The following is a 61,260-nucleotide window of genomic DNA, read 5'->3' as shown; positions in this document are numbered from 1 at the left end:
GCAAAAAGGCAAAGTTCGGCAGCCTGTAATTTAGAACTTGGCCCTTTTATTCGAGAAAGAATAGCAAGCTTTATTCGGCAGGAAGGAGATATTCAATACCACCATTTAAAAATGGCTCAAAGAGTCTGTTATTTCTTTAAAATCATATTTTTAAAATGACATTTTACTGTAATAAAATGGGTTGAATTTTATTTGGTTATTTAAAAAATATATGCATATTTGTCTCTCTTACTTGTTTCATTTGCCTCTTTACTGGTCTCAAGTAAAGTTCTTAGTACATCCAGAAAAAGCAGGAAATGTTCAATGTCACTAAGGCTACTTGTGGCTGCTATGATACGTGGAAACTCAGTCATTGGAAACGGGCCATTTTTGTGACTACCCCAGTTGCTCCTAGCAAATTGCTCACACAGCAAACTATCTGTTGTTATAACTCTTAAATGGTTCAGCCACAATCCAGTTATTTTAGCCAGACGGATCCACAGCTCAAAACTGGTCAGACAAACATAGAGGCCTACGAGACATCTCTGTGGCTTTTGAGGGTAACATACTGTTTCCAAAAAAAATGCTCATTGATCTGGCACTGGGGACATTTTCCAGCCTGCATGGTAAAAGTAGCATTATGTTAATTTTATTTAATAGATGTGAGTTCATTTTATAGGAAAGGTTGAGACTGAACAGTCAAACCTCTAACCCTGCTCTGTATTAGTGTACTTGGTTCTGTTTATTATAAATAATTTTTCTCAGAAGATAAACTCTGTCAGAGTTATAATTAATTATGGATGTTTGGAGGTCTTGTCAAGTGTATCTTAAAACAACTGTTTATACTCTTCTGCACCACCCTATTTACACAAGGGAGAAGGATTATACCAAGAGATAACTATAGACAAGAAATAGGTATTTGTTCCTTTCCAAATTATGACAATTTGATTGGACATTAATCTTGGCAGTATTTACACAAGAAGAGAAAGACTGGAAACATTTTGAAATTGCCGTTTAAAACTCAACAGTTTCTGACAATAATAGCAGGCTCACAAATAAAGCAATGCATTCATTGCTTCTCTTAGTTGTAAGATGGTGATTTTTCCTTTTGTTCTGTCTGGATCTCATCACCCATAACAAGAACCAATCTGCTCTCACTTCTCTGTTTTGCACCTTAGTCTCAATTCATGAAATTGTTTCACATTCTAAAGTCCTGGGACACATCCATGTCCTGGGAGGCTGCTTGATGTGTCCTGGCTTCGAAGTTTCTAGACTCTACGCTTCTAACAGGTTTCCGGAAAACTTTACACTTTTCTGAAAATTCTCCTCTGCAGCACAATGGGATGATGAGTTTCATTCATTCTTATTTCTGTTTTTTAAGGGATCCTTTACTAGGTCTCCATGTCCCTCCCTACATTAGTCTTCTACCCTCTAATTGATGCCACACAATCTTCATTATTATCTGAATAATGACAACACAACAATGCAATCACGCCTAAGGTCTCACACTCTTCAATCCTGGAACCAATTATTTCTCTGTGATGGCAGTCTATAGCCTTCCACTTCTTTTATACTTTGAAAGAATATTTTAAAGTACCTTTGCAAGAAGTATAAGGGTGGATACGAAAAGCCATTCTAAGTAACTGCATCTCTCAATTTTGATTATGAAGCTTATTTCTCAAAGGCTGAGGAAGAGGAAGGCAAATAAACAGAAAGGAAGGAAACTTTACCCTGATGCAAGATCAACCATTCCTAGCAAAGAGTGGGATGCAGTTTTAATAGAGCGGATGGTGATGTCAGTCAAGTTTTCCAGTGTCAGGATGCGTGTAGGACGGAATCCAAAACCTTAATATAATTAAGCTGTATCAGATCTCTCACTTCCCTTGATCTCTCAGGCCACTTAAAGAAAGAAATCAGATGAAACTCCACTTTCCTCCATGCTCCACTTCCTCCCTCTACTCTCCTCTCTCCCACTTCACACCTTCAAAACAACAACAAAGCCCCAGATCCCAAGCCGCTGCGTATTTTTCTGGCTACAACTCTCTGGGGAAAACAGAATGATGAGTGTGCTCTGATGCCTCCCAGGTCCCGGGGACAACTGCAAACAGGGCACAGCTGAAGTCTGGCAGCGGTCACTTCACTTGGGCCTGGGGGGAGGACCCAAAGGCAAGTTCCCAGCCGACTTTATCTTTCCTGCACCATATTGAAGTGGGGAAGGAAGTGGCTGGAGATGCTTCAGATGACCTTGTTCTTCAAGCTAGACGCTAGTTTTTGTCTTGTTTTGCTCTGAAGCCAGGCAGGGAAGAGAGACTGCGACACATACTCCGGGTGCCCTGCTGTGTGTTTTCTGGAGTGAAGAAGTGCTTCAGATGGAGCCCCTGAGGGAACATGAAACTGGGAGCACGGGTATCGGGGTTCTTGCCTCAGCTAGGCTTCAATCTCCTCAACTGTAAATGAGGTAGTAGAACTAGACGACCCCTCAGAGGGCTTAGGAAAGTGTTGGAAGAGATCCCGATTGCTTCAGGCTCAACAAATTCCTTCAACTGTGTGCAGAACTAAGCATGTGTGTGCGTGTGCGTGTGTGTGTGTTTTCACTGAAGATGTCTACACTTCCCAAACTATTAAGAACCATTAAACTATTTTCAAACTCTAAATTTCATCTCAGTGATTTTTTATTTGAAGTCACTTCGTTTGGCTTTTCAGGCTACAAAAATCATAAGTTTTATGAATGTATTCTGAGCAACTAGAAAAAGCAATGTGTATGTCCTTTCCAGCACTAATCCTTTAAGGCATGCTTTAAAAAATTAATCTAGACATTAATTATAAAGTAATTTAACCAAGAAAATTATTTTCTGTAATTTTTATAGATTCTACCTGATTTTAGATTTTAAAAAATGCAGGACTTACTATTAAAGCAATTGACTAACACTATTACTGCCTCCATTTGTGTGTGCGTGCAAACTCAGATTAGAATACTTTTGGTCTCTAAAAATAATCATAATTTTTTTTCTTTCAAGTTTGAAGTTGTCAATTATAGGTTACACACACATTCTTAAGGAAATCTGAAATGGTCTTTAAGAATGAGTTGCTTTGAAATCATAAATAAGACAAAAAGTTTGTTTCCTTTTGGAAAATAATCCACAAGTGACTGTTTTCTCCCCCAACAATTGGTGATTTATATTCTAGTAAGGATTTTGGAATCTAGTCTAAGCAATTCCACTCATTTTTTTCAACCATGAGAACTTTCTTTTTATTTCCCTGGTTCTTCAATTTCTTTTTGCACCTGAAAAATAAAGATAGTGAACTTGAATGAAGTGTCCTCAAAGATTCCTCCCCCCCAGTGACACTGTGGCTGTCCTTGGGATTCTAAATGTCCTGTTCTCAACACAGCTATCCTGGAACTTAGGCGAGACAAAGTGGTACTTTCACATAAGCTACGTTCGAGGTCTTTTGTTAATTAAGAACAATTTTTCTTTCTTGTCCTCAGTTCACCAGAATGCTTCTAAAATCTAAACACATTAGTAAATAAGAGCTTTATTTTTTAATAGGTTTCTCTTTTTTCTTTATGAGTGATAGAAGTTTCACAATGTATATTTAATTTTCGCATAATTTTTAAAAGGCAAATTTCACAGGGGCCATGAAAGAATTCTCTGATATATCCAGATTATATAGAAACCATCATCTTAGCTGGCTGAAAAGTAAAAGCTTGGTTGAATTGACTTGGCCTGGTTCTCAGGGTTTTCCAGGCATTAAGCAATATGTGAGAGTCAAGACCATCACCTTCAGAAGCTGCAATAACTTTTTGATTCACTGTAGTCCCATTTAACACACTGCTGTGCAATAATATGTTTGATAAAGTTGACTGTCCTTCCAAAAGCACCACATATACAACTTAGGATAGACCATCTCTGGGATTCTATCAGTTTTAAAGTTCTCCTTCCGAGTTGCTTGGTTACACGGCCATGGGTACATGTTCATTTTTCCTTTTTTTAAAAAAAAAAGTATTTCAGATGTCATACTGATTCGTACAGATATGGTAAATTATGTTTTGCTACCTTAACACAGGTGAAGTGGATGATACATTTTAAAGGGGGTCATTTTCTCCTGTGGTGAGCAGAGCACCTTTCATAAGGGCCACCACATACGCTCCCCAAGCCATAGTGGTCCCATGCCCCACAGGAATGCTGCTCATACACGCTCACCGTATGAAGGGTAGTGCCAGCAGTTACGGGAAATGTCGTGGTTAAGGAATTCTACCTGTCCCCACTTGTACTAATTAAGAATCAGAGACTTCTACAAAACACAATGTCTTATGAAAGGAGGTATCCTATAATGTAATCTTCTTCAAATCTATCACCACCTAATTTTATAAACGGGAAAGAAGGACAATGGGTGGTAACAGATTTCCCTAAAGCCACATGGCTTAGTTGGTTGTAAATCCCAGACTCTTCTGAATCCTGGTCCAGTGTTCTCAGGAAACCTCCATGTATAGAACCCGTGGAGAATGAAACTCTCTAAAACTGCCCTTTGTGCAGAGTTTTTGATAAACAGTTTCTATTATTATTTGCCTAGATTTTATCTTACACCTCAATTCTTTTTTAAAAGTTCATGAAAAATCAAAGTTAAAAGTATCAGACTGTTTATGTTACAAAACAGCTGCTTTCATAGTTTTGTCACTGTTAAGTACAGTCCTAATGGGTGGTTGCTAAGTTGCTTCCACGAGAAATGAAAATAATTATTTTGCTAATATCCAAGCAGATGGACAATACTTGAAATATCTCAATTTTGTGCTTAAAATAGATGCTGATTTTTAAAACAGAGGCAATATATTTTAGGTTGTCAAGGACAATTTGTTGAATACTTAGCGAGCTACAGTGTTTGGCCTGTCCTGTTCTTTTCAGACAAGTCCACTGGCTCTCTCTCAAGTCTCACAACGGCTAGCTCCTATTCAATGTCAAAATACAATTGTAATAACTGTCTTTAATGCCACAATAACTTTGGAGATGCAGCATGCCTTTTAACTATTAAAAGGGTCAATTCTGGTGCCAAATTCCATAATGGCACAGTTTTGGAGACAGAACAGAAATTGAAAACACCAAGGGAGCTGCTTGGGAAAATGAACAGTATATAATCTAATATCTTTAATTTTATATACATGAATATAATGTATGTCAACTTTGTACATGAGATACATACAGTATTTAAACATTTTACTCAACAGATAAGAATTTACAATAGCAATATGACTGACTAAAGGGCTGTCCACTTAATATATTTTGATTAGCTCTGTACTTTAACAGGGAAAGACTGGAATAGTTTACAATCATAGAAACACTGACATTTAAAACAAGACTTTATAAAATAATTTATTATATATCCTAGCATCTATTGAGAGGAATGATTTGCATTTGTGGATGTGTGCAATGAATAGCGTATTTTAAATTTTTAGGTAATAAAATAATTTAGAAGCAGTTCATGCAGTGGTCAAAGCAAAGGATGGCAGTTCCTTCAAGATGTCCTCTATCTTTGACATCAGCCGACATCAGACACACCTTAGGTAGCACGGGGGCACACTAGACCAAGTCTCTTCCAGCAATTACTTATATAAACAGCCATAGACACGAGCTGATATCCTTCTTTCCATAGCACAAGTACAGGTCACAACTTTTCTCAGCTGTGGGAGTAGTCAGTGTATACTTAAAGTGATTTGATGTCTCTCCTGGAGTTCTACATAATATATATCTCTATACACGGTAACTAACAGAACTTCCTGGTTTTCACAACTTTACTCTGATACTTCACAGAGTGCCCGCCATGTCCTATGACATAAACATCCAGCAGGTAAGATTTCCCAGGCTGAAGACCTTTAATTGTTTCTGTGGTCACTGCTTTTTGCAGGTTCTGACTGTGGAAATATTTACAGAGGACCTTCTCTGACTTCTTCCTGGTATCTGGTCCAAGGCATTGGTTTTGCTCTCTTTTCTTCTGGTCTTCATTGTAGTTATCATCCACCTCCTTTTTGTAGATGCAAAACTTGTTCCTTTCCTGGGTGCCCAGCCACGCCACAGTGGCTGAGGAGCAGGTACGGAGCTTGTCGAAGGCTTTGATTCGTGTGTCTTCGGGAAGGGAGGGAAATGACTGCTTGCTCGGCCTCGTGGTAGCAAGTATTTTCAACATAGATGCTCCTTTCTTGTTCCCTTTCAGTCGAATGAGATATTTGGCTTTAGGTTTTCCTCTCAGCTGAAACTGCCGAATGCCTTCCACATTCTGAGACAGAAGGAGTTTCCCGTCTCTTCTCACTTGGATTTGGACAGCGTCCAGACAAGAGTGAATAAAGAAGGTGACCTTTTGGTGAGAAGAGACCGGAGCAAAACGTAGGAACTTTGCTCCCTTCCTTTTAACAAACACATCTGTAACCTTCCCATCTTTCAGCTCCACTGTCTTCTGTTTGGCTTCCTCCTTGGTCCTGGCGAAGGTGCCCACGTAAGCGGTGCTCATGTTGCTGTTGCTGTTGGCCACGAAGACGTCAAAGTAGTACTGCGTGTCGGGTTTCAGATCCGAGACGGTGAAGATGTTCTTGTTTCCTATGCAGATTTTCTGGATGTCCACCTTGGGCCTGGCGTAGGCATGCCGCCCCAGCTTTGGAGAAGACTTTGTCAGGTAGCTGCGTTCTTTCCCCGAGTTATCCGATGGAAATCCGAAGTGGGCAAAGTCGAAAGGGCTGAAGTCCAGACCGGGCTTGGGAGCCATCATGAAAGCGTCGTCCGCACTCAGTTTGGCTTCCACTGCGCAGAGACTTTTGAAATTGTGCTCTTTGTTGATGACCACACAGTACTGAATGGGCTGTTTCAGCAGAGAGGCTGTGGGGCTGGGCTTCCAGGCCAAAGTGACCGTGGTGCGTCCCAGGGAGGTGACGTCGACTCTTGGATCATAAGGTAATTCCGGGTAGGGCTGATCAGACTCGGGAGTCGTGGTGGCGTATACTTTGAAGTGTGTGTCTTTCTCTGTTGAAAGAAGCTCCAACTGATATAAGCCAGACGGAGAACTGGAAGATATGAAGTATTCCACGTCATTGCCTTTGTAGGAGAATAACTCTGTGCCTTCCTCGTTAATGATCTGCTGCTTCTGCTGATCCAGAAGTTCAGGCTCACCTACAAGACACGAGGGAAGCACAGTCTACATGTCAGGGCATATGCTGTGGCTCATCAACCTTAAATTGTGTTTTTAGGACACTTTAACTTCATTTTAAAATTATAAAAAGAATACATATTCCCAGTAGAAAATTTGGAGATAGAGAACAAAATAAAGTAGCATCCATTAATGTGTGATCCAGAGACAGTCTTTTATTAACATCTTGGTGTATTTCGATCAGTCTTTTTTTTTAAACGTTATTCATTTTCTTTATCTGAGTCTCATCACTCCCCATATACACTTACATTATTTTCCTAATCACAGCATTCCCTCATCACTGTAAGTATCTAACTTGCCAGCATCCTGTCGTGGCACCAGCCTCAAACCTTCACTTTAGGCTTTGCCCCTTAAAGGGAGCAGCATCTCTCCAGGGCCTCATAGACTGTACTCATTTCTTTGTATCTTGTTATTTGCTTTCCATCATCTGCACCTTCTTTAAATGCCTAACCTACTCCTCCTCCTGACTTTCTTCTCATCCTGGACTTCCAGTGGTGTCAAGTGTCCTTTTGTTCTCTCTTTGTTTCTACCCTTCCTCAGAGATCAGAGGCTGCACATTAGAATCACCTGACCCCAGTGTCTAGACCACACCCCAGGGCCATGAAATCACAACCTCTGAAGGCAGGACCCAGACATCAGTAGCATAAAAAGTCCCAAGTGGTGATTCCAGTGTTCAGGTAAGACTGCAGACCACAGCCAGGGAAGCTAATCTCCACCCCTTGCCTTTCCTCACTCCTTACTCCTCATAACCTATCTCTCTTAACCTTTTATTTTACCAAGATCACCATCATCGGATACCATCCCCCATTTCCCTTATCTCCATTTCAAAATTTCCAGATTCACTGCAACCATACTGTTTTTACTTACTAAGAGAAGGCTTTAGGTTTCCTAAGCCTTTGAGTCATCCATCCAGAGGTCTGGGACCACATCTGTCAGGCTGCTTACCTGAGCCTTCCCCACTCGCCTCCTCAGGCAGCTCCTGGAGACTCAGCTTCCATTCCAGTGGCGCATCGCAGGGAGTCACTGTGACTGACAGTGGAGTATTGTCTTCTTCAACCACAAAGAAATACCTGTGCAAAAGTGGACCACTTCAGACCAAGATCATTCATTGTAATGCTTACCATCAAGATTACTGGAAAAAATCACTTGGTTTGATTTGTATTCATTGAATAGAAAATAAAACTGGTGATTGGACACAACTCATGAAACCTTCAGCATTAACTGTGGAAGTCCAACAGCCCAAGTTTCCCCAACCAGGTTTACTATCAACACAACATGAAATCATTAAAAGATGTTGAGCTGAAATGAATTGCTTGAGAGTTACTTGAGTTAAGAACCAACACTTAACCAGTTTGGGGGTGTTATTTAACAGAGGTTCTGCCAGTGCAAAGTAAGTCACAACCAAGAAAGATTTCCAGTATGTCACCCTACAGATACTGTGTTTTCTATAAACTGGAGGATATATTTGTAAGTTACCCTGAGGGCACTCTAAAGTAGCCACCAACAATTCCAGGAGATCATTTTCACAGCAGTGTAGTTCTAACATGCATGTTGGTCTTTGGCCAATAACACTGTATTCATGTTTTTACATTAGTGACTGTTCTCAGCTTTACTATTCCAATCCTTTTTGCAGAGGGGTATCTAATCACCATTTGAGAAATATATTTGAAAGGTTAAGATCACGGTGTCAGTCAGTGGAAAGACCCATTTCTCTACCACTAAGACTTTCTGTAGAATTAAATATCCTAGTGATTTTAAAAACAAAGTTTTAAAAGATCAAAACACTCTGCTCTATGCTTTCTCCTCATATTTTTTAAATGACACCTCAAATGAACTTTTAAGGAAGATAAAAATATTGCCCATCTATAACAATGCCATATATTCTTACTCTGAATAATTTAGGTGATCTCATTTATCTTTCCAAGCCCATATCTGGCAAAGGAGGAAACGGTGGTTTCCATTGCAGCAAGCCCAGAGCTGCTCACTGGTTTCATGGCAAAAGATGATAAGTTTCACCTTCTAGAGATGGCACCTGCTGGATATCTCTTGCCTCTCCATTCTCTCCACATCCACCCCAACACACTCTCCAAACTGACCACCATGGCCTTCTGCTCCATCAGTCTCTTCTGTGGTTCCTTCTCACCCCACCAACCTCTAACCCCCAGGGTGAACCAGGACACTCTTTCCTACCCACGCTCATCCCCTGTGTGATCTCATCCAGGGTCATGGCTTTAGCCTCTTATGTGTTAATGACTCCCAATCCCAAATATATTTTATTTTATTTTTTTTGAAGTATAGTCAGTTTACGATGTGGTGTTAATTTCTGGTGCACAGCATAGTGATATATATATATATTCCTTTTCATATTCTTTTTCATTATAAGCTATTACAAGGTATTAAATATAGTTCCCTGTACGCTACAGTAGGGCCTTATTATCTGCTTTATGCATAGTAGTTAGTATCTGCAAATCCTGAACTCTCAAATTTAAATTGTTATCCTGTTCCACTTTCTCTGTTACCACCAGATCCAGGCCAGCATTTTTTCTTGCCTGAGCCTTGCAATAGCCTTCTGACTGGTCTTGTTTCCACTTTGACCCCCTTAGTTTATTGACCTCCTTCTAGGAGGAGATATCCTTGTGTACCTAAGACGGAACACACTTGCTGCAAGCCCTCCAAGAGCTTATTTCCTTCAGAGTAAAAACCACAGAACTCACGACAATTTGGTTCCCCAACCAAATCTCCAAACCCACCTCTTCCTACTCTCTCCCCCCTTTACTAAGCTCCTTGCTGTCTTTGGAACACTCACGACAAGCCCTTGCCTCAGGGCATCTGCACTTCTTATTCCTCCGCCTGATATACTGTTCCTCCTCCTGAGATGCTCATCCTCCAGCTATTGACCTTACTTGCTCAGTCACTGCATCCGCTGTCTACTCCAGCACCATCTTGCCGTGGGCCTACGCTGACTCCTTAAGTAAGATATCCGCTTCCTACCCAAGAAGCTCTTTCACTCGTCTTCATTTTTCTTCAAAGCACTCATCATCATCTGATGTATTATGTATTCCTTTGTTCATTTTATTTTTAAATCTTTCCCACCTTCCCCAACTAGCATGAAACTACAAGAGGGCAGGGCATTAGGTTCATGGGTGAAGGCTTTGAAGCTAAAATAATTCTGAATAAATATTTGTTGAATTAATTAATGAATAGGCTTAGCTGCTCACTTTGGGAGAGAAGTCCTTAATTGTTCACAGAGTCTAAAGCTCAGTGCAGGGACCTCTGCCAACCTCACTGTTGGGTCATCATCCTTTTTTGCTTTTTGTGCTCCAAACATGTAGAGTTTCTCTAGTTTCTCAGACTCCACTCCATCTTAGAGCCTTTGGGATGTTGTTTTCTCTACCTGAAATACACCCTTTAGCCTTTAATAATACTTACAAATAAATAAACACACAAACAAACGAATAAATAAAACTATATTGATGTCCATATCTTTACTAATATTTAAATGTCGCTTCTTCAGAGATGACTTTTCTTACTCATTCTCGGTCAGGGTCTCTCACACACTCTGAGTGTCCTGTACTTTTCACTTTTTGGCACCTACTGCAATTTGTGACTATATATTTATATCATCATTTGATTAATGTCATTTTCCCCACAAGGGCCCACTTAGGGTTCATTTTCCATGTCAATTTATCTCCAGCACTGAGCACAGATTTCTGCACGTAGAAGGTCCTTGATGAACATTTTTAGTGAGTGAATTACTAACTAGGTAAATAGAACTCAAGAATCATAGCACCCACCTTATTCTAGCTTGAGGATACCTACACTTAGAGTTTGTTTCTATCTGAAGATATAGAATTTGAATGGAAATATGTCTGCTTTTTCCTCCCTTCACTATTCAAATATGAGTTAGGAGCTGGAGAGTGCAGATAAGCTGTGGAAGGGCAAATAAAGGGAAGACACTATAAAAGCAAAAACAACTTGTTCATAATATAATAAAGTTAAACAATCATCCAGACAAAATAACTAGATAATTGAATTGTTTACTGTAGGGAAATTTTATACCTTAAGCAGCCCTAAGGTTAAGTGTCAGATGGTTTAACTTTAAATTCAGACAACTTTTTGGAGAGCAGGATTTTGCTCCTTTGGCTAAGTGGCATAGGCAATATATATCCACTATAAACATAACTGAACCTATCTGCCTCAGAAAGAATTAGGTAAGACAAAATAATTCATTTACCATCATGGAATTTTAAAACTATTCAAAACTTTTTGGTTTTGTTTGTTTTTGGTTTTTATGTGGATGACAGAGCTAACCAACACTGAAGCAGAAATCAATGTGCACATTCATCCATTATCTTCTGTTATCATTTCAATCAAGAAAGTAGTTTATTTCTCAAAGTAAGTAACTTAGTGTCTTGGTAACTTTAATACACACTGTAAGCAACCAATAACAAGACAACAATGCTTACATTCCACAAGGTAATCATTATACCTATGAAACATCAGTCAACATTTTCACATGGAAGCACTTATGATTAGGGATCAAAGATAATCTGAATAAACTTCAACCATTTGACAAACATTTACTGTCTACCATGCACAGTGCACTCCTGGAAAGGGGCTGCAATCAGAGATGACAGGGCACGATCTAGAAGCTCCAGATATTTACTGGCTAGTGAGGGAGACAGAAAGAAATGTGACAAATATGCTCTGAATCACAAAGCCAGAGCTGAGGGATAAACACTCGATGAACCATTTAGACTTTGGAATTTATGTATAAACATAATAATAATTAATGAATATGTTGTTTTTTGCTATTCTCTGCTGCCAAACTTCATCTGGAATTTCATCTTTGGTTGTAATATCAACAATGTCTGTGGGTCTTCCACGGCATATTTTACCCCTAGAAATGACTGCGGCAGCAACTCTTTATTTAGCTAGTGTAAACTAACGTTGCATCCAAATATAGATATCAAAGTCCCTAACAATTATTTGGGGGGAAAAAAGACCATACAAATGAACAAATGGGAGAAATTAAAATGGAGGGAGGAAAGGAGCATGTGTTGTTTTGCAATGTCTTGTAATAAAAACATACTGCTTTAAAAAAATGTCATGTAAGTTAAGGCAACTCTTAGGATCAAAACTTACTTAATTTTTAAGAGGCTGGGAGATCAAGAATAAACTATTTATTTGATTAAGTGATAGGATTACACAATTTGGAATGCTACATTTAAAGAACACTGCACAACAGTGCACAAGTACCTTGAGGAAATCAAAGTAATTGTTTTATTTTGTTTTGTTTTGTTTTGTCTTGTAGGGGAGAAGATGTAATTAGGTATGGGGGATTGAACCCAGGACCTTATGCATGTCAGGCATGCGTGCACTCTGCCACTGAGCTATACCCACCCCATAAAGTAATTTTTAAAGACAAAAGTTTCAATTCACTCAAAAACTTCAAGACAAAATAATATGTAAAGCGAAATGGGTTTGGCATGAATTCAGCTGATATTTAAGGCTAATCTGAATTATTAGGACTGCCTCCTCTGTCCTTCCCTGTTTTCACAGACTGAGTCTTAATAAATACCAGCACATCAAGTTCCTTCAGTGTAATCATCCTTGTGTGTTGTGCCTTCACTCTTGTGACTGTCATTGAGGGATTTATTAGTATTTTATATATCACTGACAAGTCAGTTCCTAATCTATTACACTCACTTGAACAAATAATTTCATTCAGATGGGGCTGAAATGATATTCAAACTACTATATGACTGGTCACATCAGTCATAATATGAAAACTGATCATTTACTATCATTCAGACTGAGCAGATGGTAAAAGGATTGTGACACTCAGTGGAAGGGGAGTACCATTTTCCATTATTACTGTCAATCAAAACTGAAATGACGAGAAAGATGCCCTAGTGATTTTATATACCTCAACCTTTGGAAAATGGATTATTGATGATATGACATAGTTTTTCCTTTGGAATGCCATGGTGTCCTGGGTTAAAAGGAGATATCATTTTTGAAATATGATAGAGAGGGGTTTGGGCGCTGCAAATTAAGTAACTTTAAATATAATTAGCTTATGTGATACACATATATACACATTTATTTACTTGTGTGATACGTATGTAATTTTAAAAGGTCAAAATATTTAGAAGCATTATGTCAGCTCAATGTCTTAATGTTGGGATGAAGGTAAATGAGCAGTCAGTTTTTATCACTGTTTGGTTTGATTCTTTCAGAATCTGATTATTTTGGTCAAAGAAATATTATCCTTACAAGACAATGCAAATACTTGAAGAATCATATGTATTCAATTAATTTCATTAACGTTCCAGAGTCGTCCTGAGAAATTTCCTATTGTCCTAAAGAAAATAAAATAATCATTCCAAAATGTAAGCCATGCAAAGATTGCTCTGTCCACCCCAAAAGGAGATCACAATTGGCAGGAATCAAAGAGCCTCTATTTAATGACCAAAGTCACACTGCCATTTTTTTTCTTACTTAGAGAAAAATAGGCAATGCTATTCAGAGGTTGATTGCAAATTATCTAAGCTAAGTCTAAAAGGTTACTTTCTTTTTTAGAGACATCCTTTATGAGCTTATGGATAAAGAAAGTGTTGCAGGGAGAGTACCTTTTAGGTGTGTCTCTAAAGAGATAACTGCTAATCTCAGCTCCATCTGGAATTACTGATGAATCATGAAAAAATGCCTTGTCCCGGATTTGCATCTGAAAAAGTTCCTCATCTCGAGTGGGTAACTTCTGGGTCCTTGAGCCGAGTGGTAACAGCAGCCACAGCAGACACCAGTGGAGAGGCACCATCCTGGGGCAACAGAAGAATTGCCTACATTAATTTTACAGGCAAAACACTTGGGCAAGTTGCAAACTTCCTTAAAGGTTAACACTATTTTGGTTTCAGAAAAGCTGTATTACATATTTTAGATACACCCTCATGATCTGGAGGGCAAACTTCCTGTGTGTGTGTGTGTGTGTGTGTGTGTGTTTTAAGTATTTCATCAAGTTGATAATGAATTCACCAGAGTTTCAGACATTAAAAAGATTCTGAAACAAAAGGACTCTTGGTGCATTAACTTTCCTGGGTATTCGGAGGGAAAATCCCCACTTCATTATGGCAGAAGCTGGTATGGTCATTGTAGATATCTATAGACAAATGTGTCAAAGCCTGGCCCACCACCTAAGTCACAGAGACCCACTGAGGGCCAGAATATGACCACTGAACAGTTATTTTTATTCTTCCTTTAAATTTGACCAAAGATCGTATATGTATAGAATCATCCTTATTCCCCAAATCAGATATTCATAAATCAAGAGATTTTAAGAGATTGTAAAGTTTAACTTTCTCATAGGATTTGTCCAAAATCATAAGGTGAGTTATTTCCCAGTGTTACAGATTAACCAGACTCTTCAACACAATATTTTATGTAAATCTTTCCTATATTAAAAAGCGGGCTTGGAGCCCCACTTCAAATCAAAGAAGACCATTGGAAAGTTCTGTCATTAGGTCATTTGTCTAACCTCCAGCAGTTCCATATTCACCAGTCCAGCAGAGTGTCTTCCTTGAGTTACATTTTGGCATTTGTAACTGACTTTCATCAAAAACTCTGTAAGTCATGATGGACAAGTCTATCATTCTCGACGGCACACTGTGTAGGGATGTTGTTGCCAACGCCATCTCCTACCTGCCTCCCTACCGCAACAGGAAGCCTCAGGTAGGCAACTTCTTTTCACATCAAATACTAGTGAAAGACTTTGCTTCCTTGGAGAAACTGATACTTGTTTTCCTCACAGAAACACCTGTGGAAGGCATTGTTTTCCTTTATCTCTTTGACAACATACATCAGAGAATTCAAGCATTAGGAGGAAATACAGTGTTCTTACACTGAAGTACTTTAAATAGTCAAGTGCAAATATTTGCAATCGTTTGAAATGAAGTGAATGCCAGCTTTATTTCTAAATAGTCATTGCTATAGCTATGAGGTCACCTCCACTTAAACCATTACTGGACTTTAATTTTATCTTTTGAGTGCTACCCAAGATAGATTCATACAACTGAAAATATTTCTTGAGGGGAATAAGCTTTTCTTTTGTATGAGGATTTGAGACATAATTTTTCACAGTGAGCTTGTTCAGAAAGTTTGTTTAATTTACTTTCTCAAAACAATTTTCTCTTTCTGCCATGCATTCTGCAGTTTTTCATGAAAAATATCTGCAGTAATTAAGAGTTACTATGTGCAAAACACAGTGCTAAGTTTGCTAACTGCATTATTGCATTAAGTCTTCACAAAAACCTTGTAAAGTAGGTACTATTCTTATACGAGAATGAACCTCCTTTAACATAAGCAGAGAAAAGATATAAACCCAGGTGAATCTGACTGTGGAGCCCACACATTTATCCTCTATAATATCTCTCAAAAAAGCCATAATGATTTCTTACAAGAGTCTCTTATTTCCCATCCTTATTTCTCAGTTGTATTGCAATTCAATAAAAACTTGTCTGAAAGCTAAGAATTTTGACTTTTTGGTTTCAGGGTCCAAGTAGAAGTGTCATCTTAGCAGCTGATGCTGCACCTCAATTTTTAGAAAGGCTTGAATGGTTGATCTCTAAACTCTGAAATCCAGTGATGATTCTGAGACTGAATGCTCAACTCCTCTCCCCAAGTACCAAGCAGTTTAGGAATAAGACCAGGCCTCTTTAAGTTTCATTAAATACTCTGTCCCTCAGATATCCAGATGATTGTCAAGGTGAAATCCGAGGGAAGTTGGGGATGTAAATGAGAGTTACCAACAGCCGAGAAAGGTTATATCTACAAAAGATGGCTGGATGTCTCAAAATCCAATGAACCTTTCTGAAACAAAGAGAGAGATGGTGGAGCAGACTGATTGGGACCTCCACTCACGACCCTTAATCCCTCACCTCTGATGCCCTTCGTCCTGTAGATAACAGAAATAGAAACTCTGAACAGAATTTGATATGCTGCCCCTGTTAAAGAAATACTCCTTATTTCAGCATTATTAAACGTTCCATGTATTGTGTAGTAGCATCTCTGAAACTGCCTTCTGAGAGCAGAGGAGGCCAGACAGTAAAATATGTCTCTTAAGAAATGGTTAGAATTTGGCTTTCCACATTTATTAGGAACTCAGAGTAAACATGCCACGGCCGCACTTGAGTGAGATACTGGGCGTAGTTGCCCTAGAATCACTCCAGGGCAGTCTTCCCTCATTAGGGCTCCTGTTTGCCCTGAAAGCTGTCGATTGCACAGTACCACTGTGCAACTGAGCAGGACAAGCTGCCCGATGCCCCAGGATGTCTGGGATATTTGGGTCAGACCCAGAGCTAGAGAGCTCACTAGTTATGACTGGTGGGAATTTTCCCAGCATCCTCAGCTGCCTGTGGGAGGAACTTTCTCTTTATTAAATCAGCTCATTATAAGAGATGAATTTGGAGCTAACAACAGCAATATTAATCAATTTTTTTTTTGTCTACAGGCTGCATGCCAGGCACCCTTCTAAGTGCTTCATGTATGTTATCTCATGTAATGCTAGCAACAACCCTATGATGTTATTTTTTGTTATTTTCTGTTTTTTATTGAGGTATAGTCAATTACAATGTGTCAATTTCTGCTGTACAGCATGATGTCCCAGTCATGCATATATATATATATGCATATATTCATTTTCATATTCTTTTTCATTAAAGCAGCACTGTTATTTATCTCACCTCAAAAATGATTAAACTGAGGCTTGCACAGGTAATATCACATAGTGAATGTAATATGATGTGAGAAACATCAACTGTCAGGAGTGACTTTAAAAATATCATACATACAAGTATTATATATTCTCCCACGTCAGCTACTTAGCAATGTAATATTTAGTAAAGCCAACAACCTCAGGTGATAAGATTATGCAGAATAAGTGTGAAAAGACAATTTTCCATGGGTCTCTGTGCTTGCTTTCGCATATTTGGGTGGCAGAAGAACTGAATCCCTTTGTTCCAAATTACCTTTTCAAGGATGTTGGTGTAGTGAACAGCCTTGAAGGATACAGCTTCTGGAGCAAAGAGCAGGCGTGATTATTACTCATTACAAAATCTGGGTTCCCCAAGCGCAGGGCTGCTGTCTTGTACTAAACCCCACTATAAAGGTTGGTGCCATCGGGCCCTCTTTGCATCATCCTGTGAGAACCGGGGGTCAGGCAGCTGGTGGGAGAAAATGCTGCTGCTGTGGATCCGTGGCCTCTGCTATTGCTCTGAGTCGTACAGTCCTCTGTCGCTGACCCCGGAGTCTCCGGCCATCCAGCACCGTGAAACTGCGGCAGGCTAACTTGCTCACTTTCAGGGAGCGGAGAATCTTCAGCCCTTCACAGTCCGTGACACTAAGCTTTTACTTCTTAAGTCATTTTCCTGGCTTATCTACTTTACTGACACAGGTTGACACATTTGTTTAGGTTATCACCAGGAGGGGGCAGACTCAATTTTATCTTTTCTTTCTTTACTAAAAAAAAAAAAAATCATATTTCCACAGCCAAAATTCCATCAGTCATACTTTCTGTTTCTGAAAATTTTTAACCATTTGAAATGCCACATCAGTTACAAGCAAAACAGATACTTTTCACAGAAATGTTTAAAATTAGTATGATCCCTTTTTTCTTTTCTTTTCTGTTTCTTGCTTCTGTATGAGAAGAAGGTGGATGTTAACTGAACCTACTGTGGTAATCATTTCACACTATATGTAAATTAAACCATAATGCTGTATACCTTACACTTATACAGAGACATAGGTCAATTATTTTTCAGTAAAACTGGAAAAAAACTAATATGATCCCCAGACACAGGACTTTGTATTCTGTAGGATTATAGTCCTCAAAATGTTATCTAATAACATTCATCTATCACTGGGGAAAAATATGCTCAGTTGTTAAGGAAAGTTAATAATTTGTTCAATCTGATCAGGTTACAGGCAGAATTGTTTTTAACAAAATGTATTTAAAAGAAGCACTGAATATAGCTCATCAAAAAACTATTATGCAGATACATTGTGCATAATTTTACTGTTTATAGTCACTGATTCAAATTTACAGCTTTACTTAGACATTATTTAAAGGATGAACTTTAATAGATTTTTTCCTTACCAAAAAAATGTTCTCTTTCAGACATTCAACTTAGGAATTAGTCACTTTAAATAAACAACTGGAAATACATTCTTCTAAAGAATAATCCTTAGGTAAGCCACTCTGTAAGAACAGAGTTTTCTTCTAAGATTACAAAAGTGCCCTCTAATGGCTTAACTTTTCCTCTCATTTCTTTCTGTTACTTCTAGGTATTTAGAGCTTATCTAGATTTAAAGTTTAAATTAAATATCATTTCTCAGAATTTTTCTTTCAGCATTATTACTTCTGTTGTGGGCGCCTGGTGGATAATCTAGGAAATGAGCCTGCACAGCAAGAAATCTTGCTATCTTTCTACAGTTGAGGGTCTAGTTCCAACAGGACTAGCAAGTTGCTAGGATGATTCCAAATATTTTTATTTTGCTAGGCAGATCAATCAACTTAGTTGCATAATGATTCACAGCCCAGAAAAACTAGGCAATCTTATCCTGTTACTGAGGAAATTGACTTCGACTGTTTCAATGGAAAAGTTCCGATGAACCGTATACATAGATGCTAATCTAAAACTCCGAGGTTGTTCATATTGTCAGGGGCCTTCTTCCTATTGGCATTTTCCATATCCTATGAAGACTGAAATGAGAAAAGAAAAATGACCTAATGATTTGATATGCCTCATTCTTTAATCTAGATTATTAGTCATCTCGATGATTGGAGATGTGCCATAGTTGTTTTCCTTTGGAATGCCAATGTGTCCTAGATTAAAAAGAGAAATTGTCTTTGCAATATAATTGCCCAATGAGATTAGTGATAGATTCTATACTTAGAAAGGTAGAAAGAGGTTTGGGCACTGAAAAGTCAATAACTTTAAATATTATTAGTTTATATGATACATACACACACACAGATTTAAGGTCAAACTACTTAGAAACATTATATGACTCCAATTAATTGATGTTAGAGTAAAGGTAAATGAGCAGTGGTTTTAAGAGAAGAACCTTTTACATAAACAATTTTATTTTTCTATTTGCTGTCCCCTCTCTGACGAGTGGGTGAACATTATTGCTCTAGGTTTTGAATCTTTTAGGCCTGTGATGACTGGGGCTGCTTCTCCCCCTGGCCTCCTTCACCTTCCCTGCTGGGCTGTCTGCTGCCCTACCCAACACAGGGAAAGTGGAGGTGTGTGGATGGCAGGGGATGAACTGGGGGCCAGTTTTAAAGAAAATGCCGCCAAAGAGATAGGAAGCCTTTGTATTGTACCACAAGGGGTAGGGAGTAGAGCAGGCGATGGATAACTGAAAACATACAAGTAATTCTAAGACTTTATTTTCAGCATGAACTTGAACTTTTTACTCTCTGGGTCCTTTATTTAGTATAGTCAAAATAGTCAAACTGACCTGGCATATCCTTTTCCCACAAACCCATGGAAATGCTTGAGAACTGTAAAATAGTCAAATGGTAAGCAAGGAAAAAAATTAAAAGGAGCTTGAGTAATTTACCAGTGTATCAACTAAATACCCACGACGACCTCCATCACCTAAATACACAATAGGCCTAAAAGCAGATAAAACTTTCCCCAGAGAGTCAGCAGTAGCTCCACTGCTGTCATTTTTGCAAAATTTATCTTCAGTTACATAGTCAACTTACCATCTGGGTTTATCCACTGTTTGTTCACTTAGTGAAAACAAAAATTTACTATTTGAAATTATGTCAGCAGTGATAATAAGCCAATAAATCTGGTGACTTTTCCTACTTCTTTGAAATATGTGTTAAATGAATTTAACCACAAATCCGAATTGAGAAACTTGCCTTATCAGAGTAGGGAAAGATTTCAAACCACGGAAAAGCTTGCCTTTAATATTTAGAGCCTGCTGTTCAGTTATATCATCTCGCTCATCTAAGAAATTTGCAAAGCTGGTAAATAAAAAGTTCTTTCAGGGTTCACGAAACTGTCCAAGGCTCTCTCAGTAGAAGATGTCATATAATATAAAGCATGTGACCTTTCTCAGTGCTGTAGATTCCTCAAAACAGCAGCCAGCAGCTCTTCCTACCTGTGAGTAATCCGATCAAAGCAAATTCCTCCATCCTTTAACCATCAACCACCAAGGTCCTGCACTTCCCTTGCAAACACGCCAGCACGTTTGTAAAAAATGTCATCAAGCTCTTACAGACATTACACGGTATAAAAAACATAATAAGAGCAAATTCATCCATACAAATGCAATTAGAAAGCAAACTCACAGTGTCATTAAGATTCATGTAAAAACTATCCAAGGGGCCCAATGTTGAGGAGGCCATAAACATGAAATAAAGTTACAATGACCAACAAAACCCAAAACAAAACAAAACACAATTGGCCTTCTGAATTTACTTGTGGCGAATGCATCTGGAATAAATAAAATCTAACGTTTAATTACAGAGGGTGGAAAGTGCCTGATTATAATTTAGTGAGGGTAATTTCAAGGAATGGCCTGCCGCAGAGATTTCTGTTATTTTCTCTTCCTTTTTAAGTGCAAATATTTAGTCTTTTAACTTCTATTTTTAAACACGAGGGTATTTGTTTTGGTTTGAATCATCCATGCCACATCTGATAATAAATCTGAAGCATCTGATCTAGTGGTAAGGAAAAAAAAATGTAGCCTTGGTGGGGGGAATGGCCTGCTTGTCTGCCAGGACCTGCTCTCCGAGCAAGGAAGTGGGGGTGGTGGTGGAGGGGTCCATCTGTGCACTTTGACAGTAGAACACCCAGCCTGGACTTCCAGATTCCCCTAGGGCAGAAAAATATGAAAAAAGCTGAATTCCCAGAAGCTATTTCATTCTGCTGTCTTTTGCAAACAATGAAAATGGTAACTGAAATTAGTCGGTCGTTCTTATAAATAACAGAAATAGCCTCTGCTCTGGTTGGAAATTTGAGGGAAATAGAGCGTATTGTGGTTTGGTATGTTTCCCTATTTGAAAAGGGTGAAATGAAGCAGGTGGAAGTCGAGGGCTCTTGGTCTGCGCTGAGGAGATGTCTCCTGACCACGCTAGGTGAGCTCTGTTCCCTAAGAACGTAGAATGAGGCTGCAATATTTCCAACTCCTACAGCACAGCAGAGCAGAGCCAGCATTGGGCACAGAATCCACAGGCTAATGCCCTCTCCATGCAGGCTGGCATTGCAGAGTGGAAAGATTATTAAAGTTTTTAGAGTTCATTATGTCAATAATCTATGGATTAGGGAGCTTCATAGGCATTTTAACTGCAATGACTCCAACCTCCTCGGCTACTTCTCTCAGTGATTGCCAACTCTCATTCTGGAAGGAAATTAAATTAGTATGAAGAAGCAATGCAAAATTAAAACATGCCAAAGATCTGAATGAAGTTTCCATTCTGTCATCCTCTCCCCTCTGAGCCTCATGGAGTGCAGTTCATAGCAAGGCCAAGGCCAGGGCACTCTAATTTTAAAAGTTGGCCAAGCCTACATAATACCAACAGCTTGCAAGAGGATCAGGTTTTAAAGTAAGTAACCCTGTATTTCTACCATCATTAGTGTCAAAAAAAAAAAAAAAAAAGAATCATGAACAACAGAAATGGCCAAACTAAATGTCCTATGGATAGGAGTAGTCTTTGATTCAGGAAGCCAGACTCATCTTACTACAGGAAGGAGTAGGTCCCCTAAAATGCATCTGATAAGTGATTTTCAGATATGATAAACTCAAAAGCAATCTAGAAGATAATGCAAAGTAAACCTGGAACGAAATACTGAATATCTTCCTCCCATTGGAATTTTCTCCATAGGTGGAACAGAGATAGCTTATAATAATTTAATAATTTCCACTATCCTAGGAGAAGCTAATGTTTCCTGGAATAACGAAAGCCCCCAAGGGAGGAATAATATACTTGGTCGCTTTTCTTACTTTAGTTTGGAGACTAAGACTTATTTCCTGTTGATCTGCAACAAAATGGAGATGACTTCCTGTGCAACGTTCCCCAAAGCAGTTAACATGCTAAGATGGAGCAGGGCAGCAGCATCGAGCAGCGCCGCACATCAGCCTCAAACGTGAGGCGTGAACTGCCTAGGTCAGCAAACACCGAGTCCCTGCTGTGCACACGTGCTACAAATAGACTGAAAGTACGATACTGAACTGAACACGCACCCATACTGTCCGGCCGGTCACCATCAAGTTGAGCAGACGTTAATCATGCATAAAAGTATCTTCCAATGTAAGATACCACATACTAAGAGGAAAAGGGTGGGTCAGATAACAAATGCGTAACAGCATTGGGGTGAAGAACCACCAAGAGCTGATGGATTCAGAGAGGAAGTAGGTTGAGGGGACAAGAAAGAACTAGATTTGGGGAAGGGAGATGGAGGGGAGGCACTCAAATAGAGCTGCCTCAGTAAGAGTTAAACAAATGTAAGTTGAGCACCGTCTATGTGCTGGACACTGAATGATGGGCCAGTAATACATCACATCCTCTCTTCTGGAGGAATTTGTGGTCTAGTAAGAAGTGAGGAGGAAGATGTTCTTATACAGAGGTAAAGAGAGAGCAGCAGAGAACTAACTGTGAAGGTTCCAAAAATGCAAAATCTACCTTTATAAAAGACAGGAAAACTTAGCAAAAAAATAATTGTCTAATGGTTTACAATCTGTGTCTCTACTGAAATTCCTGGGAAGGGTTCTGAAGATGGTTCTTAAAATTGCACATCACTTGCCCAAGTTCACAGGGAAAGACTGCAGAGGCAAGGACGAGTATTTCTTCAAGACAGGCTACTTTTTCAAGGATCACTATTCTCTTTTCCACATAAAATTTCCCTCCTGTTATCCCCAAGGTCAGGAAGCATGGCTCCGTGGAAAAAATTACAGACTGAGAGTCAAGACACTTCTGCTATTGGCAGAAGAACTACCCATGTAGGTGGCTTGTTGGCCCAGGTGTTCTCTAAGGTACCTGGGAGTTGTGAACATGAGTCTACGTTTCATTCATCCTATCTCTTACAGCATAAGGCAGAAACTAAGTTCCCTAAGAACATATGCAACTTGGGCTCCTCCGTGTCTAATTCTAAGACAAGAAAGAACAGGCTAAGGACAGAAGTGGAGAAAAACCCATCTGCCTTTATGAAAACATGTCCATCCATTCTATATGTTGAATGGTTACTGTTGTGGGTTAGCCTTCAGAGGGGGCTTCCACAATCTTGGAAACAGCACAGAAGAATATTAATGTGAACCCAGTTCTACTTCCCTTGGAAACACTAGAGGTGAGCAGTTGTAGACTTGCTGGAGGCTGAGACTATAGTATATCAATATAGATTTGATATTTTTACAGTTGTGTTAGCCAGGGGGGGAAACTTTTCAATAAGCTACTCCATGGATTTCTTAGGATACCAAAAACTAAATATGGTCAAAAGAGCTAAAAATCCAGAGAGTAAGAATTTTCCAAGCACTGATCCCATATTCCACACTGAACGGGGTGATATGAGGGCTCAAAAGAAATATTCTAGGAATTTATAATCTACTTAGAAAGACGAAAGTGACACACCCAGACACCAGAGTCCTGTAATGTCTGTGTCACTCATTCACTTTTTTACTTAACATTTGTGTAATGAGTCCTTGCTACGTGCCAGGCACTCTGCTGGGGACAGGGAAGATCTCTTGAATCTATGTTTTAGCTGGGGTGGCAGCGCATTCACAGATACATAAATAAGAAAGGTCTGTTGGCTGGTATTCATTGCTATGCGGAGAATTAAAATAGACCTGTGTACCTGTGTGAAAGACGATGTGGTGACGGCCACTTTAGAGGGCATATTTAGAGAAGGAAACTTGGAGGAAATGACATTGACTCTGAGATATGAAGGAAAGGAAGCCAGTGAAACAAATGTCAGGGAAAAGAGCATTTCGGGCAGAGAGACAGCAGGTGCAAAGGCCCTAAGGTGACACTAGGCCTGGGGCACTGCCAAGCGGAAAAGAAATCAGTGTGGAACAGAGTAGGTGAGGGGGAGGGTGGAAGGCAAAGGGCAGATCACATACAGCTCTGCAACCGTCCTAAGGAGGTAGGATTCTACCCTGAGTGTGGTGGCAGGCCCTTTAAGCAGGCCAGAAGCGGGATCCTGTCCATGTTTCTTTTTTTTTAGGAATAACTCTGCCTATTGTGTAGAAAATGGATTTTAGGGCAAAGATCATTGTAAAAGCACAAACCAATCTCATCTCTATAAAAGTAAAAAGATCAGATGAAGGCAAGGCTGTTGCAGTTGTCCGTGGTAGACGTGCTGATGGTTCAACTTCTTGGAGGAGGTGGACAGTAATGGAGGGATTCGGGGTACATTTTAAAGGTGGGATCACCAGAAAACACAGGTGAGTTGTAAGTAGATAGTGAGCGAAAGAGAGGAATCAAAAATAACACCTTGATTCTAGGAACACAGGTACAATAAAATGACAAAACATAAGGAATGAAGAGATGGAATAAATCAGAGAGAAAGGAGATTAGTCCAGCAGAATTCCCAGGTGACATCAAATAAGTTTTGAATTGCTAGTCATCTGAGGTGCAGTTTTTAAAAGTGAATTCTGATATTGGATAAAGTATTCAAAAAGAGGAGGAAAGAGGAAGATGTTCTCTTCATGTTAGGAGACAAAGAAAGGAGCACAGGCCAAAGTGGGAAGTAGCAAGATGTGTGGGTTGAAAATACAAAAATATTGATTTCAGTTGTCATGGTGGGAAATGGGCTCTGCTGGACGGAGGGAAGGTGGGTGAGATGTCATACTGGGGAAGGGTAGCGTACACACACACACACACACACACAGTAGTTGCTTCTTTGAACTTCTGTTTCAAAAGAAAGGATGCAAAATATCTGAGGCCACCTCATTTGTCAAAAGTTCTAGTAAGGGGTTGTGTATGGTACATCAGCAAGAAACTAAGAGCGATAGATACAGAAGTTATGAAGAAAATTTGACAAGAAAACATTGCCAACTGGCATCTGTGACCAGACTTCTTCATAAGCTGTGTCCAAATGGACAGGCTTTAAATAAAACTTATGAACCTTCCGATGAACCCACATCTGCCAGATGTCGTGTAACGGATGCTACCAGGCCCTTTTCTGGCCAGCAGCACCCCCAACAGAGGAATCCTAAAACAGTGGGATAATCTGAGAACGAGGTGGACTACACAGACGTGGGCAAGGGACAGGCAGGCACTGAGCTCACTGACAGGCAGGAAAAGGCAATCAACAAAGATGTGACCCCGGCAGGGTCATTAGGACAGAGACCAAGCTCTGAGGTATAATAGTGTAAAGAAGAAAAATTAGCTATCTTTTCAGATACTTTGTAAAACACCTGTCAGCTCATTACTGGTTTGGTGCATTCATGATAGCAAGGATGCAAGGAAAAGATGAAAGCAAAATACTGTGGCAGGAACAAAAGGCTCTAAAAGATGATCGGTCTGTACATTCATCCATCAGCAGCAACCCTGACTTTTTATGTACTTACCCTCTATCTCGGGGCAGACATGCCACCTTCTCCAAGGAACTGTAACATCTGAGAGGCTTTTTGGGTTCTACTCATCACAGTAGGAAAGCCAGGTACTCCAATTATTCAAGTTCAAAAGGTATTCCTATTCTCATGACAAACCTGGTTTTAAAACTTGCTTTGGACGATTCTGCCTGCTATGTCTGCTGAACACAGGGGCTGCGTCTTCCGCAAGTTTTGATCAAAGAAATCCTAAAAGATTCTAGAGGTACTAACCGAGATTTTAACTGAGCTTCTAGTGATGTCATAAAAAGCAATACTCACCCACAAGGCAGTGACAACAGAAAGTTATTTTAAGAGAGCAAGCAGGATGGAATTGCAGAGTTGATTGCTGATTCACTTATTGGGCCTTACTCTGTGCTGGGCACTGCATGAGGTCTGGAAATACGGTCGTGAACAAGATGTGCGCGGGAAGTTCTCACGCTTGCAGAGCCTACACTTCAGCAGGTACGAGAGATGAACAAGTCAAGGAGTAGGCGTAAGGACTGCAGAGAGCAGCAGCACTATGATGAAAATGAAACAGGCGAAGCGTCTGGAGGGGAGCCCCAGAGAGGCGGTATCTAGGGGGACGGAGCCCTTGTAGGCTGAGTGGTCAGGGAGGACCTCTCTGAGGAAGTGACGTTTTAGCAGGGACTTAAAAGCAGAAGATGACAGAACGTTGGAGCTAGAGGAGGCCTTTGACAGATGAGGAGACTGAGGAAGACAGACAGGGAGGACCTAGTTCGCCTCCTGGGCTTCACATCTGGGAACCTGCCTCACCGGTGCATTAGCTGCAGCCCTCAGCCACCAAGACGAACACTCTAGACAGCCTTGGGGACCAGAAAACAGGTACTGACTCACTAAACCCAGTGACAGCCTCATCAGGTGAGGAAGGACTGGCCAATGTCAAACCCAGGGGAGGCTAGAAAGGGTGGTAACAGCAGATGTTTTAAGGTCCATTATCAGATGAAAGAGGGATTAGAAGCGCTCTGGCTGGCCCAGCGAGTCCCAGGGGCTGGCACAGCATTATGGGGAAAAAGATCCTGGGACTCAGTAAAATTAGACTTATCTGATAAGCCCTTAAACTGAACAGAGCAGTTTAAAAAGCAGGAGGTGTTCTGACAGAGTAAGGACGCTGCCTGACTTTCCCCAGGGAGAGTCTTAATAGGATTGCAGCAGTGTGGTGTTTACTTAGACGGTCTGTTATCTGAGCTCTCTGTGCACTGTCAGTAAGGGAGCTAGTGTTTATTAAGTGCCTATTGCAAGTTCCCTGGGGACCTCAGAGGAGAATGAGGCAGAATCATCGTCCTCTGGTGAAACCAGAGACTGATTCTTCTGTACACTCTTATCTCACTTGAATTATAGCTATTTTTATATTTTTTCTTGTCCCAAAAAAAGCTCTTCAAGAGGCTTGCATAACATGAGTTTACTCAAGTAAGTGTCCCTTAGACAAAAATTACTTTTTACTCATCCCCTCCATAGACTTTTTAAAGTCCTTGTACAAAGTAGGCACTAAATAAAAATTTGCTTAATTATACCATTACTGTTGGTGGAATGTAGTTTGGTGCAGCCATTATGGAAAACAGTGTGGAAATTCCTTTAAAAACTAAACATAGACTTACCATATGATCCAGCAATCCCACTTCTGGGCATATATCCAGAGGGAACTCTAATTTGAAAAGAGGCATGCACCCCAATGTTCACAGCAGCACTATTTACAATAGCCAAGACATGGAAACAGCTTAACTGTCCACTGACAGATGACTGGATAAAGAAGCTGTGGTATATTTATACAATGGGGTACTACTCAGCCATAAAAACGAATAAAATAATGCCAATTGCAGCAACATGGATGGACCTGGAGATTGTCATACTAAGTGAAGTAAGCCAGAAGGAGAAATTATATCATTTCTATGTGGAATCTAAAAAAATGAGAAAAGTGAACTTATTTACAAAGCAGAAACAGACTCACAGACATAGAAAACAAATGGTGACAGAGGGGAAAGGTAGGGTGGAGGGATAAATTGGGAATTTGAGATTTGCAGATACTGACTGCTATATATAAGACAGATAAACAGCAGAGTCCTACTGTATAGCACAGGGAACTATATTCAATACCTTGCAATAGCCTATAATGGAAAAGAATATGAAAAGGAATATATATGTATTTATATTTTACATATATACAAAAAGTTTATATATATATATATATAAAACTGAATCGCTATGCTGTCCACCAGAAATTAACACAGCATTGTAAACTGACTATACTGTAGTAAATACAACTATATAAAAAAACAAACAAACAAAAAGGAAGCTTATAGCAGAGAGTAAAGTAATCTGAAATGTTGCCCTTCAGAAAAAAAGTCCCTCAACATTCTGGACTATGCAAGGAAGTTGGAGGTGGCTGTTGGCTAAAGCCCCCAGGCTGACTTCTAGCTGCAAACCCATTTTCCTTCCTTTCCCAGACATCTAACCCTCAGTGGTGTGGAGCAGCCTCACCAAGCCAGACTCAGGAGCCAGGCTGGAATCTGAACCTGGGCCCTGTTCCTTCCTCTGTCAGAAAACCTCAGTATCATTGTGACTAAGTTAGCGGAATCACTCCAAGTCTTGCTTTCCATGTTTGTTACCTGAAGTGGAACAGTAGCTCCTGGTTAGGTTGATGAAGGGCTATCTTTACTACATTTTGTTTGTTTGTTTTTGGTAGGGGGTTTGTAATTAGGCTTATTAATGTATTTATTTTTAATAGTGGTGCTGGAGACTGAACCCAGGACCTTGTGCATGCCAGGTATGCACTCTACCATTGAGCTACACCCTCCCCCAACTGAAGGGCTACCTTGAAATCTGTGCACGGTAGGATCACCTCAGCAGCGCAATCCTGTCAGCTGCTAAACAAGGAACCTCAGTATCATGTGATTTTCCCAGCCCCATGTCCTGATATCCATCAAAAATTGCCAATGTACCTGCTGCAGACTCTCTCAAAGTTGTTCCCTCTTCTCTGTCCAAACAGCCAACGCCTCCAATTGTCCATTTACTGCATCTCCCCTAAGTGCTCTCACACCCACTTCCCACATCTCTCCTCAGTCGCTCTACACATACTGCATTGTTCCCTTTATAAACAAAATCTGTTTCACTCTTCTTTTAAAAAAAACACAAAAGCTTAGATGCTTCCCACGAAGTAGAGAATGAAAACCACGCATGCGGGGTCCTTGACATCACTACTCCCTCTACAAACTCTCTTCCTACAACTCCCCCACACTCTGCTCACATTCCCAGCACCTGCTTCTGCCTCCTTTGCAGGGACACCATGGGGGTGTCTCTGGGGGCAAACTCCCACTCCTTCAAGATTCCACCATCTACAACCACAGAGAAATTCAGTTGTGCACTTTCTATGCTCCTATTTCTCTTGCAAACCATTTTGAATTCTGTTTGTATGTATCCTTGACACTCCCAGGGTGGAAAGGATGTGTGCTCTCTCTACAACAGAGACGATGCTGATCACAGAACCCAACACCAAGCACGTGCTCATAACATTTCCCGGGTAGGTAATGAACAAATGGAAATGAAAACAACACTGGCTGGTGTTGCTGATTTATGGAATTTGTTTCACAAGAGATAATATAAGCTAAATAGGAAATATGTTGTAAGCTTTTGACCATTTTATGAGCACTAAACTTAGGTTATTGTGTGACACTTAAAATGTTGGGAAGAGTGTCTTTAAGCTTTTGAGGTGGACATCATGGACACCTGTGGGCACAGCTGCCATAGACAGATGGCGTGTGCCAGGCGGTGCAGGGGCTGAGCATAAGGATGCATTTCTTCTGTCCTTCAGAACACAAGAATGTTCTAGTAGAATAACATGGTTCATTACTCAGGAGGGCCTCCTTCCTCTGTAAACACATAAAAATATGTTTGGATGGGATACGTTCTGATCAGAGAATAGGAATGATATAGACCAGTGCTTCTCAAACTTTAACATGCACACCGATCACCCAGACTCTCTGGTAAAATGCAGATTCTGATTCAAAAGATCTGGGGTGGGCGCTGAGTCTCATCCTTTCTAACAAGCTCCCCGGAGATGGGGATGCTGGTAGTTCAAGGACTGCACTTGGGGTAGCTCTGTCTCTCCCAATCCTGTTACCTGGTATGAGCAGCACTACGATTTTCATCTCCAGGATTTTCACTGTTTGAATTCTCTGATGTCTAATTTTCATTCATTTCCAAAGTTTAATATTTAAATATCTATTTAGGGAGAAGCTTTGGTGAAACAGAGATTGTCTACATCCTTTCATCCTTTTACTTTGAGAATGAGTATCATACCCACACAATTTCACAGCTTTCTTTTCTCTTTGCATTAAAAAAAAATGACAGGCAGGATTATTCCCTCTGGGGAATATGTCTAGGTTTATCTTAAAGCCCAATAATGGACTAGTGGACCACTTACCATTTGGGAAATTGTGAGATTTTTTTCAAAGTTATACCAAATTTTCTAATTTATTCATATACTTACCAGAGTTGGCAAATACAGGACTAGTAAGTCAGATACTATCAAGAAGAAATTATCTACTCTGACCATAGAAAAGTAAATACCCTAGACGAGGAAGTGGCATTTGATTCCATGAATCCAATCCCATATTTTCCCAAATATCTGATGGCCTGGAAGCTTTACTCCTTCTTCTTCCCCAGCAGTTGTTTTCATAGGACAGCATTCAAGCCTGTCTGCTATCAAAGAGGATTTGAGGTGGCCTCCAGAGCCAAAGCCCAGGACAAAAATCAGAAGAGGAATTTACAAACAAATAGACTCACAATAATATAGTCCAAAGATAGATGAGGGAGACGGATGGACCAGGGACCTTAAATAGCTAAAATGGTTAAACCCTAAATTATTCTTATATCCAGAAAAAAAGAAAAAAGAGGGGCACATGCGTATGTTGTTCTTGTAAAAAGAACTAAGTTAAAGTTTTCTAACTGTTCGGTCTTAAAATCCAAGGCCAGAAACAAGCTGTACACTTCAAGCTGTGTCTTTGGAGAGATGAGATAATATCCTCGAAGGACACTGGTTCCTGACAATCTTGTAGTTTAGAGAACATCTCCTGTCTTTCTTTGTCTCACTCTTCTGTCTCCTGTCTCCTGTCTCATTGTTCAGATGAGCTCTCTCCACATCTTGGGTTCCTGTCAATTCAGGATTGAATTTTCTTACCAATCTGGAATTTAATTTTTTGTTTCATTCTTTACTCTTTTCCATTCTCCCATCGTTTAATTTTTATGTATGTATTCATTTATTCATTCAAGTTTGGGGAGGCTGCCAAAATTTCTATCTAAAATAGGAAACAATCACTGGCCGTAGAGTAAGGAGATCTGAATTGAAGAAGTTCTGACTGAACAGTTTTGGCTTTTATACTTTGAGCAAGTCTCTTAATCTCTTTGAGTCTCAGTTTCCTCATCTACAAAATGGAGCCAATTATTCCCAGGGTTGTTTTGAGATTAAAAATGGTAGATGTGAATACTCTTTTAAAAGTAAAAAAGTTTCTATTTCTTTACAAAACTATAAACCAGCTTCTCAAGCTAGTTGCAAAATTTTATTCAACAGCAAAAGAGATATGTTTTGACTTGCTCTTAAAACAGAGATATGAGAAGGAGTTTCAGCATCAGATTATTCTCACTTTATTCACCAAATCTATCAGGTAAAATGTTGGATTCCTCTTTAATTAGAGACTGCTAGAAACACAGAGGAAAGGCCAAGAGGTTGGGTTTTTTTAAAACAATCACATAAACAGTAGGAAACTCTAATATTCTCTATTTTAGCCTTGATACGCCTTATCTGAGGACATCAATATTGCCTGATGAACAAAGCTGGATTAAAACTGATACAAAGGTGAGTGTGCTCAGGCTTCTTAGGCACTAGATCTAGCGAAGGATTTAAGATGCACGTGTTGAGATTAGAGAGTGGAGGATTAGGCTCAGTTCCTGGGATGTTCTGCATTATTATTTCTGGATTAAGAGATGATTAAAGAACAGGACACTCAAAAGGCAGACAATGCGGACAGACCCCAGAGTCACTTTTCATGAAGAGATTATAGCAAATTATGATGAAATAATACAAACATAAGCCGACAACAATTAGAGACATAGCTAACCACAAAATAACTGACCCAGTATGGGAATTCAGATCCACAGTTGTTTCATTCCTTTTCCCTCCAAAAGTAAGATATATAGTTAGGTGTGGTTTTTATTCCTTTTAAAAACTTTTTAAGGGAAGCATTAAGGAAAGGCTGCAGCTGGTGAGTGTTGGGGGGTCAACGATGTTCAACGCTCATTACAAGACAGAACCTGCCAAGAGGAAAAGATGCTTCCAAACTGCCTCTTTGTGGTTGCTGCTCTGGAAGGTGTGAATACATTTTAAATGTAGAGTTTTCAATTACAGACTGAATTTGGTGGCTGAAGTGTTAATATGCGTGTCTCTGTATAAATCCTTTCATTGTGTGAACTTGCTTATTCCTCATTGTATTTTAAAGGACTATAAACTTTTAGAATTTTTGGAATATCCTATTATAGGTGTCTATAACAGCTCTCATTATTCCATTGAAATATACACTCTTATCCAACTTTTTAAAAAATAGTGTATTTAAAAGATCTTAGAACTGATCTAACTTCCAATCTTACCTCTCAAAAATGTCATATTGTTACTGGAATAATAAAATAACTGTAGACCTGAATTACTATTAGTTACTACTAATTTAAAAAGGGGTTCCAAAGCCTACTGACTTTTTAATATTGTACCTACCACATATAATTGGAACAGGTTTCTCTAATAAACTTTTAACTCATTTTCTAATCCCAGATTTTTTTATGCGATTCTACTTTTGGAGAAGAATATGTTTTATTGTTTCCTTTTCCAGACAACTTGTCTCTAAAGTATGCTAAAGCTTTTGCATGTCACACACACACAGGCTCACGCACATACACATCAGACTCAACACATAGTGTACTTTAGGGCATTTTAACACCCAGGTTTGAATGGCTGGTCAAGGGGACTAATTAAGACGAGAGCTGAAGAAGGGAAAAGAGGTTTGCCTTCAAGAATCGATTCCACAGCTGTATGCAGACTTACTAAAGCATAGTGACGGACTACTTCGCCTTTTGTGATTTGGGTAGGATCTGTGCAAACAGTGGTTGGGGATGTGAGGCAGCAAGGGAGACTTACACCAGCAATTACAGATAGTCAGAAATTGATATCCCATCTCACTTCCAAAAATTCCTATCAAAATAAAAGCCTTTAACTTCCTAGAGGGACAGGTGTGGGGCATTATTTATCTATTTATCCTTGCTCCACCTTCGTGTTATTTTAAACTAGAATGTTTAAGACAAGACAAGTTGTTTAATCATGACCTTAAATAGTGATTTAAAAGTGGAAAATGTAATTATTTCCCATAAAAAATTCCCTAATAAGTTAACTATTATCTAAACAAAAAACAGGTAACACATAGTATCCTATGATTAAGATCTTGTGGATTTAGACTAAATTAATGATATTTTTGAATCATTAAATTGTAAAAACATATTCTAAGCAAGTTGTGTCCTTGCAAATTAATTTGGCAATTAATCTCAATTTAAAAATTTTAGACATTTCCATCAATTTTGCTTCTGAAACCAGAGTTAGCACTTGATTTTAAAAGTCTGTGAGTTTAGGTAAGTCTTTTATGCAAAACTGAGTCTCAGATTTCTCAGGAGTAGCAGGATATAATAACTTCCTCACTGGGTTCCTGTAAAGATTAAGGAAAATGATGGATGCGGAAATACCTTGTAAACAATCCAGGGTTGTAATAATATTAATAAACAGAAACTTTTCCATTCACATTGTGAAATCCAAAGCACAGAAACAACTGTAATGCAAGTTAATAACTGACAACTTCACTGAAAACCAATAAAATTTCAAACAAAAATTTCAAAATGTAACACAAGATGCACAATATACATTTGTATGAGACCGTTAAGGTTAAGTTTTTGGATGGATAAGTTTTTTTTAACTCTTAGAATAATGGAATTTTCAGAACATAATGGCATACAATATCTAATTATTGACAACAGGGGAATTATGAAATGTTTATACAAATAACTAAGAATACTCTTGAAGATAGTGGTAGCAAATTTAATTGAGGGCTCTGTCAGCTTCCTGTTTACCTCCTTTTAAGACCCCTGGCTCTGTAATGTGTTGTCTCCAAATCTCTTAGAATTGTGCTTAAAATATATATATATATAAAATATATATATATTTCATTTATATTAAACAATTTAAGGCATTCTATACTGAGATGAGTATCATAGTTAATTATAACAGATGAAATCTGTATACTTCGAATCTTTTTCTGGTTCATTTGTGGGCAGGGCTGATTCCTATAAGAGCTGATGAGAATGTCATCATTCTCACTTGTATTATTTTTACTTCGTAGAAGCCATCACCTCTGCCATTTTTTTTATTGTTCAGTGACCATCTGCTATGCTGAGTAAGAGTGCCTTTCTCAACAGGTTTAGTAAATAATATTAACAAAACTTATTTCCCTTATTTATAGATTAAAGTAAATATAAATAGAACATTTTCTATGATATTTTCTTCTTTCATCATAATGAGACATCGTGTGCACCGTAATGAGGCAAAGAAGACACTCTATCTTAGGGACCTCTGCTTTACAAGACTGACACTATTAGAAGCTGGATAACTATTAAGTATAATTTTAGAGGCAATGGGAAACCTCCTCCTCAGTTGTTTAAAAGAGTATCCTGTATCTCTCATCTTAGTTAAAAGACATATTTTTAAATCAAATACTCACTGGACCTAACCTTGCAAAGATAATCTCAAATGTCCTTTCCAATTCCCAGACATCAAAATTCTCTCTTAAACTAATACCAAAGTAGAATGGCGGTGAGTCACATAATTTGTGGGACCCAATGCAAGATCTCTTGTTCAAAATTAAAGAATTTCAAGATGGCAACAGCAGAGTATTCAACGGAGCACAGAGGCCTCTCCTAAGTGCAGCCCATGAAGCTGGCCCTGGGTATAACTTGTACTAGAATATAAGAAACTGAGAATCAACTACCAGAGGAAGAGAACAGAGAACAGGTATATACTAAAGGTAGACACTCTAAAGAAGGAGAGGCTAAGAGAGCCCAAGATACATATCACCCTGCCCTAAAATTCTGTCTTCAACTAGTTTTTGGCTTTAACTAGCTATTAACATCTTTGGAAGATATTAGCCAACTGCAGCTTACCATGTTTCTCATCCCGGGGTAACTTCATATGTACAGGGGACATTGAAAAACTAAATTACTTTAAAAAATTTTTTTTTAAAAATCATCTTTTTTCAGGCGGCATTTTAGTACCATGAAAGACCGCGGTGATATTTGGGGCAGGGTCCCTGTAACTCTCGGGCCATCTCTCACGGGACCTGTCTTGTTAGCTCATCTGCTAGTAGCGTTAATCCTGGTACTGCGATTGCTAGAGGGTTAAATTTGTATCTCCTATTTTTAAGAGGCAGTTCTATTTTCCTTCAAAGGTAATATATTTTCATGGCAATTGTAGCAAACTTTGAAGGATCAGCCCTAGAACTCATATATCTGAGATTCAGGAGAGGCCAAAAGAAAAGCGAGGGCTTTTTTTCCTCGGTTTGCTAGGTGTTTTAGCCAGCACTGCTGTTTCTGATCTCTGTCACCACTGCTGGCAAGAAATCTCTCTTCAATTACAGGATCTAGTTACTTCTGATTCAATCCCGATTTGAAGCTTTTGATAAGATCAGTGAATTTTAGTGATGGCTGTAATTTAATATGATATTACAACATTCATTGAGTGCTATCAACATATGAACAATATTTAGATTTAAATTGCGATATATATACTAGTGTCTATTATTTACCTTCAAGTGTATTTTAAACAAGATAACTAAAAATGATCAAGTACATTATGTTTGTGTGTGTGTATTTTGGTATGCCTCTGATAATTTAATCAGAAACACATTTTATTGCTGGAACAAAATGCATAATGTTACACCTGGTAATGCCTATGGGCTTAGAGCACATATAACCTGAACAGAAGAGAGTAGGCAAAGCCATCGCCTAGGTTCAAACGCATAGCTAGGGTTTACTTCTCACAATGATGCGCTATAAACTGTAACCATCTATACTTCAAGAGGCACCTACATTGGAGAAATTAATCCTAAATGAATCAAGCCCTTTTACATTAGATTTTTTCCTTTCAAACATAATATCTCCAAGTAAGTACCACAATGTTGCCCCTCATTTTGTTTGTCAACTGGCTAGAGATGGTATTGTCTATCTTTGCATGTAAACAATTTTTCATAGTTTCCGTAACTTTAAAAATAGTCATGGTGATTTCCAAAGAAAGTATCATACCTCATAAATCTTTCTAATTATGCCATTACTACTTATTTTAGAAAATGATGAATTTCAGTCTCATATTTTATCTAGATCTGTGTATATAGGGATGTTGCCTCAAACAACAAGATATAATCATGATACCTTTTTGTTGTTGATAAAAACACCCATTTGAATATAGCCCATATTTTTTGGCTATGTCTTTAGATTGTGGAATATATGCTCTTTGAGCACACAGCTGGAAGAAGAGGGTGTTTACCTCAATTTCATGTTCGGGAGAAGAAACACTAATAGAAACTTACTTCTGTCCATCTCCACTACTCATGATATTGGCTGAGCGTTTCAACTAGAAAACAGACAGGAGTGCACGTTGCTAACTTGATTTTTGTCATTTGATCATTAAATTTAAATTTTCCACACTGCAGAGGAAGTGTCTAAGAGTTCCACTCAAATGAGTTGATTTCCAGTCGTGTGTAATCATGTTTTTGTTGAGTTTTTTCCAAACTTTATGTAACCCCATTATTTCTAAAAATGTTTTTTCTTTTCTCAAGACTATATAAAAGGCAGAAAAATCTTTCAAAAGGATAATTAAAAGAGACGTTTGATAAGTTAACTATACATATTCTGCCATATTTTTCTTTTTCAAAGTGAAGATTCATTTCAGTGTTTTCACAAGTGAAACTAAAAATAAATACTTCGGAGAAATATATAAAACATTAAATATATGTCATGTCCAAATTTGCTACAGGAAAAAATTAACGAATGAAAACCAAAAACTATTCACTGACTTACTAAAATAAATCAGTTTCCAAAGGATCCGGAACTTATTGAAGAAATAATAACATGTAATCTTGGAAGTTTCTATACTTATAAACTTGAGGTCTGCGGACATTAAAGTGAAGTTTAAATCAAATCTAGCTCAGTGAGTCCTTTAAAAAATTGGTATTGTAACAGGACCCAGTATCCAGCTGTTCTGTGGTCAAATTTGTTTCTTTATCCCGAAGGGAAAGGTCTGCAGAAACATATTACTAATTTGCTTTTATTCTATACTGATCAAATAACTTACTCTTACTTTTTAAGATGCAAAGCAAGCAATATCTTATTTTAAAAGCTTCAAGTGAATTAAAAGTGTATGTTTCATATGTTCCAAATATTTCAAAAGACTAAAATGTGTGGATTTATTGGTCTGCAGTTTTGGTAAATACCAAAAGGAAGGGGAAGGTGTGGATATAACATCTTTGGGTTTAAAAAGTGTGTTCAGGAAGTAAGCAGCCAAGAACACCCTGCTTCTGATACTGGCTTGGGGACTGGTGGTACAGCAAATGCCAAGTGTCATCTAAGAAGCAGCAAGAAGTACACAAATTTGTACACATCCAAACAAACAAAGACCCACACTAAAATGGTGCTGGTTTTCTCCACAATGTAACTGAATTTATGGTCAACATACCATTATGTGAGTCAATAAAATATTAGCAGTTCTGTTTTTTCATGTCATACTATGTGATTTTTTTTAAACCACAATAACTACAATAATAGTATTTATTTTCCGTCCAAGGTGGAAATTAACATGTGGAAGCATCAAGTATCCTAAGTATCAATTTGTATGGTAATATCCTGGAAAAATAAAGCAGAATTTAGCGTCACTTCAGGATTTAAATTGCGAAGCATTTTTTAAATGGGATATTTAAGTATTGGAGGACTTTAATTTGAAAGTCAGTTTTCAAAGCAAAGTCTTGGTGTAATTGACTGCGCAACTATAACTTTTTAAGCTGTTGCTTCTACTAAATGATTGTATACCAACAGGAAAGAATAAATTACATTCTTCAGAATAATCGTCCCAAAATAAATATTTAGAGGTACTGGTTATCGGTTCAAGGTCAAATGAATAATTGGAATGATTCTTGCAAGTTATGCTTGCCTTTTTCACCCAATACAGATGACTATAGAATATGCTTTCTTCCTGGTGACTGGCTGATGGCAACTGACCCTGGGAAGTTTCATTCATTACCAGGTTGCTACTATGGACGCACTGACCCCCAAGCAACAACTGATAAGAAGACAGCGAGGAATACCAGTGTCAGAGAGTGCTGCTTGGTTACTAGAATCAACCACCTAATCATTGTGAAAACCAAGGAAGAGAGATTAAAATAATTTCAATCAATGCAAATTATGTGGAATTCACACTACCCCTCTGCTATCTGTTAATTCAGGCATAACTGTCCCATGTCCAATATCTACTCATCCATCTCAGCACGATGAAAAATACGTTCTGTCCTAACAACAGTGACAACAAAAATACACTGGGTTTTAAAATAAAAAATCCTGACCTCTAGATAGACTGCCTAGAACTACTATAGAAATGAACATAGGAAGATAACAACAGACAGATACATTTTATTCCTACCTTTCCCCTCTTCATTTCAAATCTTTTGTTGGAGCTTTCCCACACATTTCCCCAGTCACCACGCAGAGTCTGGTCAATAAATCCAAGTGAGATAACTACAGTCTGAATCCTCAGGTTCGTGAAGCCACTTGAGAAAGTTGCTACATTAAGTTATCTGAAGACTGACCCACGGTGGCTACTTGCAATGCAGCATTCCCTCAGCTCGCTATTATTCTTTACTCTTTAACATTCATACTTAACCACATGAATGTTCAATAGACCCAGGACAAATAAACGGAGGGTGGGGGCTTCCCTCATTCTTAGAAGAATATTTCTCAATTATATATTTTGTTACATCTTAAGAGATAAAAGCCGTATCTACAAGTGATTAAAAGATATTTTCTATTCATGGTTTCATTTCTGCTGAAATAAATGCGTAATTTAAACCACACATAATTCATAGCAATTTAGGCCCATTACAGAGTTCTAGCTTCTTTTTTTTATGATAGTTACTAATTAAAACAGAGTGTTATTGCCATGCTGAGCCTGCGACTTCAACATGCAGGTTTAATGAATAAAACATCCTGACATAAAAATGAAAACAATACACACAAAGCTGCTAGCTGTTATGTTTCGAGTGTGTGGTAAAGATTAAGTACATTCACTAAAGTTGAGAACTGTGCAAAGAAAACATTTGTAATTTCTTTCTTTAAAGGAAGAAGGGAAGGATTTTTGAGAGAAATCTAACTTCTGGGCCCCTCATTCCCAGCCCCCCTCCCAAGAATTTAAACTCATCAGAGTTCCATCACTTTTAAAGGATAAGTGATGGGGTATTTTAATATAATCCTGAATATAGGTTTAGATTGAAAATGGGAATTGGGACCATAATTAATTATGTTGCCAAGTTTTTTGAACTTTAAGGAGACAGACTGAGGCAAATGAGGACATCTATAAGACTGCAACCTTATAAAAGTTCATGGGTTAAAACTTGGTAAAATGACAGTATCTTTCTGACATTTGATTAATTCCATATGCAGAGTGAGTGTGAGGAATTAATACCCTTTTGGTGTTTTCACTTTCTGAAACCAAGTAATAAGAGACCGACGTAAAATCAAAACCAAATATAAACACAGTCTTCAGCTAAGGTTACGGCCTTATTATCGCTCTTAATAAACAATAATGAGTAATAATAAATACCGATCGCCCTCAATACACTCTGCTCTGTAGGCATATTTGCTCTCGCATCCATCCATCACGTCTTTCAGGATAATAAAACAATTCAACCCCATCAAATCCTCACAACCGCTCTCTCGGGAGGGATGTTTTATCTCTACTTCTGCGAGCCCAGGGAGGATTTTACTTGTTTGAAGGGGGCGGAGAATGGAGCGGGGTCCTATTTATTTCCATTGACGACTCCCCTGGTTCTCACAGCCGCTCAGGGACCGGGTGGGAGGAGGAGAGGAGGAGGTGCGGAGATTCCCTCCTTCAGAGAAGAAAAAGGGTTCAGGAAGCGAGGCAGGAGGAGGAGGGGTGGAGGGGGGAAGAGAGGGTAGTGTGTTCGGAGAGATCAGCAAAGAAATGAAAAAAAATACATATAGTGTATGTGATTTAGCGGGACCGAGATGAGAAGCAAACAAATTTGCAACCCAACTAAGTTGATAAAAAAGAACTCTGTTAAAAAATACACAAACCAACCCAGAAACATTTTCTCAGGTTCATTTCCCGCTCAAGGTCTTGGTTTCAGGGGGCTACTTGTACCCAGAGCAGATGGACAGCACCCCGAAGGGGACCGCGAGGGGAACCCCGATCGGGCCGGAAGGACAGCTCAGCGGCAGCGCAAAGGTGCCGGCAGGAAACTCCAAGGATTTCGGTGACCCGCATGCAGCGGGTGCAGGGGATTGCGGGAATTCTCCCGCCTAGACCTCCGGGGGCGGGATGCGGGAATGTACAGTGAGGAGGGGGCAACAGGGCGCGCAATGAACCGAAACCGCACCCCAAAATCAGCGGTTTGTGAAGTGCCCCAAGAGAACAGCTGGGACTTGGAACTACTGGTTCGGATCCTGAATGTCGGGCCCGCCCTGACTTCAGTCCTAAAGGGAGCGCGCACTAGAAAGAACCCCAACTCCCGCACAGACCAGGTTAGGGCATGACGCCCTGTTGCTCCGTTTGGGGCGGGAAGGAGCGTCCACTCGGCAGCTGCTCTGCTTTCCCGGCAAAAGTAGGATCCGGTCCCAGCCCACCCTGCTCAGCTCGAGGAAGTTTCTTTAACGATGCTCGCCCACCACACAGAGGACAAATGAGGACCCAGAGCGGTAGGGGGTCGGCCTGGCAGCGCAGAGAGAGAGCCTAGCGCCCAGGAGTGCGCGGCCCGGGACCGCCCGCCAGAACCGCGCGCTCCCTGCCCGTGGGCGAACCCGGCGCGCTGTCCAGACCCCTGGCTTTTCGCCTCACACGCAGACGCGCCCTGCAAGACCCCAGTCTCACAGACTTTCTCCAGCGGCGGGCAGAGGGCATGAACCCGGAGAGGGAGGCAGCAGCCCTCTAGCAGACGGGCAAAGAAAATGTCCAGGCCAAGTAGAGGATAAGGGCTCTGCGGCTCCCCGGACTCCACCGCACCCTGGGTACCGGACCCTGTGGCCCCGGCCCGTGCACTGTCTCTCCACCTCCTCCTAAAACCGCTGGGACCGCTCAGCCACGAAACCAGTCTGGACAACCGAGGGAGATCAGTTCCAATACCCGCACGCTTTCGGCTCCTCGCGATCCAGCGCTCTCGCCCAGCGGTGACCGAGAACCTAGCGGGGCCCCGCCGAGTTAGGGGACCTGCGCCTCCACCCCCCCACATCCCAGATGAGCCCTCGAGTGTGAACGTTCCTTGTGTCAGGTCTCGGGTGGCGGGCTAAGGCGTCGGGACGTCGGGGGTTTGCTTTCCTCTCTCTACTTACCTTAAAAAATTGTTTGTTTTTCCTGGGAGGGAAGAGGAAACACCCTCCCCGAGGTGTGGCGTGCGAAACAGTCCAAGTCCCCGGCTCCGGCCAAGATGCTAAGCACCAGTACTCAGGAACCAAAGGGACTTGGGGTGGGGGGCGGTAGGGTAGAGGACGCCGTTAAAAGAGAAAAATTAAACCGGCCTAAGTGTCCCAACTTTGTGGCCGACGCCGCAAACTTCAAAGGCGGGCAAGAGCTGGTGGCGCGCGGCCGCCGAAGTTGCTGCGAAGTGGAGCAAGGAGAAGCGCGGGACTGGGGGATTCCGGGGCAGAGCCAGGAAGCGGCGGGAGGTCCTTTTAAAAGGCGGGGAGCGTGCGGGGACCTGGCGGCTGGAGGATGCTGCAGCGCGGAGCTGAGCTGGCGCGGGCTGGGCGGGTGGCCGCTCGGGGCACCCGCTCCAGGCTGGAGCGCCGCTCAGGGAGAGCCGGGCGCACTGGGCGGCAGCGGCGTGTGAGCGGCTTGGTTCGCTCCGCTCTCTCTCGGCTCCGAGCGGGGAGTGTGTGATCGCTCCCGAGTGTCACAGCTGAAGCCCAGAGCCGCTCCCCCTCCCGCCCCACCGCTGCCCGCCCTCCCCCTCCTTCTCTGCCCACTGCCTCCCGCTCAGTTCCTCCTTCCCTCCCGCTGCGCGCCACCGCGCGCGCGCGCGCGAACACACACACACACACACACACACACACACACACACACACACACACACACAGCGACCCAGCGCTCTTCAAACAGGGACCCTCGCGGGCGGCATCGCGGAGGGCATACTCCCATCCTTACCTCCCAGCCAGGCGCAGGGAAGGCGAGGGAGGCCCGCCGAGACCCCCTCAAGCTACAAAACCCAGGGAGAGGCGTACTCGGGACCATCGCGCTGTCAGGGAGACCCGGGTGCACAATAACGGGGGAACGCAGGTTGATTAGGGAGCGAGGTGGGGAGACGAGCTAAACTGAGAAGGTTGGAGGCGGAAAGCGGAGTGTGCAAACTGTGCATTCTTGTCCCACTTTTCACCCGGCCGCCTGCCTACCACAGCCGTCGTTCGGGGAGCGCTCCCCCACGGCGGACTCCGAGCCTTCTTCTCTGGTTTGAAACTCAGCAGCTGTTTTAACAATTGAAGAGCGGCCCTCCTGGACCAGAGAGAGACAGAGCAGAGTGTGTGAAGCCATTAAGGCTGACTAGGTAATTATGATAAGAAGTTACCTAATTAGCAACCTGGCCTGGGCACAGGAAAACCTAGGGGAAAGAAGAAAAAAACCTGAGTGATTTAGTGATCTCACATTCTCACTACTGTGAACCTAGTTTCCAGCAAACCTAGCTTCCTGTTTTTTAGACTCTTGAATTTATTTTTTGATTTATTAAGATACAGCGTCCACAGGATGAGAAAATACTTGCCTGCTTCTCATAGCCACAGAGAAATGAAGATGAGATGAAAATCCACCTTGTCAAGGTCGTAGTTTTGTTGAATACCTGGTCACAGCGGGCAGTCCAACACAGCTCCTGAAGTTCTGTGATTACTGGATGAGAACACTGCAGTAGGTGGATTTATGAAACCAATTATACTCCACAAAATCATTTTGTAAAAGTCTTAGAATTTTTAAACGCTAAAAGGGACATTGAGATCACTCTGCAAACATTTTTAGTAGATGAGAGAATGAGGTGGGGAAAAAAAGGACCTTTGGATGTCTGCGCAGAAGATCTGGAGTAGTGACTTCTGCACTTATGAGATATGGCCTCAAATGAGTCGTTGGAGACTTCATCAACAAACATTTCTTGGGTGCCTACTGTGTACTATATATGGCTTGGTGCTGAGATTTCAAGGTAAGACATAGTGCTGGCCTTTAGGACGTTCACAGCCTGATGAGGAGACAGAGGCATCAGTGAAAACGTGATTAGTGCTATAATGTATGTTTGTACTTGTTCCCACAGAGGCATGGAAAAGGAAGCAGCTAACGTCCCTTTAGAAGGTACTCCTGGTAGAAACTTCAGTGCAGAGTTCTAATGAGGAAGAGAATGCCAGGCAAACAAGGAAGTGGGAGGAAAGGACTTCCACAAACAAAGAGAAGCAAGTGGAAAGGTAGGAAAAATTTCAAAGTGTACAGTGTGTCCTGGGAACTGGGAGAAGCTAGCTGTGGCTGGATTGCTGCTGGACTGAGCAAGGCCAGGCCACACCAGGCGCTACAGGCCCAAAGAGCCAGAACTTTCTGAAGGTGCTACTATTAAGGGTATTAAACAGGGACAGATTTGAAGGCTTTTAAATGTCATCAAATGTGAGTTTTAGAAAGTTACCGTGGAAGCACTGTGGTGGACAAATAGATAACAGTGAAGAGATTATTTCTGGAGGAAAAATTAGGTCCTAACTAAGGCAGTGAAAGCACCAACTGGGAGACTGGGACAGCTCTAGAGATATTTAGGAAATAGAATAGCAGGACTAGTGACTGATGGGGCATGGAAGGTAATGGTGAGGAGGAGTAGTCTAGACTGACTTTCAGGTTTTTGGCTGCAGCAAGAAGGCAGGTGATGGTCCATTTGCCAAGAGAAACAACGAACAGTGAGAAGCAGTTTTAAGAGGAAAGGAAGGAATTCTGCCTTAAACTTGTTGAGTTGGGGGTGCATGTGGGCCATCTGCACCATGTAGGCAGCCAGAAACAGAGTTCCTGGGGGAGAAGACCCATGCTGGAGGGATCCTTCAGGAATTATCAGCATTCAGATATTTCTTGAAGCTACGGAGAGGGGGAAGGCAGCCAGGGAGACAAGACTCAGGAACGTGGCGGAACACCAGTGTTCTAGGGCTGGATGGGGGAAGAGGAGCCTTCAAAGAGACAGATGGAGACCAAGAGGGAAGAGGAAATGGAGGGAGCAGTTGATGAAGCCGAGGGTGGGGGGTGCTGGTGACCAAGGTAGAAGGTGGCAGAGGGATCAAGACAGTCAGGCTAAAGAGTGACCGCTACTCTTTTCAGGAATGTCTCAGTGATCTTGACCGAAACAATTGCAGTTCATGTTGTGTGTGTGTCAGGGTGCAGATAACAGCAGGTAGAGATGGTGGGGTGACAGGGACGGAGAACGGAGCTCATTTACCTGGTAGTTTGGTTCTGAAGGGATGCAGAGAACTGATGAGAAAAGTATTTTTGTAGTTGCACTTTTGTTTGTTTTTCTTCTGTGAGACACCTGGTCTTAACTGAGTGATGCTAAGGGGAAAGCAGGTGGAGAGGGAAAGGTTGAGAAGTCTGTGAAGTTCTCCTGGGGTCAGTTCTTGCCCAGTACAGGGGTGGCAACAGTATCTACCCCTTGAATCTTACAGGGTTGGTGGGAGTTTACATAAACCAGAGACTGAGATAGTGCTTTAAAATTGTCATTGGGAAGAAACTGAGTCCAAAAGATGTTCAAGACACTTGTCATTAATTCAGCCAATCAATGACAGATGGAGTCTTTGGGGAAGTTCTATAAGGACTCTGTGAAAGACATTTTTATGAAAGTTCTCCCAAATATCCCTGTTTTGAACATCAGGATTTGTATAGATCGATATCCCTGTCTTCTCAAAAAATATGCCATTGGTAAAGCCAATGGTAGTGTGTGTCTTTATGTATGTAAGTATCCTCAGTGTATTTTGAGACTTGGGTGATGCACTGTTTTTCTTAGAACATGCATTATGTAGTCAGTCAGACAGGGTTTAATTCTAAACCCTGAAAATTATTTGCTGTGGGACAAATAGGTTAATCTCACTAAGCTTCAGTGTCTGTTTTTCCAAGTTTAAAAACAGAACAAATTATAACTGACTTTACAGATGTTTTGTGAGCATAAGACACTATACAGTATTTAAGTGTTTGGCAGATATTTGATTACTTATATCTCAATTTATTTTTAAACTATGAAATTCATAAATATTCAATCAATTGGGAAACAATTAAAATTCCACAACTATTATAAACTTAAGAGTGTAATTTAAGTCTATTAAAGAGAAGTCCTAGCCCTTATGTTAAGGCAGCAGTCCTCAAAGCGTGGTCCAAGACCCCTAGGGGGTTCAGGAGACCCTTTCAGGGAGGTCTGTAAAGCCAAAGTTATTATCATATTAATTCTAAGATGGCAGTTTGCCTTCTGTACTGGTGTTGACATTTGCACTAATGGTACAAAAATAATGGCGGGTGAAGCTGCCAGCACCGTAGCCCAAATCAGGGCAGTGGCAGCAAACCCTGCTAGTAGTTATTGTCACCCCCACTGCCACAGATGTCAGTTTCACTTCAGAATGTCTTTGATGAAACAGTAAAAATTATTAATATTATTAACTTTTTATCCTTGATTGTCTTTTTAATATTCTCTATCACAAAATGGGAGGCACACACAAAACTTCTGCTGTATACCAAAGTACAGCGTTAGCCCTGAATTGAAACACTTGTGTAATTGAATTGTGAGCTAAACTAGCTGCTTTTTTTCATGAAACATTTTTACTCAAGAAAACAAATGACAGACAAACTATGGTTATTCACACTTGGATATTCGGCAGACATTTTTTTTCAAAACAAATTAAGTGAGCCTGTCATTTCAAGGTAAATAACCAGCAGTCTTTATTGTCAATGAAAAATTGAGCTTACAAGGGAAAAACATAGAATTTAGAAAACCTGTATCTGTCACCATGAGCTTCAGCTTCCCAATACATAAACTCTTTTCTAGTAGAACTACGATCCTTTTAATTAATGTGGAGTATTTTTTTTGATATTGGGCAATAAACTACATTGACATTTGGAAGATCTGCATAATGCAGTGAGCCAGCATTTTCCAAATGACCAATAATGCATGATGTTCTAAAATTAAAGATCCACTCATAGTACAAGACAGACCAATGAATTTTAATATAACAGATTATTAAAAGTTAACTGATGTGGTTTCATATTCCATATTGCAATTATAAGGTTTAAGAAACTACCACTTGTTGAGTTTTGGCATAGCGTCAAAGAAGAATATCCAGAATTATCTGAGTAGGTTCTTGAAATGTTACTTCATTGTCCAACTACTTATTTCTGTGAAACCAGATACTCTTCATTGACTTCAAACAAAACAACATATCGAAACAGATTGAATACAGAAGTGCTATGCAGATCCAGCTGTCTTCTCCTAAGCCAGACATTAAAGAGACTTGGAAAAATGTGAAACAATGCCACTTTTCTCACTAAATTAATTTCCTTGGAAAGTATAGTTATTTTCAGAAAAAAAATGATCTTTATGTCAACATGTAGTAGATATACTATAGTTGCTTTAAAAGAAATTAATAAATATTTTTAAATGTCTGTTTTAAGTCTTAATATATTGAAAACTGATAGAAATAACCCACATAGACAAAAGCTACTTGGGCTTCTCAATGATTCTAAGTGCCATACAGAATAGGCCTAATCATGAAAAGAGATTGAAAGGTCTTCACAGGCTGATCATAGAATTCTGCTTATAGATTGGCCACCAAGTCACGTGTATTTGTCCAATGTATTTCTTATTTTACACAATGCAAACAGACCCTTCTATACATGTGCTTAACTCTACAGTGTTGGAGTTGACACCTCTACTCCAGGAGTCTGGGACAGAAGAACTGGTGGAAACCAACATACAAATCTTGAAGCTTGGATAAAACACTATCACAGCGTGCCTGGGCATTTTCCCTGAATCAGTACTGAACATTCTTTTGTCTGTTGGCTCAATTTCAATCCCTTCTCCACTCTACCCTCTCCACGGCAGAGGCTGTTACACAATTCTCTAAGTTCTGTAAGTTCCCTTCAAAAATTAATGATGACCTCTAATTTGATGACTTTTACACACGGAATCAATGTTAAGTGGGAACATTAAGCCTGAATCCCCTTTCATCCTTCTTGAGGGTGTTTATTCACTTACTAAATACTTGCAGAGCACTTGCTACATGCCGGGCACTCTGCTAGCTGCTGGGAAAAAAGAATAAGCAGGGTGCTTGCTTTCAGGAGTCTAATCTAGTGGAGAATTAAGTAATCACCATGTGTTATAGTAGGGAGCCATGAGGTAATGTCCAAGTCTGTGAGAAGGATGGGAGTGGGACATTAGGGACAGATTCTTGAAGGAAGTAACATCTAAACAGGGACCCAGAAGATGGGTCAGCACTCTTGGGTTATAGGATGGGGGTGTGGAGTCAATGAGGGTTTGAAGGAAGAAGGAACAGCAAAGACTCTGACATATTCAGAAAATGATACTAAAAAACAAGCAAACAAAAAACCCCCACTACCCTCCTGGTAACCATAAGTTTGTTTTCTTTGTCTGTGAGTCTGTTTCTGTTTTGTAAATAAGTTCATTTGTCTTTTTTTTTTTTTTTAGATTCCACATATAAGTGATATCATATGGTATTTTTCTTTCTTTTTCTGGCTTACTTCACTTATTTATACTGTATAGCACAAGGAACTATATTCAATATCTTGTAGTAACTTATGGTGAAAAAATATGAAAATGAATATATGTATATTCTTGAAAAATAAATAAATAGATAAAATGTTATCTGACAGTATCAACACACACCAAAAAATAAAAAAAGCCAAAAAACCCACTGTTTAATTTTAAAGGTGTAGATAAGATCAACACATTTTTCTTGAGTTTTAGCTTGTTTGAGAAGTACAGTGGAAAATTTGTAAATCATTATAGTACATTTATATACATTTTATTTAAATCAGAATCATCATCTTACAAAAGAATCACTGAATTAAAAAAGATGAAAAATTTTATTAGAAAACTTAAACAATTTTGCATGGCTTTCCAAAGATTAATTTAGTACATCAAAAAAATTTTTTTATTCAAGGCACTGAATTCAATGCTAAAGAGATACTTATCCCCCAACCAAAATCTAAAACATAGTGTTTGCCCAGGAAAAGTCAATAAATATTTATTGAGTGTCTGTTACCTGATAGATCCTGAGGATGTTATTAAAAGACAGATGTTGCCCCTGCCCTCAGAGAGCATATAGCACAACAGTGACAAAGTAGTTGGTTCTCAAATATTGGTCACAACATCAGACACAAAATGATAATTGCCAAGGGAGTAGGAAAAATTGCAGCATATAACTTTTTCACCATTGGGAAAGTTCATGCAGAGGAGACTGAGAGCATCAAAGCCACAGAAATGTTATTGGGAAAGGTTTGGAGGAAAGAAATACCACGATACATTACGAGGCAGAAAACAGAAGAGTTTAGCTGGGATGGATTTGGTAATGGAATTAATACAGAAAAAGAAATTCGATATGTAGGTTGGGCAGAGTGGAGTGACCGTGTTATAAGAAGAGGTTTGCGTTTCATTTCTCTTGGCAAGAAGTAAAACCTAAACAAATAAAACATTAAAGCAAGCATTGTTTGCCACACTTAAGGGGGACAGTCCTGGCATTCTTTTGATTATAGTAAATGGGTTCCTCTTATGTAAAATCCACTATTTGTTGCATTTCAAAGTACAGTATCCCCTTGGTATCCTTGGGTTATTGGTTCCAGGACCCACTATGGATACTAAAATCCTCAGATGCTCAGGCCTTTTATACCCAAGGTTCCTTATCCATTGATTCAACCAACCTAAGACCATGTAATACTATAGTATTTATTGGAAAAAAACTCCACAATCCATGTATAAATGGACCTCCATAGTTCAAACTAGTGTTGTTAAAAAATAAACTCAAAATGGCTTAAAGACTTAAACATAAGACAAGACACTATAAACCTCCTAGAAGAAAACATAGGCAAAACATTTTCTGACAAATCTTAGCAATGTCCTCCTAGGGAAGTCTACCCAGGAAATGGAAATATAAGCAAAAATTAACAAATGGGACCTAATTAAACTTATAAGCGTTTGTACAGCAAAGGAAACCATAAGGACAACTAAAAGACAACCTACAGAATGGAAGAAAATATTTGCAAATGATGCGACTGGCAAGGACTTAATTTCCAGAATATATGAACAGCTCACACAACTTAATAATGAAAAACAAACAACCCAATCCAAAAATGAGCAGAAGACTTAAACAAGCAATTCTCCAATGAAGACATACAAATGACCAATAGGCACATGAAAAAATGCTCAATATTGCTAATTATCAGAGAAATGTAAATCAAAACTACAATGAGATGTCACCTCACACTAGTCAAGATGGCCATCACAAAAATGTTCACAAACAATGAATGCTAGAGAGTGTGTGGAGAAAAGGGAACCCTCCTATACTGTTGGTAGGAAAGTGGTTTTGTGCAGTCATTATGGAAAACAGTGTAGATTCCTTAAAAAAATAAAAATAGAGTTACCATTTGATCCAGCAATCCCACTCCTGGACATATACCCCTCAACTTTAATTGGAAAAGATACATACACCCCAATGTTCATAGCAGCACTATTTACAATAGCCAAGACATGGAAGCAACCTAAATGCCCATTGACTGATGACTGGATAAAGAAATTGTGGTATATTTATACAATGGAATACTACTCAGCCATACAATTTAGTAAAATAATGCCATTTGAATCAACATGGATGACCCTGGAGAATGTCATTCTAAGTGAAGTAAGCCAGAAAGAGAAAGAAAAATACCATATGAGATCACTGATATGTGGAATCTAAAAAAAAGAAAGAAAGGAAGAAAGGAAGAAAAGAAAGGAAGAAAGAAAGAAAGGAAGGAAGAAATGAACTTATTTACAAAAGAGAAACAGACTCACAGATGTAGAAAACAAACTTATGGTTACTAGTGGGGAAAGGGAGTGGGATGGGATAAACTGGGAGTTCGAGATTTGCAGATACTATATATAAAATAGATAAACAACAAATTTCTTCTGTATAGCACAGGGAACTATATTCAATATCTTGTTGTAATGAAAAACAATATGAAAAGGAATATAAGTATGTACATATATGACTGAAACATGTTGTACACCAGAAACTGACACAACATTGTAAACTGACTATACTTCAATAAAACACACACATACACACACACACACACACACACACAAACTTGTCCTGTTCAAGGGTCAGTTGTATATATCTGCTCATTCATTGCATTTCCTGTGAAGGATTTTACTAATTGATCTATCATACTTTATCAGTAATGTGATAGAAAAATTATTTTTTAATGTTAATTCAGAAAAGCATTTCTGGAGTAAGTCTTACGTCCTGGAAGAAGGAATCCACTGCTGCCATTGAGTCTCAGCCTGCAGTCCTCCACTACCATTGTTGGTCCAGGCTGGTTGACCAAGTCGGCATGGACTGCCGTTTTCAGTAGCCTGCCCTGTGTTGATCATGTAGCAGCGGCAGACCATTCAAGCGAAGCTAGCAGCAGTGTGGTGAGGGTATTGTAGCTGTGTGCACACACCAAAAAAGGGATGTGAAAAACACTGGGCCAGCCTAGAGGAGAAAAAAGGCTGAAAGAAACAGGGGTAGGAAGGTATTCTTAGATATAACACGGAGTCCAGGATGATATGATTAATATGTTCCTATAGTTTGGGGTCTTTTAAAAATTGCTTTTTTTCTACCTCCCACGACTTGTTTAGACACAGACATAAAGAAAACTCTTTCATGCAGGCAGTTTGGCCCAAGTGCCTGATAGTTGCATGCCAGTGATATCATACTACCTGAACGCCACTTAGACACAAAGCCTGGTTATTTTTTCAATGTTATGAAGCTGAAGGGCCTCAGATGGAGTGGAAGGAACACAGGCTTCTGAATCCAAGGTCTTGTGCAGAGTTTCCTACAGTGCCATTCCATAACTTTGAGACTGTGTGAACTTGGAAAGTTATTTAATCTCTCTGAAGCTCAGTTTTCTCATCTGTAAAATGGGAATACAATTTCCCTGATAGAAATTTTATTGACAGAATTAAACTTTTTTGATATGTAACATGCCTGAGACATAAGTAGGCACATGTCTTATTCCTTGGATTCAACTTGCCTTAAAATACACAAAGCACTTGCCCCTGCTTAATCAGAAAAACATTTGCAAGTGAAAAAAATAAAATGAATGGAATCATTCAGAACTTGCTCTTCAAGATGACCAAAATGAGCAATTTCAGGGCTGGTGGGTATAGCTCAGTGGTAGAGCATGTGCTTGGTGTGCATAAGGTTCAATCCCCAGTGCTTCTGTTAAGAGGGTAAAAGAAAGAAGAATGAACAATTTCATGTTTATAAAATGTGGTATACCTAATACCCTCCCCTTTACAAATTTTATCTAGTTTATTTCTTAAAACAAAGAGTGAAAAGCGTAATTTTCCACATTTCACAATTGAGGAAATTGAGGTTTAGGGACACAAGTGACCTGAACCTCATTCAGTCTGACCTCAAAGCCTCTACTCTTAACCAGCTCCCCAGGTTGTCCAGATGTATTATTTGGAGCCTCTCTATCAACTATTTTCATGTATTTATTTATTTTTCTGGTTCTCTAATGTTAATAAGCTATTTAAAAAAAAAGATTTGACCACAGAATTTGGGTTGGTGGCTCCTTGGCACTCTATAAGAGCAAATTTAACCACACATATTGTTTTCACAAAGTGTGCTAATTCATCAGTTCTAGCCACAAACTTGTCAGGTCATAAGTCTGGAAGATTAAGCCAGAAGGAGGCGGAATAGTCCAACCTGATGTAGCTGCCTGAGTCTTTCACTCAAAAATCATTCAAACTCCATGCTATTGACACAGTGTGAGTCCTTCCCTAATGGCACTTGACAAACTGGCTTGTCTATGAAAAATACTGCGGACAGAAGGGCTAACAAAATTTTTTATAATCTTAACATGTACAGCTCATGAAAAGCAGACATATGACTGTATATACCTTTGATTCTACCAGTTTCCATGTTTCCATTACAGGGAACTTGTTAACCCTAGAGCTCAATTACTTAAATAAAAGGGGGGGCATCTCCTTATTAACCTTTTGACTGTCTAATTCCAGTTTTTAATTGGGTGGTTTCTGCACGCCTGCTACTGTTACTGCTCACTGGTTCCCACAAGAGCCATCATTGGTAGGTATCATTATGATCCCCATTTTAGAGACGAGGCTACTTAGAGGCTGTCAGAACTTGACATTTTTCTTGCCGAGAAGAAGTTTGAACCCAGGCAGTGCTTTTTGCTCTGAAACTCTCTCCTCTTCTTTTGGAATGAATTCAAGGTAGTCCCTCACATATGTGGGGAATGAACTACAGAATTCAAGAATAAGTCAATTTCAGTCATATCAACATCCAGTTTTAACAGTTTCTTGGTAGTCTGGTATATAAAAATTTTCCCTTTGAGAAAATAAAACTTTTCTTGACTAGAATAGCATGATGTGAAAATTCTGTTAAAGTTTCTCAGTGTGTGTTAACAGACTCAAATATATTAAATTCCTTATTGGATTAGCCCAGTTAACACTGGATTTTTTTCACATTTCTATACTTCAATATCACATCTAGGAAACAAATGTATTAATACTTACTTCATTGTGCCAAATCAGATTCTTTTATGAAACTAGATCAAATATGAATCACTACCCTATAAATTCAAAATCTGTATGTGAAAGGTAATGAGAAACAGAGGTGGTTTTCATTTTATGAGCACAACTTCTCAACTCTCATATGCTCTATTGAAGAAAAAAATTGCATTATTTCAAGTCATTTAAAAGCAGTAAAGCCTCTTTTTTCTGGATAATAAATTATAAATGAACCAATGAAATTATTTGGGGGAAACAGCTTTCATTCTGATAGAGTCTGATGTGGAGTCTGAAAACTCTTGGTGTTATAAAAGAAAAATTTGATTTCCACAAATGTAAACTTAGACTGTATAGTCTAAATCCACTTCATTTCTTCAGATTATTCCTTATATGACATGTTCTCTCCATAAAATATTACCAATATAGAGCCTTGAATTTTTCTCCTTTGACTTCCTAGCATTTTGTCAGTAGCTGTCTATATTTCTAAGTTCATACATTTTTATTAATGTGATAATCATAGTGATATTGTATCACTTCCAATCCCCAAACCTTAAACTACTTGGTCAAAATCCAGGGGAACTCCTACTGTGAAGAAACTGAAAATTTAGGGGTTAGACATTTTTCTGTAATTAGAAGAGAATAACATTATGAAAATTCAAAGAGGTTAGAAACTCAGAGGTCATTTGAAACACTAAACTCCAAAGAGCTCATTTGTATATCTGTCAAAACAGAGGAAAATCATTCTGATTTTGAAAGAACTTTTCAAAGACTTATCTACGTGGGAAATGGCACACTGACCTATGAGGAATATGTAATTTGTGTTCAACACAAAGTCTCATTCAAGAACTAAAGATAATCTTATACCCCATCAATTCCAGACCAAAATGTTTGTAATTTATTTTGAGTGAGAATGTTCTTAAGGGAATAGGTGATACAAATCAAGCAGGATCCAAGTGCAGGAAGAACTTCAAAAGTGCTAAAATGCCTGACTCTCTTCATCTTTACATGAGCAAACACATTAACCAGTCTCCTACTTGCTCTTCTTCTGTATTTCAAGGCAAGTCCAACAAGACACATGTAGGGGGAAAAACACAAGATGATGAAGGATAAAGGCAGTGGGAGGCAGGGATAAAGAGGAGGAAAAGAACGAAGAGAAGGGAGGTAGTATTTATGAACTTAAAATCGAGAGTGATAAGAAAATAAAGACAGGCGGTAAAATGATGAGGGTTAAGGAGAGTCAGTAAAGGCTTAGGGGCAGAGGACCCGAGAAGTGAAGGAGGCAGGAGAATACAGAGGAGCCAGTGCATCAGAGGAGCTGAGAAGCCCAAGAAAAAAGGGATGATATAGGACTTAACACCAAATCTGGAGATAACGTCAGTCAGTATTTACGAAATGAGAAAACAAAAAGGTACAACGACATTTACTGGGGGAGGGGGAACGGGATGGAGGTGGACGAGTAACCTATTTCAAGAATTTCCATCTCACTAGCAGTTAGAAAAGCTTCAAAGAGTTGTTTGATTTTCATGGGCAATTTGAGTGAAAGGAAAGATGACAGAAAGTTGAATTAGGGAGGATCTTGAAGTTAGAAAGGTCCTCTTAGTAAAAGGAGAGAAAATAAATTGGATTGTGTATTTGTACAAAGTGGGAGTTGAGCCAATATGCCTTAAAGGAGAATTTTCCAAAAGTTTTCCATATTTACTTGCACTACTATCACTTACTTGATTTGTTTAAACTGTAGACCTACATTTTTTTTTTACTAAATAGCTTACTTAAAAAGGAAATTAACAACCTAAACAGTAATATCTGTTTCACGTGCTGGTTATGTCTTTTATCTCATACACATTAAAATAAATAAAATATTTGCTATGGAACCACCTAAATATCTCAGGCCATTGTGGCGTTGCATGCATGGGAAGTGAGATAGCACTAGGCTAGAGGAAGGCAGGAGGGAATCTTGTCTGATCCACAGTGATGGGAAGCGCCCAGAAGACCCTAAAGAGACAGGAAATGCAGGAGAGCAGTGGGCAATGAACCCCAAGGCCTGTAAGAAATGGGGCAGAGATGAGGTCTGCCACAGAGGCCACACAATGTGCCTCATTTTATTGATCAACGCAACTCTCAAAGCCAGCCCAGATTCAAGAGGTGAGGAAGTAGACTCTACTTCTTGATGGAAGGATCTGTAAGGAATTTGTGGCCAGTTTTAATCTACCTCAACTCATGGACTCACAGGCTCAAAAACTCAACAGCATCATCAACATAATTCAAAAGATGTGGTATTAATTTGGAATGTCATTTTTGCATTCTTTTGAAGATGTGCTATGTTTGGGGCTAAATTTTACAGAATTGGGTCAGGGTAAGAGGAATATGGCACTAGCTCTACTCTCACTTTTACTTTGGGATACCAATTCTCGTACATCGTGTTTGACACAAGTACACACACTCACAGAAACACACACACCTCCAGGTCTGTTGTAGGTTTCTGGCACTATCTTTGTTCAAGTGAATTAGAAAGTCATTTTTATAATATGAATGGGAAGAACCAAACTAAAGATCAACTTAATTGCTTCTAACCCAAAGGAAACACAAAATGTCTTGTTTTTATATGACATCCCTTAGCGGGTGAAACACCTAATCTCAAGGGACAGCTATTTACTCAGGTTGGAGGACTAGTTCTGCTTCAGAGTGGGGATGGAGAAAGCATGTCTAATCCACCTGATTCTTAACTGTCAGTAATATTACGGTGTTTCAGCAAACACTTCCAGTATATTTTTGTTACCCCAAAAGTATAGAAGAGAATAATTTATGCATTCTATTGAACAATATTTGAGAAGCAGAGGAAAGTTCACAGATCTTCTTAAAACCATGAGGGACTTTTCATTTCTTACCTCATCTTTAGGCTTTGGGAATGATTCTTTTTTCAAAGTCTGAACATATATGAGGAAGAGAAATACACGTGCTACGTATACAGCATTTTGTGCCCGGTGCTTAACTCTTTTCACTCTGTTTCGCGCCCCATCTCCCTCTTCCTCCCTGCTCTGTGGTGTGCAGGCTGGGAGCTGGCAAGACAATTCTGCTTGGCCGGCTGCTCCAGGCCTGGCTCTGCCCGTGGATGACGGGCGTGAACGCAAAGCGGGCGGAGGGAGAAGGAGCACTTCCTGTTGTATTCCCGCTGCTGCCGCCTTGGCTTCCTGTGCCTGGTGCCTCACTCCGCGGGGCTACCCGGCAGGGCTACCTGGCAGGGCTTCTCCGCTCGGCCGTGGTGGTACTCCGCAGGAGCAGCAGTGGATGCCAGCTCACGGTTTTCCCAGCCTGTGGAGTCCGCCTCATCACACCCCGTCTGGGACACCAGCATCCTGAGCTCAGAGGTCCCGGACATGGGTCGCAGCTCAGACACAGCAGCGTGAGTTTCTGTCTCATCCTTAGAGATCTGAGTTTTAGCTCCACCAAGTTCCTCCACTGCTTCTAACTCCAGGCTCATGGGTTTTAACGATTCCACCTCTTCTCTTTGTGCCCCGGGGAACCCTCTGCTTTCTCAGTTGCTACCTCTGGGAGACCTCTGTGTTCCCTTTTTGCCCCAAGGGTGCCCTTTTCAGTTCTCTGATACCCACTTATATTCAATTCTCACTATTTAAAGAACAGACAGTGTTTCTGCCTTCTGATTGGACCCTGACTGAATAAGTGACTGAAGGGTAACACAGATGATCAATTAAAACGTTAACCTTGATCATTTTAAGTGTCATCTTCAAAATTCAGGAAGTACCAGAAGACTTTTAAGAATACAGTCTTTAAGAAGTTTCAGGGTTTACAGCATTCATCTGAAGTAGTTTAATATTAGAGAGACTCTCTAATATTAAAGCCACATACTTAAGACTGTTTACCTAAAGATTTGGAAGAGCTTCTTAAAAATGACATTTTTAATTAATGTCAATGGACAATATTCTTGGGAATATGGAAGGATGTAAATATCACACAAACATCAGCCAAAGATTAAGATTGTTTCAGTGATACAAACCAAAATTTCAAGCAAAGATAGGGAAAATCCGAATAAAGCATTTCATATGCATCCAAGTTGAGCAAGGGGCATGCAGAGGAAAAAAAGTAAAACAATTGATTTTCAATGGATTGTGGCTTCAGTAGGAACATGTGAGAATAGGGACCATTTAGTTATTGTGGTTCTGAGCAAAAGATGCAGCAACTTTGGGCTTCACTGGGTCCTATGCTCCCTGGGGGACTGTGTGCTGAGAATGATGGCTTTTCAGAATTATGACACTCTTTCTCAGTGACTAAGTGCCCCTTAATGGTCAATATGGTCAACATTGCAAGATGGCCAACTGCAACCGTGCAAGGTGTCACCCTTGGTGACACCTTTAAAAGTGACAAGTGAAACCTTAGGCTGGGGGAGGCTGGGGGAAGCTATGTGGGGGCTGTTGGTGAGTTTTTAAAAAGTTATGCAATATATTGCATATAAATATACAAATATATTTGGAAGGATAAACAAGAAATGATAACATCTGTTGCCCCTAGTGAGGGGAGCTGAATGGCTGGGGGACAGGAGTGAAGGAAAGACTGGCCTTTCGCTGGGTACCCGTTTGTATTTTTTTGATTGTGTACAAAGTTTGTACTATACCTACTGAAAAATTTTAAAAAGCCAACTAAATATTTAATTTATATTTGTATTTCCCTTTACAGTTTCCAAATGGCTCTTCTTTCTGTAATTCTCTCTGCTCCTCACTTAAAACCTGTGAGGTAAATATGACAGGATTCTTCTGGTTTTATGCATGGAAACCTGAGGGTCTAAAGGCCTGGCTTCTTCACTCTCAGGCAAACATTTAGGCTTAGTTTGAAGACCAGATTTTCTTACTCCAAATGGTTCTTTCTGTCATGTCTAACTGACTTATGTGTGCTCAGGACTACAAAATAGATTGGGGAGAAAGAAAATCAGCCTTTACAAGAGAGTTTACAGGCCAGGTTCCGGCCTACGTACCTATGCATGCAGGTGTCTGCATCTGGTGGAAAGACTGTTGCTGTAGCCACAGTAATCTGCAGACCAAAGCTCCAGGCTATATGAATTAAATCATGTACTTAGTAATGATAGACCTCTCTTACTATCCCAGGGCTGAGGACCTTATATGCATTATTTGAGGTCTTAACTAAAAGATTATGAACAGGCATTCTCCCCATTTTCCAGATGGGGAAACTGAGGTACAGAAAAGTTACATAACCAACATACTAGTTTAGAAAAATTGTAAGACAAAGATTTGTCTTCAATTCATCTTTCCCAAATCCCATTCTTTTTTTCCAAGGCATTGAGCTAGATGCTCCAATGGATCGGTATGTAAGAAAGTGAGTGTCTCCAAAATAGAAGGGTGCCCTGCGGAGTGTGGAGAGGAGTGGATGATGAGGCAGAGAGGAGACAAGTGCCATGAAAACTCTAACACTGATGAATCCTAGTATTATAAAAGAAGTCTAAGCAAATGCCATAAGGGTTTAAAGGAAGGAAGAAGGAAGCAATCTTAGTCTTCTTCAGGTGAGTTAGACATGGCTTCATTCATGAGAGAGCCAGAGTGAAATAGGCATTGAAGACTTACAAGGAGACAAAGTATGGAGTAGACTTGGAGTCATGAAAGGGAGGAAAGCAAAACATGGCAGATGGAATACATGGATGCTTGAATGACTGGCCAGTGTCTACAACATAAAGTATGTTAATAAAAAAATGTTGTTGCCTTCCCTAGGTGAGGTCTCTTAAGTTGCAGGAGCACTAGCCAATTTGCTGGTGACCAAAGCCCCTCAGGGGAAAATAGTATAAAAACAAACACATAAACAAATTTTAAATTGTTGAATGAGTGGATGTAAAGTGACAAAGAAGGAAAAAAAGCACAAGAACCCCTCCCCTGCCCCCAATTTTCTACCATTTTGGCTGAGTTCCAAGTTACATTGTTATCTTATTGTAGTAATTATTCAGTGCTTGATTGTGGTTAAAAGAAAAAAGAAAATCAACATGATTAAAACATGTAAGAATGCTAAAGTAACGCTTTGCCATGTCAACTGGCTCTCTTCAAGTCCAAGAAGAATGGCAGAATCCAGAACTCCGGCTGCCAAATATCCACTTCCCTCAGCTTGGAGTAGTTTTCCAACTCTGTTCCCTAGATATTTTGAACCTTTGTAAGGGCTTCAGGGGTTCCACAAACAATGAAGATTTAAATTTCCTGAAATTCTCATTCATTGATTTTTACCTGTTGTTTTAATATTGTGATTCCAGATAAGAGTTCAGTAAAAAAAATCTTTTTAACAACAGTAGCTAGAAAACATGTCATTGAAATGCTTTCTCAATATTGCAGGAAGACTTAGAAATTCTAAGCCATGCTGAGGGTGTCCACACAAGCTGCAAATGAAAGGAAGTGAGGGTGGTCAGGGACAGTGAAGTGCAATGGAAAGAGCACTGGGCAGGAAGGTGTGACACATGGGTTCTTCTGTGATCCTACTAACAAGACGGGGGATTTGCCTGGATATGGCAGGGTGACCTGCACAATTAAACCTGACCTCTCGGGACTCATTTTTCTCATCTGTGCGATGAGGGAATTGAAAAAAATTGATCCTTGCTTGTCTAGCTATTGCCAGTTAGGTACTGAACACTTTCTAGGATTTAATCACACTGCTGTTTACTTATTTCTTCCCTGCAGCTAGCCATTTTGGACAGTTAAAAATGTTACCTTTTATGTGAATCTTATAAACTGAGCTGAAGAATTCATTTCCATTTGTAAATGACTAGACTTTTGCAGCATAAAGAAAAGTGATTTCTCTAGTAGTTTAGTATAATCTATGATAAATTACTTCTTCAACTTAAATATTATAATGTGTAAATTCATACACAGATTGGGTTTAAAATCATGAATGTATAGAATTTCTCTTAGCCAATTCATTTATTTGGATCTTCTTAGAGTTCAGTGTTGATTACCCCAGGGTGACCCAAGTGTTATGATGTGGCAATCTGTGTCCATCTATGGACATATGAAAATATAATTTGTTAGAATTGCCTTCCTATTTCATGATATGGCTTATGTGTATGACCATGTAATTGATTTGCTTAGATGAAACCATTATCTTACAGTTAGTCACATGGCAAAAACCAAAACAAAACTATCTAACCAAGACCAGCAGCCCTTTTCTCCCCATTGTGGTAGTTTTGATGGCTTTTTAAAATCCATCACATACTATATACATTTTCGAGCACCTATGATCTCTTCAATACACATTGATCACTGCTAGGTACCAAGTGTTGTATAGCCATGGTATGCACCATTAGGTTATGGCTGTGCACAGAATAGACACAGTCCTGATTCATGAGCATGCAGGTAGGTCAACAGGCAAGAACAATTATGTATGACCTACAAAGTGTAAGATGCCACTAGAGGTACTAGGACAAATACCTGACAAACACCTGACCCAGGTGCAGTAAGTTAGTGGAAATTTTCTGCGGGGAGGGGCTACTGAGAGACTTGGTACGTGAGAAGGAGCCAGCCTTGCAAAGGGGTTGAGAGGTGGATATAAGGGTGATCTAGACATTGGGAGAAGCAGGTGAGTAGGGCCCAAGGTGAGAGAGCACAGCCTGTTGAGGGAACTCGGAGATGTTAGGAGAGCTGGAATGTTGAGTTTGAAGTGGGTGTGACCACAGATGAGGCCAGAGAAGTCAGCAACAACCAGGTTATGCACACACTCTTGTAAACTATCTTAAGGAAGTTGGACTTTGTCCTACAAATCACTAGTGTGATTGAAGTATTTGACTGGGGGATGATTTGTATTTGTCAAGTTTACTCAGCTGTCAGTGTGGAAAAATGAGTTGCCAGAAACCAGGACTGGAGGAAGGGTGATGAGTCAGAAGGCATGGCAGAAATCCAGGTTAGAACTTATGGTGGTCTTACCCAGGGTAATGGGAGAGAGATTGGAGAACAGGGACCATATGCAAAAAACTTTGATCTTAGAATGAGCAGAGTTCAGTGTTTAGTGGAATATATAGAATATAAGAGAAGGACAATTCAGGGAAGATACTATGGTTTCTGACTGGGAAACTTGATTTAAAGAACCGCCTTTCAATGCAATGAGAAACAAAACATAAGCAACAGATTTGGGTTAAAGGAGAAAATACGATGAGTTTTTCTTGGGACGTGTTGCACTTTGGGTGTGTATGGACCATCCAAACAGAAGAGTCTAGCAGGCTTTATGGAGGTAAAATATTCAGAAGAGACGTCTAGGCTGGAGATAAAACAAAGATACAAAACCAGTCTAATGGCACCTGAAACTGTGGATTAGGCGACTGTTCAGGGAAAGTGTGTAGACTCGGAAC

At 39.8% G+C, this 61,260-nt stretch overlaps 1 protein-coding gene across 2 annotated transcripts; it reads right to left on the bottom strand.

The window, feature by feature from the left end:
* Nucleotides 1-5,082: 5,082 nt before the first annotated feature.
* On the bottom strand, nucleotides 5,083-42,008 carry NDNF (neuron derived neurotrophic factor). Of its 2 annotated transcripts, none has more exons than XM_006219026.3 (4): nucleotides 41,479-42,008; nucleotides 13,803-13,991; nucleotides 8,113-8,237; nucleotides 5,083-7,130 (listed from the first exon to the last, which is right to left on the bottom strand). In XM_006219026.3, exons 2-4 carry the CDS (start codon nucleotides 13,988-13,990, stop codon nucleotides 5,737-5,739), a joined length of 1,707 nt encoding a protein of 568 aa, XP_006219088.2. In that variant the 5' UTR covers nucleotide 13,991; nucleotides 41,479-42,008; the 3' UTR covers nucleotides 5,083-5,736. The 2 variants fall into 2 exon arrangements, with proteins under 2 accessions (XP_006219088.2, XP_072794082.1); XM_072937981.1 differs by lacking the exon at nucleotides 41,479-42,008 and adding an exon at nucleotides 17,193-17,498.
* Between the last annotated feature and the right edge of the window lie 19,252 nt (nucleotides 42,009-61,260).

The sequence above is a fragment of the Vicugna pacos genome, chromosome 2, assembly GCF_048564905.1.
Source record: "Vicugna pacos chromosome 2, VicPac4, whole genome shotgun sequence".
Lineage (NCBI taxonomy): Eukaryota > Metazoa > Chordata > Mammalia > Artiodactyla > Camelidae > Vicugna > Vicugna pacos.
The sequence above is the reverse complement of the archived record's forward strand: the minus strand, read 5'-3'. Positions and strand labels throughout refer to the sequence as shown.

What these genes read in the sequence shown, in the direction of transcription:
- NDNF (XM_072937981.1), bottom strand. Translation starts at nt 17,272, where the DNA reads ATGAGTAATAATCACGCCTGCTCTTTGCTCCAGAAGCTGTATCCTTCA. An exon ending in TTTAGAGACACACCTAAAAG is followed by an intron (nt 8,238 to 13,802) that starts GTACTCTCCCTG and finishes ACTTTTGCACAG; the next exon opens with GTATTTCTTTGTGGTTGAAG. An exon ending in GGCGAGTGGGGAAGGCTCAG is followed by an intron (nt 7,131 to 8,112) that starts GTAAGCAGCCTG and finishes CGTGTCTTGTAG; the next exon opens with GTGAGCCTGAACTTCTGGAT.